The 72,089-nt window shown below is 34.9% G+C and overlaps 2 protein-coding genes across 3 annotated transcripts; one reads left to right on the top strand and one right to left on the bottom strand.

Moving 5' to 3' along the window:
* The first annotated feature begins 39,748 nt into the window (after nucleotides 1–39,748).
* On the top strand, nucleotides 39,749–49,137 carry LOC136229229 (probable RNA-binding protein ARP1). Its single transcript, XM_066017870.1, has 6 exons — nucleotides 39,749–39,987; nucleotides 40,078–40,213; nucleotides 43,649–43,769; nucleotides 45,596–45,623; nucleotides 46,785–46,983; nucleotides 48,199–49,137. The coding sequence occupies exons 1-6, from the start codon at nucleotides 39,820–39,822 to the stop codon at nucleotides 48,273–48,275; spliced, it is 729 nt and encodes a 242-aa protein (XP_065873942.1). The 5' UTR covers nucleotides 39,749–39,819; the 3' UTR covers nucleotides 48,276–49,137.
* Nucleotides 48,932–65,036, bottom strand: LOC136229230 (uncharacterized). Of its 2 annotated transcripts, XM_066017871.1 has the most exons (7): nucleotides 64,753–65,036; nucleotides 60,745–60,810; nucleotides 55,137–55,339; nucleotides 54,074–54,161; nucleotides 53,577–53,604; nucleotides 52,550–52,633; nucleotides 48,932–49,008 (listed from the first exon to the last, which is right to left on the bottom strand). In XM_066017871.1, the coding sequence occupies exons 2-7, from the start codon at nucleotides 60,802–60,804 to the stop codon at nucleotides 48,977–48,979; spliced, it is 495 nt and encodes a 164-aa protein (XP_065873943.1). In that variant the 5' UTR covers nucleotides 60,805–60,810; nucleotides 64,753–65,036; the 3' UTR covers nucleotides 48,932–48,976. The 2 variants fall into 2 exon arrangements, 1 of the variants encoding a protein (XP_065873943.1); XR_010689016.1 differs by having other exon boundaries at nucleotides 48,947–49,008; nucleotides 52,550–53,662; nucleotides 53,766–54,161.
* Between the last annotated feature and the right edge of the window lie 7,053 nt (nucleotides 65,037–72,089).

Raw genomic sequence — 72,089 nt, 5'->3', positions numbered from 1 at the left:
ACATTATAAGGCTAGCGTTGAGAAGGAGATGGGTGTATTTATAACTTGTTTGAGAACTGATAGAGGTGGCGAGTTTACCTCAAATGAGTTTGCAGAATTTTGTAAGGCACAAGGAATCAAGAAGCAATTGACTGCAGCCTATACGCCGCAACAGAACGGAGTAGCCGAGAGAAAGAATAGAACGATTATGAATGTTGTTCGATCCATGCTAAATGAAAGAGAAGTTCCCAAAACTTTCTGGTCTGAGGCAGTAAGATGGTGTGTGCACATTCAAAATCGTTCTCCAACAGCAGCAATTGAAAATAAAACTCCAGAAGAGGCGTGGAGCAATAAGAAACCAGTGGTAGATTACTTTCGAATTTTTGGATGTGTAGCACATGTTCACATACCAGATCAAAGAAGGAGCAAACTGGATGATAAAAGCAAGAGATGTATTTTTCTAGGGGTCAGCGATGAGTCAAAAGCGTGGAGGCTCTTTGATCCAATCTCAAAGAAAATTATTATCAGCAAAGATGTTGTGTTTGAAGAAGATAAAAGCTGGGATTGGGGCAGATCCGTAGAAGAAATAAAGCATGATATATTAGAGTGGGGAGAAGAAGAAGATGATGATGTAGCTGATCAAAATGAAGCCGAACATGGTGAAACACATTCAAATAATTGCAGCAGCAGTTCTGAAAATTCCATCAGTTCCAACACTTCAACTAACAGCTCCAGCAAAATGAGCAGCCCAACAAATTCTCCTCCAAATGAGCCAAGTTCTGATGATGGCGAATTAGTTGAAGGGAGGGGCGTACGAGAAAGAAGAGCACCGGCATGGATATCAGATTATGAAACAGGAGCAGGTCTCTCGGATGACGATTTGAATGTACTGATGATGATAACAGAGAATGATCCGATGTCTTTTGAAGAAGCAGTGAAAAGCAGAAAATGGAGGGAGGCAATGTCATCAGAGATTGATTCTATTGAAAGGAATCATACATGGGAACTAACTGTTGCTCCCAAAGAAATCAAACCCATTGGACTCAAGTGGGTGTTCAAAACAAAGCTTAATGAAGACGGTGATGTGGAGAAGTTCAAAGCGAGACTCGTGGTAAAAGGATATGCACAACGCCATGGAGTAGATTATACTGAAGTATTTGCTCCGGTGGCAAGACTCGACACCATTTGTGTTATTCTTGCAATAGCTGCACAATCCAGTTGGGAAGTCTTTCAACTTGATGTAAAAAGCGCTTTCCTTCACGGAGAATTAAAAGAGGAAGTCTATGTTGAGCAACCTGAGGGCTTCGTAAAGAAAGGAGAAGAAGAAAAGGTGTACATGCTGAAAAAGGCGTTATATGGGCTTAAACAAGCGCCTCGAGCTTGGTATAGCAGAATTGAAGCTTACTTCGTACGTGAAAAGTTTGAAAGATGTCCCAGTGACCATACTTTGTTTACAAAATCAAAAGGAGGTAAAATCCTAATTGTAAGCTTATACGTTGGTGATTTAATTTATACTGGAAACGATAGAAGCATGTGTGATGAGTTTAAAAACTCAATGATGTTGGAGTTTGATATGTCTGATTTGGGGAAGATGAAGCACTTTCTTGGAGTAGAAGTGAAACAATGTGCAGGTGGAATCTTTATCTGTCAGAGAAGATATGCAAGGGAAGTTTTAGCAAGATTTGGCATGGAAGATAGCAATGCTGTGAAAAATCCAATAGTGCCGAGTACGAAACTGAGGAAAGATGAGGGTGGTGTTGGAGTTGATGAAACTCTATTCAAACAAGTTGTTGGAAGTCTTATGTATTTAACTGTAACTAGACCTGACTTGATGTTTAGTGTCAGTTTAATAAGCAGGTTCATGGCAAATCCTACCATGTCTCATTGGCTTGCTGCGAAGAGAATTTTAAGGTACTTAAAAGGTACTGTCAATCTGGGAATGTTCTATAGAAACAGAGGATGCAATTTAAAATTCATGGCCTTCACTGATAGTGATTATGCCGGTGATTTAGACGATCGAAGAAGCACTTCCGGGTTTGTGTTTAAATTGGGGTCTGGAGCAATCTCTTGGGCATCAAAGAAACAGCCAGTAGTCGCCCTCTCCACCACTGAAGCAGAATATATAGCAGCAGCCATGTGTGCCTGTCAATGTGTTTGGCTCAGAAGAGTGCTGGAAAAGCTTGAATTTGAAGAAAAAGAGGGGACTGTGATCATGTGCGATAATAGCTCTACCATACAGCTATCCAAAAATCCGGTGTTTCATGGGAAAAGTAAACATATTGATGTGAAATTTCACTTCCTAAGAGACTTAGTGAATGATGAAGTTGTCAAGCTAAATTATTGCGCCTCTGAAAATCAAGTCGCAGATATCATGACAAAGCCATTGAAGTTGGAGCAATTTGAGAAGCTACGTGAGATGCTTGGAGTTGCAGATATTACTGAAGTAAGCTGAATTCTGATGAATTAGCTTAAGGGAGGGATTGTTAGATATTTATCTTGCTTTAATTAATTAAATATGTAGCTGGTTTAGAAAGTCCTAGTCTTTAGGGAAGAGCTATTCTTTAGGAAGAATAGAGTTTGTTTTTATCTTCATATCTTTTCCTTGCTTCTAGCTGTTAAGCGTAGATTTTCTGTTATTCCTTTTATGCTTGTAAGGCTATTTATAGTCCCTGTTTCTCAATGAATAAATTTACTCTTTCCAGCTACTCCTATGTTATTTCATAGTTTACAAATATCAATTATATCTAAGATATTTAGTGTATTACTAACAAAATTACGATAAATATGTTAAAATATTAAAAATCTTAATCTACTACATATAAGTTAATCACAATTTTTTTTTATTAAACCAACTAAAATATTTATTGTGTTATTAATCTAGTTACAAACAAACCAGCCAACAATGTACGAGACTACTTCAATTTTATTTAGAATGTGTCTTTTCAAATTTTCAATAGTAGAGGGCTAAAATTGATTTTCCTTGGAAACGTTAGAGTTAAATTTGCACTATAAGTTAGGGTTAAATATGCACTTCGCTTGAAACGTTGCGGGTTAAATTTAGTCCTTATCTAATTTTGTTTTATTAAGGGTCCCTTATCTCTTATTTCACCTAGAGCCCAAAAAATGTCACGACCGACCCTAGTGAAGTTCATGAACAGAATTAACAAATAACGCGCAAGTAAAAATCATGAACAAGCTCAGGAGCAGCTCACAAATAGGATGTTAAGCTCAAGCTCGTTAATTTTTTAACGAACTAAGTATGAGCAGACCAAAGCTCGACTCGGCGGATTACAGCCCTACCTATTCTTGTTCAATCACATTCAATAGCCCTTTATTTTTTAATAACATTTGTTGGATGCAGAAAATAGGAGGCACGCTCTGCCATATGTTAAAGTTCCCACCACGTGTCAAAAAGAAACAAATAGACAGATAATTACAAACTTCTGAAAGTTCACGAAACATTTGAAGTTTCGAAGTTATTCAACGTAATTGAAAAAAAAAAACCATTAATTATATTCTTAAATTATTAAGTGAGTTAGTAAGTGAGTAGTTAATTGATTAAGTGTGAGATTGAAAATGCAGTAGAAAAGAAGATGGTCCAGGTGGGGTGGTGGGTGAATGTGGAAGCAGCTGTTTTCCATTTAAGAAAGCTAACCTCAAGTGGAACAAGTAGTGGTTGAGTAAGGAAACTTCCATATATATATATATATATATATATTAAAATAAAGGTTAAACATTTACCTAATCTTAAATTGGTCGGGAAATTTGTTTACTACCTTGAATTTTAAGAGTGTTTCGTTACTTTTTGAACTTACTTAAAATGCCATGTCCTCTAAGCAGGGCGGATACGGGGTCTGAGTCCTTTCAGCCGTCGAAATCATCATGACCATGAGTAGTTTTGGTTACTGTCTCCACAAGATTTAAAGCTGTGGTGGTTCGGTCTTTCTGTCTCTAAGAAATTTAGATCGGATACTGAATTAGCACCCCAAACTAGCCTAAATTCTCTTAGATCATCGCTAAATCTAAAATTCTAATTTTATTAGCTTACTAGGCCTTTATTAAATCCAATTTTTTTTTTGTTTTGTTTTATTAGGTCCGTTTCCCTAAATCCGATTTTTTCTATTAGACAAATTTTTTTACATGTTAACACAATATAGCTTAATTTTGAGAAGTTTTACATTGGTTCTTGACCACTCAGACATGTATATACAAAAAAAAAATTGAACAAGTTCGATTTAGCAAAAAAAAAAAACACACCACGTCTAAAATCGCCCCTCCCCCCATCACAACAATCATGTATTCGCCACTGTCCCTAAGTTCACGTAACAAAACAATGAGAGATTTAGAAAAGTTAAAACGTTTATCACTTTAAACAAGTTTAAAGAGCTAATAGATTGTCAGTGGCGGCAGGGCCGGTCCTGACATTTTATAGGTTCTAGGCAAAATAAGAGATAGGGAACCCTTAATAAAACAAATGGGATAATGGTCAAATTTAACCCCTAAACTTTCAAGTGAAGTGCAGATTTAGCTCTAATGTATGAAATAGTGGAAATTTAACTCTAACGTTTTCAAGGAAAATCAATTTTAGCCATACGATATCGAAATTTTGAAAAGACTAGTTTTACTATTATTTAGCTATCATATCATGCCTTCTAAACAACTTTGTTGATAAATTGAAATAGTTTTGTACATTTTGGTTGGGTTTTTATTTTAACTATGTTAATAACACATTAAATTTTTTAAACAAAAGCTGTGATTAACTTATATGTAGCAGTAGCATAATTAGTTTTTAGCATTTTTGTAATTTTGTTAGTAATGCACTAAATATCTTAGATATAATTGATATTTAGAATGTCTGAAATTACAATTAAATACCAGTCAACCTAGTTTTTTCTAATTTTCTAATTTGCACAACTTCATACACTAAGGCTAAACGTGCACTTCACTTAAAACGTTATGGTTAATTTGGTCTTTATAAAAAAAATGTACTTAAAAGTTTAAAATAGAAATTTAGACTCATTTTAGGTCTAAAATATCATATTATTTAGTCATCTGTTAGGTCTAAATTGGTATTATAACTACATAATTAAAAAAAAATATTATATATAATAAAAAACATAAAATTTGGGTCCCTTTGGACCCTGTACGGCCACACTCCTCGCCTATGCTCAGGACTAAGGTGGCAGCAGTCCTACCTCCGTGATTCGGTTACTGGTAAAATGTCATTTTGCCTCCATGGCTAGTGTTTCGTTAGTCTTCGATCTTTCTTAAAGTGATATATTAGTCACTTGAATTTGTTTAAAATTACATATTAACCTCTTAAACTTGCTTATAATAATTTATTATCCCCTAAACTTGCTTAAAATGATATAGTTTTTTATTTATCTAAATTTTCTCTTGTTCTTTCATGTAGATTTAGTGGGTTAATAATGTTGCTTTAAGCAAGCCGGGGGCTTCACAAGACACGCTATAAGATGTTGCCCTCTCTCGAAATCTTTTGGATCCGCAAGTGCAGATCATCGTAACTACTTTAAATGATCAATATGTTGTTTTAAGTAAATTTAGAGTGTCAATAGATTATTATAAACAAGTTCATGTAGCATCATTTTCTCTCTTTTTTTCTCTCTTCCGCCGTCCAAACTTCTTCTTCTCCATCGCAATTTCTTTTTCTCCATTTTAACTAGTTATAATTGGACTTCTTCCTCCTTCCATCTATATGTTTATCTCTACACTCGATTTTTCTTTGTTTGTAGTTTCGTTTAGTTTGAAATCCATATATCTCATTGGATTTTTTCGTCTGACTGCATCTATTAGCTATAATTTTTTCTCTTATATCTTTTTTGGGTTTAGTGTTGCCGGTTTTTATAGTAAAATCGAGTCATAATTTCGTCCATTTTGTTGTCTTTATTATCACTTTAGTGTTATTTGTGTTAGAATTCACTTTAATTCACAATTTCACACAGTCACGTAATTCTAATTTAAATCACGAGTTTTTAATTAATTTTTACACTTTCACACACACTCACAAGATTGAAAATTTACCCAAGTGAGTTACAGGGCAAGAACAAGGGAACGTTATGTGAAAAGACGACAAAATGATGGTTTTTGGATAATTGGGGCCTAATGCAACAGATTCGCACAGAAGCATTGCAATTGGCTGGAAAAGAGTGATGAAATCTGCCCAGAGGCAGGTCTCGGCGAGACCTCCTGGAATTGGCCTAAAAATGCCAACTCCAGGGGCAGGTCTCGGCGACTTGCACCGGGCGGCTCATTTTCTCTATGCAAGCCCATACCTCTCTTCCATTTGATTTCTCAAGGCCATTTAATGCATAATTTCAGTATTTTGGAGGCTACCAATCATCAAAATCAGAATTCCACCTTGATTGGAGCAAGATTTAGGCTATAAATAGAAGAGATTTTGAAGAAAAAGACACACCTTTTACTAGATTTTCATAGTTTTCTCCATTGTTGTTGTAGCCAAGCTTTGGACAATTGTTATTTCTCTTGTTTTAGTTGATTTTTGTAGTTCTTAAGTACAATTTCTTGTTTCAAAATTAATCAAAAGTTTGTTCATCTTCCATTTCTTTATCTTCTACTTTCAATGAGTTTCACTTCATTTCACCTTATTTCAAGCTTCACTTCCCTAATGACCATGAACTAATCATTCCCTACTAGGGATGAGGGGAATCTTTCTAATGTTTTGAGTCAAGTTAGAAGTCGATTAGATAAACACCCGGGAAGAATTCAATTTAAAAGAACTAAGAACGTAAGCTTAATCTATATTTCAGTTAATCGCTTTTTACTCACCATAGTAACAAGAGGTTAACGAAAAAATACATTCTTAGACTCGATAACAAATCGATGTGGTTTCTAGCATTACATTGCTAGGATTTCTCATTGAACTTAACGCTTTCTTATCGTATTTAAGTAACCATTGGTCCGATTGAGTGAATATGAGTGGAGAAATAGAACGATGTGGTCTAAGGTCTTAGCACCGAGTTTCTTATAGAAATCACCATCTTTAGAAACACGAATTTCTCTTCGGTGTCTTATCTCAATCGATTTCATTGATTCAAACTTGGGAAGTGAACCTGATTCCCTAGTGTTTTACTCCATTGCTTTAACAATAAAAGTTTTTCGTAGCTATAAACAAACCAAATCTTTTTAATTCAATTGTTTAGACTTCAAAAATCTATGGATAGTTAATGATTGTGCGGAATCCCTGTGGGATCGACCTTTATACGTAAGTATATTATATTACTTGGTATGATAGAGTGCACTTGCTCTTAAAAGCACGTACGTTTTACACGCATCAGCAAGAGCAGAAATGGTTGATCTTGTCTGTATCACTGGATCTACTTGGTTGCAAAAGAAATTACTCAAATCTGGATGTTCAGAAGGGCCTAAATAATGAATATTTGATTAGAGCTGCTTTTCTACGTATTTAGATTTACGAGAAGTACATGATTTATAGTTCGTTTTTGTTAGTTGTATTCTATGTTTTATGGCTTTTATTACTTTTTGTAATTTTTTTATTTTCTTCGTGGATCTTGTATTGGCTTGGAGTTTTATTCCTCTGCTCTTCTTTTTCTTCTCTTCCCTGATCAAATTCTCATAATATACTTTAAATTTTCTTCGGTTGTAGATCTACTTTGGGGAGGAAGAAAGAAGTTTGTCGTCTTTCTTCCTCCTCACAGGTTTTCGGTGTTTTTTCTTGTTATTTTTTTAAGTTGGTGTTCATATACTTTTTCAATCTCTTTATCTGTCTGAATTGTATCTACTCTCTATTATTTTTTTATTTATACCTTTTCCAGATTTAGCAAGAGCGTAAACGATTTTTTTCCGTAAATGTGGTTGTAACAAAAGAAATGACTCAAATCCAATTGTTTAGAATGGCATATATGAGGCAGATTGGATTGCAGTTGCTCTTTCGTAGATTTGAATTTCCAAGAAGTATATGTTTTTAGGATTAATTTCAAATAAAACTCTGTGGTTTCACAATTTTTTTTGTAGATCGATACCTATAGTTGTCAAAATTTTCATTTTTCCAAATTTGACATATAACGACTTCAAAATGAAAATTTTTAAAAATTAAATAACATTTTAGGAAACATCAATTCTTTGACTTTTTAGGTTTGATGTCATTTAGGTATTGATTTTTTAAGAGAGAGAAAGTTAATGTTTAGAGAGAAAAAACTCCAAAAATGATGATTTTAAAAATTAAAAAATATGGTTCCATATTAAAAATGGTACTAAACAACTTTAATTCTTGAAAATTTTATCAGTCAAATTTGGTAAAATGAAAGTTTTGCCAACCATAGGTATCGATCTAGAAAAAATTGTGAAATCATAGAATTTTATTTGAAATTAACTCTATGTTTTATTATGTTTTTGTGTTTTTTATACTTTTTATGGCTTTAGTTTTTTATACTTTCTATGAATTTTATAAGATCGTATTCCTTAATGTATTCTTATTGTACTCTTAAACTATATTTTTACTTTTGTTTTTAAGAAATAAGGGGGAGAGAGAGGAGTTAGAGAGAGAGAGAGGAGGAAAAGGGAGGAAGGATGAAGAAAAGGGTATAAAAGTAATTTTTATATTAGTTTATTAAATTTTGACTTTTTGACCGGTCAAACTGCTGACGTGGCGAGTTGACCGGTCATTTTCACCGGTCATACACCATAGTGGGAGGTCAATCCTAAGTTCATACATATTAGTGTGACAAATTGAAGGTTATTCACCAAAGTGTGATTTAGGGTAAATGTTGTACACCATGTGTGAAATTTACCCGTTATTCAAAACCCAAACTATTATTCAACCCTCTAAACAATTAGATCACTCTATGTAGATTTACTAATTATAACAAATAGTTTTTGTGGTTCGATCTCGTGCTTAGCACAATATTACTTGTTGCGATAGGATACACTTGTCTTATTAACTGCTATATATTTTATGAGCATCAACAACTTTAATTCTTGAATATTTCATTTTGAAGTCCTTAACGGTTATTTTGAGGAGTTAGTTAAAGTTGAGTGGCCACCGGTGTTAAAAAGTGTAAAGTTCAGTAGCTATACCGTTAAAAATTAAAGTTCAGTGGCTACAATGTTAAAATGATAAAGTTTATGGATGTAATTTATCCCTCCATTAAGTTATGCAATTGTACGTGTAGAAAGAAATCTAAACTTAATTGTGTAATATGAACGAAGTGTTACATTTTGTTATCTAGATCTAAATTGTATTTTTTTAAACGTTGAACCTACATTGATGCAATTTTGTACGAGCTTATTTTTTTATATATATATAATTAAACTTGTATTAGAAACCAACTGAACAAACATCATCCTGGATACAAGAAAAAATACAATTAGGAAAATCTTCTACGAGAATTTTCAAATGAGAGAGAGATCGTGTCCAAGCAGCTAATTTGTGTGCAGGAACGTTCGCTTGACGTCTCTCAAAAACAAACTCAATTGAAACAAATGCTCTTGCCATGTCATCAAGAATTACACCTAACCAATTTGATAACTTTTGATCTCCTTGAAATAATGAAATCGCCGAAATTGAATCAGATGCAACTAAAATTCCTCGATACCCACAATCTTTAATAATACACAGGGAAAACAAAATCGCTAATAATTCAATGTGTAAAGCAGATAAAGTGGTTCTCGATAGGCCACCACCAGATAATGAAACCTATATTAATGCAATTTTGTACGAGCTTATATTGATAGTAGGTAACTTATCCTTGTTTTTTCTAGACATTTCTATTTTTGTTGAGTGCCATGAACACGGAGTATAGCATGATATATTACATAGGTGGTCTCATTTTTATGAGTGCTTTCAACACGTTTTCTCTTTCTTTTTTTATTCCATTTATCATTGTTTGGGTCAACCAATTGGGTGTTTGTGTCATGATGTAGTCCAGCTCATTCTGGAATAGGTTTGTACCAACCAAGCTTAAGCAAACATCAATCTCCCAAAGTGATAGTTTGATTTATTAGTTGTTGGAAAAGAAGATAAGGTTTGAAGACACCTTACCTTGATTTATTCATGTAGATACTCTTTTTAACTTGTATGGAGGTTGTTTGTAACATCACGATCAGAGTAGGTGGCGTCGGAGTAAAAAGTCACATCAAAGAGCGGTCTAATGGATAATGATAGAAGTAGATGTTGAAATGAAAATGAAGAGAAATTGACTGAGGTATACTAATAAGTTTTGTTTCTAATATATGTAGATACGTTTTAAAGTTGTGAGACGAAACGTGTTTTATTTAGATCAAAATGGCAATGTCTACACCGTGTTAGATCAGAGTATTACATTAGATGCATTTGAAAGAAGATAAGATTAGATCTGTCCACGGACACGGGTACCGGTCTGGTCCGCTCAGACCCGTGTTCCTTGGGCCTGACTTGGACAATTAAAATGGATCATATGCTCACATGGTCCAGGCCCGTTAAAACCTGCTTATTTTTTTCTCGGGTTTGGGATTGATAGAAATAGCACGGCCTGACCCAGCCTATTAATATTATTAATTGTTAATTTATATATTAAATATTTAATTTTAAGTATAAATTTTGTTTTTTATAATTAAAAATTATTTATATTTTTTTAGGTAGGTTTATATGGGTTGGATTTGGAAGATTTTTAAGCCCGAACCCGTCTAAATTAATAGTGGGCTGAGCTGGGCTTGGACTGAGCATTTTTACATGAAAGCCCGGTCCAACCCGACCCATGGATAGGTCTAAATAAGATAAGGAAGCAACATGTTGGTACAATCCAAACCAGAATGGGTGGCGCTTGGGATAGAAGATCTGAGTAAGAAGCGAGCTAACAAATGGTGATGAGAACAGAAATGATCTGAATTCCACGTTGAAAATAGAGGGAAGTAACTGGAAGTATATTGACAAGCAGTTGCGTTCACATGGACCCTGATTACCACGTAAATTTGATCATTCACCGTTAGATCTAGGCGGATTAAAATCCTAAGGTGGAGATTCAAAACATCCTAAGGCTTATATTTAATCCGTCTAGATCGAACGGTGAATGACCAAATTTACGTGGTCATCAGGGTCCATGTGAACGCAACTGTATTAACAAGTTATGTTTTTTTATATATGTAGCATGTTTTAAAGCACCGAGGCTCAACGTGTTAGATTTGGATCAAATACATGTTGTTGCATCAATATTTCCTATAACCGCTACAAATCCTTCAGCATATCTGTGCCTGAACTTCTGCAATTGTCCATCTTTTACTCAACTCAGTTATACCGTTGCTTAATGTCTGTTCAGAGGTGTCAAAATGGGTAAATAGGTTGACCCAATCCATTTAAAAATAGACCAACCCAGCCTGATCCATTTAGCAGATGGGTTGAGACAACCTATTTATAAATGAGTTAACATTAGACCTGTCCATGGGCGGAGCTAGACCGGACCAAACAGACTTTTCATCCCAAGCCCAGCCAGACCCACTATTAATTTAGGCGGGTTTGGGCCGGATTGGGCTCTGACTTAAAAATCAAATCTCAAACTCAGCCCATGTAAGCCCATCAAAAATGTGCATAATTTTTAATTATAAAAAATTAAATTTATACTTAAACATAAATATTCAATCATAAATATATAAATTTCTGGGTAAATAATTATAAAGTCCATATGTTTTTACATAATACGATAGTTAATCCCTGAGTTTTTAGAAACGATTATATAATCCCTTGGTTTTTATTTTTGTCAACTCTTTAGTCTTTATATTTGAGTGAATGGTCAAATAAGACTAAATAAAATTTAAAATACCAAAATTACCCTTTACCATATGCTTTAATAATAAAAATATCTATTTTTTCTATTTTATGTTTTTTCATTCATAATAATAATCTTTCCACTTTTAGTTAATTGTTTTATTAATTTTCATACAACTATAAATTTTAATTTAGTAGTGTAGAACTTATTCATTAAAAAAAATGAATAACAAATATTATTAAAATTATTAAAATGTGAGTATTACTATGTAAAATTATAAAAGTAATTTTTTAAGAGAATAAAAAGTATAGTTTTTTTATAATTAATATACACAAGTATAAGAATTTTGGTATATATACTACAGAAACTTCATTACAACTATTTTGATTAATTTTGAAAACTAGAATGAGAAGTTATTTATTTATATAATTAGGGATAATTTTGTACTTTTATATATAAAAATAAACAAACGGACTAAAGAGTTGATTAAAATACAACTTAAGGACCTTATAATAACATGATGGACCTACTAGCGAGTTAAGTAAAAAATACAGGGACCTTATAATTATTTACCCTAAATTTGCTAACTAATATTAATAAGGTGGGCTGAGATGGATCGGCCCGTGATATTTTCATTAATGCCAATCCCGTCCAAAAAAATAGGCGGATTTTAGATGGCCTAGGCCGGGCAGGGCTAAAATCAATTTTCATTGTCCAGACCCGGCCCAAGGAACACGAGTCAGGCGAGTACCCGGACCCGTGGACAGATCTAGTTAACATGACCCAACTCATTTATTAAATGGGTTACACGGGTTGATTCATTTAACCCAATTAACTAAATTTAATAAAGAATTGGACAAAAAAATATTTAAAAAAATCGTAAAAGTATAAAAATGAAGGCAAAAATTTAATTCTAAAAATCTGGAATTCTAGTATTTTCTAGAATCTAGAATTACAGAAAATACTTGAATTTAGATGTTTTCTGTAATTCTAGATTTTGTAATTCTAGAAAGTTAGAACTCCAGAAAATACTAGAATTCTAGAAAACATCAAAATTCCAGTATTTTTTGAAATTATAGAAATCTGTAAATCTAGATTCTTGAATTCCAGAAAATAATTCACAAAATAGATTAAAAATGAAGTTATTACTTACTCAACTGAAAAACTTATATTCTCTAATATTAGAACTGTATATCCAAACCTTGATCGTTTTACTTTTTTAAGACGCGTTCAATATACCTTGTACATTTAACTTTTTTTTTTTTGCAACGGAGTGATTAATTAATTATATTTTGTGCAAATTTAATAGATTAACTGAATATTTTATATAAGTTGAAGACTATCAAAATATTTTAAAAGTTCAAGTGGTCAATTAAATTTTTTTTTTTTACAAGTTCATGATATTAAGCCTAAAAAAATAAAAAATAAAAGTTTATGCAATCCAAATAGGAATAAAGCCCATCTCAAAACAAACCTTTAAGCAGGCTTATAATTTTGAGAAATTTACACAGAAATTTAGATTGGAAAAATTATTTACAACTCTATCAAGTAATGATTTTGAATTATGTTAAACTAGTAAAATTAGTATTTTTAATATATTTTAAAGATTAGAATTTATAAATTAGGTTTTTAGGATATATTTTTTATGGTTTATGATTTATGAATTCGGTCAAAAAAAATTTAAATTAAGATGTAAAATCATACTTTATTTGAAATATAAAGAAAATAATGATATATTAAAAATTAAGTTTGATAATATGATTTAATTATAATTTTATAGTTATTTATGATATTCATGTATGTATTTGATCCCATAATTTTCAAATGTGGGACAAAGATAAGACTTAATAGATACTTGTTTTTAAGGCCAGAATTACTGTCAGAAAAGCAAGCCCATGATTTTACATTAAAACAGTTATGTACCGTAAATGAGCTGAGTCGCTCGGTATTCCGCTTGCTAAAAGCTCGATCGTGTTCGATTCAATTTATAAATAAGTCAAGTTCGATCGTGTTTGATTCGATTTATAAACAAGTCAAGTTTAAGCACAACGAAACTCAGCTTGATTATAGATTCATGAACAAATTCGATTATAATGTTTATGAACACGCTTCATTTGATTATTATTTCTAATAGTAGTGATATTATTCTAGAAAATGGGAAATATAAAATAACTTGGTTTTGTGTTAACGAATTTCAAATGAATATAATTAATGAATTGTTTGCAAGCGAAGTTAATGAACAAAATTAACAAACATGATGTGGAGCTCTAGCTCCACCTCGTCGATTTTCTAGCGAGAATAATATGAGCCAGAGTTTGATGCCATGTAATCATTGAAGACATACTTAGTCAGAGTTTTATGTCAATTCGAGTTTGATGCCATGTAATCATTGAAGACATACTTAGTCAGAGTTTTATGTCAATTCTCCATTTCTAAAATGGAGGTGGCGGATCGAGGATTCACTGACAGCAACGTTTGTGATGGTCTATCGTGATTTATAGGTGTCAAATTGGTATTTTTTTGTTTTTATCTAAAAAAATTAAAGCTCGTTATGGAATTTTCGGCGTTTCCAGACAACAAGTGAGTGCTCAAACCAATTAAAACACCATGTTTTCACATTAAAACACTTATCCACCATTAGGACCAGGGGCGGAGCTAGGCCCGGGAGGGCCGGAGCCTCCCAGCCACCGGTTCCATCCTTGAGTGAGTATTGGTCCTTCCGCTTTTTATAGCTCCCCGTAATTTTAGATTATATAAACTCTATGCAATAATTATTTTCATATTTAAAAGTAGATTAGATGATTTAAGATGTATGGTCCTATTTAAAATTCATAGATTCAACTTCTACCAACCTTATTTTATTTAAAAAAGTTTTTATTTATTTATTTTAACTTTATTTTCATAACACTTTTGAATTTATTTTTATTATAACCTTTCCTTTAAAAAAAATGGGTAATTAATTTATTAGTCCTTATATTTTGACAAAACACAATGTTTTAGTCCCTATATTTTCAAAAACACATGGTAAAGTCCTTAACGTTTTTCTCGGTGAACTGTTTAGTCCCTAACGTTTTTCTCGGTGAACTGTTTAGTCCCTAATGTTTTTCTCGGTGAACTGTTTAGTCCGTACCGTTAGACTCTCATGAAGATTCTGTCAGTCAATTTGGATTTACGTTCTTTTTTTCCTTTATTTTCATTTCCTTTAAACTCTAATGCGTCTGAAATCAACTTTAAGCGTTCTTTTTCTTGATTTTCTTCTTAATCTTTCAAATTCGTAAGCATTGGGCCTGTTCTTTTTCTTGTTCTCCATACAAATAGCTTCTTTTTCTAAATTGGATTTCCTCTGAAGTTTGAAAGTAAATAGTAAAGGGTAATTTAGTCATTTCCGAAGTCATAAACGGTAAAAAATCTAACAAACAGATGGAATGACTAAACAGTTCACTGAGAAAAAAGTTAGGGACCTTACCATGTGTTTTTGAAAATACAGGGACTAAACAGTGTGTTTTGTCAAAATATAGGGACTAATAAATTACTTATCCAAAAAAAATTAATTTCTTATTTTTGACAGTTAATAACTTATTTAAATTTTAATTTATGAAAAATATGAAAATTTTAAAACTAAAAATGTTTTAATTTTTTAGAAACTATAATTGAACTAATAGAAAATTAGAATATGTCTACTCTTTAATCTTGAATACTTTTAATGTTTAGCGAACACACGAAAACAACGATGCTTTAATGCGTTGGACGCAAAAAAAAAATTGCTCTAGGGCTGGACTTTGAAAAATTACCCCAACCGTCCCCCAGTCTAAATTCCTAGCTCCGCCACTGATTAGGACTGTAAAATAGCGGAGCCAGTAGTCAGTTTGATAAAAGCTCAAATGTGTTCGGCTCGATTTATAAACGAATCAAGTTTGAGCACGGCAAAACTCAATTGGAAATCATGCAAGCAGACTCAAATATAGATTCATGAATAGGTTCGATTATAATGTTTATGAACACGCTCGTGAACAAGCTTGGTTTGATTATTTTTTTAATAATAGTATTTCTATAAATGGGGAAATGTAAAACAATGTAGCTTTGTATTAGAGAAATGTTAAATGAACATAATGAGATGTTCGCGAGCGAAGTTTATGAACAAAATCAACGAGCTTCTCGAAAGAAGCTCACGAATAGGATGTTGAGCTCGAGCTCATCAATTTTCTAACAAACCTAGCATGATCACAAAGCTCAGCTCAACTCAACTCGATTAGAGCCCTATCAACATGTAATCATTGAAGACACACTTAGCCAGAGTTTTATGCCAATTCCCCATTCCTAAAAAGGGATGACAGATCCATGATGTCTTTGTAGTGGTTTTTCGTGATTTATAAGTGCTAAATTGATATTTTTTAGGTGTTTTTACGTAAAAAAAAAAAATTAAATCTCTTACACAATTTGTATAGAATTTTAAACATTTTCCGACAACCACTGAATTCTCAAACCCCCTAACTCATCCTGAACCCTTTTATACAATTTATATGGAATTTTAGGCGTTTCCCGACAATCAACAAGTGCCAAACCCCGCTATCTCCCTATAAAACCCGTACACAATTTACATGGAATTTTAGACATTTTTCAACAATCGGTACGCAATTTACATGGAATTTAGACATTTTTCGACAATAGGTGAGTGCTCAAGCCCTTAACTCCCTGGCTCCGTACACAATTTGCATGAAATTTTAGGTGTTTTGAATCCGTCTCTGCTAAAATGGGAATTGCCCTCAAATTTCACCTAATTTGATTACTTCCTTAGAATCCATTCAATCCAGCAATAGTTATATGTAGGGCTATAAATGAACAGAGCGGCTCATGAGCGGTTCGGTGATCGGTTCGATAAAAGCTAGACTCGACTCGGCTCGATTTGTAAACGAGCCGCCCGTGAACACGATTTACTGGCTCGATTCGTAAACGAGCCAAACTTGAGCAGGCTAAAGCTCAGCTCGGAAGCTCGCGAGCAGGCTCGATTAGACCATTTATGAACAAATTTTAGTTTTGCAGAAAACTATATAGTTTTGTGTTAGTTCACAAATATATAAACTTAATATTATTTCATTTGCTATTAGATGAGTTCGTTCATTGATAGGGGTATTTTACCCCTATCTTTTAGCGTGATTTACGGGATGATTTCGGGTAAAATAAATAAGTTTAGTTACAAAAATAGAGTGTTTCTGATAAAATAAAGAAATAAAAATAAATCTCGTGCTTTCAGTTTATTTTCCTCGTTTTTTATAGTTTAGGAAATAAAAACGTCAAGCTAACTCGGCTCTCAAGTTTTGTATTTCAGGTACGAGAAAGGAGCGAAAATCCACTCCATACGCGGGGCGTATAATCCCCTACGTGGGGCGTGAAACATTGTGCCAGAAATAATTGCCTTATCCGCAGGCACCATGTGGAACTGACTCAGCATACGCGGGGCGTATGACACACTACGCGGGGCGTATGACACATGTCGGCAATAATTGGCCTAATCCTGAAAGTCAGACTGCATTGTCTCCCAGAGTCAACTATACCTACGCGGGACGTACCACTATATACGCGGGGCGTAAAAGGCAGTTCTTCAACATAAAAAGATCAGAGACTCTTTTACGCGGGGTGTACTTCAGTTACGCACGACGTAAAGGCACCAATTCAGGCAATAAAACTCCAGAGACTCAAACACTCGGGGCGTATAATCCTCTACGCAGGGCATACTTGAGTCAACAAGACAACGAATTGGTCCACATGCAGAAGATTTCTGACGGAATAGGCATTTACGCGAGGCGTAGACCAATTTACGCGGGGCGTATCATGGGATTTCTGCACCAAATAATGTTGCTCCATACTTGTGCCTAGTGAAATTACAAACCTGCCCTTGATTGATGTCTATAAATAAGAAGCTCTTGAACTTCATTTGACACCAATTACATACTAGAGAGCTAGACTATACTCTTTTCTTTCCTTGTAATTTAGATACAATTTTGTAAGTTAAACTCTCCCCCTCGAGAGCTTGTTCGTTGTTCCGGCGTTCCATTGACGTTCCGTTCCACCATTCGTCACCAAGCTCGAGAGTTCCACCTCCACGAACTAGGAGACGGCTTTGAGTCCGGTTAGCTAGTTTCAAGGGTGGATTCTCCCTTTTAACTTGCTAATTAGCTTGTACTCTTCCTATGTACTAGGCTTGGTTGTATTTCATCTAATCACTTTTCATATTTATAATTTATGATTTATAATCTCTATTTCCCTTTACGTGTTAATGTTTATTGCTTGTTTTGACATTGATAATTGATTATTGTGTAGGAGAACGCGATTACCGCCGCCATTCGGGCTATCTTTAGGGAGTTATATAGGTGTTGCCTTACCGGAAGTGACAAACCGGAAACTGTAGGAATTGACAAGCCACGGAACTTACGGACCCTAGTTTCTAATTCCCCCGCATTAGATACGCATTGACTAGGAATCACGTAGTCTAAGTGCTTCACGGGTCGGTTCTACTACACTTGGTCGTCTTTGCAAGAGTAAACTATTATCCGTATACATTTAGGGTCATTATTTATCATTGTTATAACTTATCACATTCACCCCACTTCATAGAGTTTTAGCTACATAAATCTGTGTCGCCAATAGTGAGGAATAGTGTGTAGTTGTGTCTCACTTAACCCCAAAGTAATTACCGCTTAAATAACATACGAAACCGAGTCGTCTAATACTTGTAATTATAAATCCCATGGATTCGATACCCGGTCTTAACCGGATTATTACTTGATACGACGGGGTACACTTGCCCCTAAGTAGTCGTAGCATCTAAGTAGAGTCAAGAGCAATTTATAAAGACCACATCCATAGACATAGCACATTCACCGCAATACACATTTAAATCGTCACTAATAAACTCTACCACTAGACCTTACGCCCATCAAGTTTTTGGCGTCGTTGCCGGGGATTTATAATTTCCTACAATATTAGACAAAAACGTTTCATTGTTAGTTTAAGCATTCTTTTTGTATAAATCGTTTATATATACGTTAGCTAACACTATTCTTTCTTGTTGATAATTCTTTTATACTTGTTTTACTTTATGCACACCCGATCTAAAAGTGATTCTCTCGTACCTATTGATCTCGAAATTGAACGTACTCTTTGTAGGTTACGTAGAGAAAGAATGGCAAACCCCAACGCCGAGGTCAACCAACCCAACGGAAACCCAAGGCCACACGTGAACAACATCCGCGGGGCCAATGATACGCGTTCGATGATGGAGATCCTTGCGCCACATCTTCCCCAAAATCGTAACGGCATTGTCGCTCCCATGATCCCGGCCAACACATACGAGATCAAGACCGGAATGATCCAACTGATACAACAATGCAGTCAATTCGGAGGGGAACTCCATGAGAACCCCAACGAACATTTGGATAAATTTCTTATGTGTGTCGATACCTCTCGGCAAAATGGTGTTCCCGTTGAGGCTGTGAGACTAAAATTGTTTCCTTTTTCATTGACAGGACAGGCGTTGGAATGGCTACACTCATTGGAGGCGGGATCCATCACGTCGTGGGAAGAGCTCGAAAAAGAGTTCCTTTCCTACTATTTTCCGCCGTCCAAAACAGTCAAGTTACGGACCGATATCACATCCTTCAGGCAGTTGGAATGCGAGGCCCTTCACACAGCTTGGGCTAGATTCCGGAAGTTGCTCCGAAACTGCCCCCACCATGACATCCCAAAGCACGACTTGGTAAGCACTTTTTACCACGGGTTAACTCCCACTAACCGTGCGACTGTTGATTCCGCTGCAGGTGGGGATCTATTTCGGAAGTCAGCTAGTGAGGCCTACGAGCTCATTCATGAGCTCGCAAGGAAAAGTGTGCAATGGCAAGAGGATCGGCTTGTCGGCCCGTCGCGACACCAGACATTCGCTGTGGAGAAAGAGGCTCCGAAAAGCTCCATAGCTGAAATGAACAAGAAGCTTGACTCGTTGATCGCCCAATTAAGCCTCAATAAAAGTGTGCAGGTCCTGATATGCACTCACTGTGGTGGAGACCATGATGCGTTTAATTGCCAAATTGATAGCCCCTTCGCCGGCGATGCCGAAAACGTAAGTTATATAGGAGGTAACCAAAGGTATAATTCCCATCCGAACTCCTATTCTCACCACAATAATAATAATAATAACAGTGGATGGAGGCCTCGGTACCAACACCCGAACTTATCATATGGCAACAATAATAACGTGTTGAGGCCCCCATCCGGCTTTGAGCAAGAATTTCGGGAAAACGGGCTCGGGCAATCACAAGCCGCGCTCGGCAATCGAAACGCTCCACCTTCCAACAATGTACACGACCAATCGGTCACGTCCTTGTTGAAAGACATATTAACCCGTCTTTCCGATAGCGAAGTGTTTTGTAGGGATCTTAGCCGCCAGGTGGCCCACCTGAACCGTCAACAACAAGAAAGGCCACTAGGAACCCTCCTGGCAAACACTGAACAAAATCCGCGGGGTAAGAATAGGGAATCCGGGCAAGCAATAACGCTCCTCAACAATAGGAGTTCGGACCCGTCAAGCTCCAACACGGACGTCTTGCAATAAGCCGCCATACAAGAAAGTCGAGCTACTTCGACTCAAAACGTAGCATCGGTTTGAATCCCTCGAACCATTTGTCTATATGTATTATAAACGTTATTTCTTTCTCTTTATTTTGCATTATTGTGATTTTATTTTCATCTTCATCTTTTGCTTTATTTTATTGTCTCCCATTTTCTTTTATTTTCATAAAATCAAAAGAAAAACAAATCTCACATTAATCCAAAATCTTGAAAGCCACGCAGGGCGTACAACCCATTGCGCCCCGCGTAGTTGTGTATCTGCCCTTTTTACTTAATAAAGGACACACCATGCGCGGCGTACCTAAATTTACGCCCCGCGTACGCTTTCCCTAAAAAACGAACTCTTTTTAATAAATGCCACGTGGAGGACACGCGGGGCGTACCACAGGGTACGCCGTGCGTATCCTCGGGGAGTTGTGAATCACAACTCCCCATGGCAACTCCACATCCCTCCAACTTCCAATCACTCCTCTTCCCTATACACCTTTTCCACTTCCACACTCCACCTCCTCTTCCACCCAATCAAACTCCATCATTTCAAATTTAAATCTTTAACTTCCCTCCATAATAAATTTTCATTAACTACCCTCTTAATTATAAATTAATAAAATAATTAAAAATCATAAAATAATTAAAAATCATTAAACACTCATAAAATCCAAAAAAAACCAGAAAATGACCAAAAAATTCTTCATCTTTCGTCCGTCTACGCGGGGCGTAACCTCATTTACGCCCCGCGTCCCTGCCCTTTTTGTCATAAAAAAGGGACAGGAGGTCCCATACGCGTGGCGTAACCCTGCCTACATCGCGCGTATCTCACCAATTTTGCATGAAATAACAACAGGGGGAGGGATACGCGTGGCGTGGCCCCTTCACGCCCCGCGTACCCCTTTGGGAATCCGAGCTTTGCTTGGATTCCCCCACTCTCCCCCTTATATATACCTCTTCTTTCTCCTTTTTCTTCCCTCACTATTTTCCCAACTTTATCACACTCTTCTCCCATCTTCTCTCAACCCTCCTCCATTTATCACCATTGCCATGGCAAGAAAGAGAGTCGCCGACATACGCCCCCACGATCCACACGGGCCCGTTCCTCCCGTTCCGCACAAAACCAACAATCACCTCCACGGAAGGGAACTCCACCTCTTACCCGCCTACACTGGGCCCTTTTTCATCTTCTAACCGAGGGGGAGGCTGAGCACTACCAGACACTGTCCGCTGCCCACTTTATGGAACTTTCATACATAGAGCGGAACACACTTGACCGTTTCGGTCTTGGCGAGGCCTTCGTAGAGCGCCTCCGTGCTCTCTCTTGGTACGATCATTTTCTGGCAAGACACCGCATTTACCCCTCCTTAGTTTTGGAGTTCTACACCACCCCCACCTCTAACAATGTCCCCGGTGCTGCCCTCTTCAATTTCCGCCTTCATAACCACCCCTTCACCATTGATACCCCATGGCTCCGCACTCACTTTACCAAACAAGCGGAAAACGGTATCTCCATTGGCCCGAGGAGGTTTCCGCTCGTGATTTTTGGACCTCCATCACCGGGTCCGAGGATTATGACGTCTCCAACCTCCGCCCCTCTCTCATTCGTGATCCAATCCTCCAACTTCTCCACCGCTTCATCTCCGTCTACTTTTTGGGGAAGATGGAATCCACCAAGGTTAACAAGGACGAACTTTTGGCACTCTATTGTTGTGTCAACAACTGTGCCTATGACCTCTCTTATCTTGTGGCCGTCCAACTCCACCACATTTCCACCCGGAAGCGAGGCAAGATCGGGCTGGGCCATCTAGTCACTCTTTTCGCCACTTCCGCTCTTGGCGAGGCTACCCTTGCTCGCCTCCCCAGCCTTTTGCCTAGGCCCGTGGAGAAAAATGCTTTTAAGTCCCTTAACCATTCCACTTCGGGCCCGGGAGAGACTTCGGGGGCGGCTCAGGCCAACGAGGAAGGGGGTTCGGATTCGGATTTGGGCCTCAATTTCAGCCCTCCACCCAACCATGACTTCAATGTCATTTATGCTCGGTTGGATATCTTGGAGGATAACCAACGCCGGGACCGGGTTCATTATGACTGTCAATTCGCCACCCTCAACACCCGCTTCGACTCCATCGAAGCCCAACAATGAGAGGATCGGGTTCACCTCGATGCTCGCTTTGATGCCCTCACCAACTCCTTCGCCTCATACTTCAACCTCCATGGCACTCCACCTCCATCTCAACCATAATTCCATTTTCTTTGTGTTTTCATCTTCTTTTGTTTTGCTGTTTTGATGTTTCATGTACTATCTTTTTATTTTTAATATATTAGTACTTTCTGTTTGTGTTTCGTGCTGTTTTTGCGTTTATTTTTGCTGTTTGTAATAAAGCCACGCAGGGCGTACCCCATGGCACGCCCCGCGTCCCCTCGTTTTTATGATTAAAAAAGGTCCAGAAACTCAAACACGCGGGGCGCCCAATTCCTGCGCCCCGCGTCTTTGAGTCTCTGCCCAGTAACACCACAAAACGTACTGGTTACGCGGGACGCCCCTCTGGGCACGCCTCGAGTAACCCCTGACCACTAAGGGTCCTCTTTTCCTTCCTTAAGCTTTATTTTTGTTTTTGTTTTAGTTTCTTTTTGCGACGCCCTTGGAATAGGCGTCATTTTAAATAACGCGGAGGGACGTGCAACCCCGCACTTTTAAGTTTGGTTTGCACTAACAAAAAACAAAAATAAAAATAAAATAAACAAAATAATTAAACTAATTTATTGACTCTTTTAAATTTTCCTGACATGCTATCCCTCCTTGGGAAATTAATCAAAGTTCCGTTATTTGTCATCAAAAATAAAAGTGTCGGAACATAAAGGAATGATTCGATGAAGAAATTTTAGTCTTGGTTTTGAAATTAGGGAATTTGTGCAAAGCTTAGGTTAGTACTAAACTAAGGCATTGAATATTAACCCAGATGTTATCTCCATAATGAACTTTGAAAAGACAATAAAAACGGGATAGTTGAGAATTTAGCGAAAACTTAATAGTACACAATTTGAATCCGAATCTTTGTGAGGTATATTTGAGCCTAAAAGAGTTCGTACGAGAACTCTAATTATTTCACAATTTTTCGAGAGCTTTGACTTCACTCGACTCATAGAATTTGCATCCAATACCGGGTTAAGTACACTTATTTTTGGTAAAAAGGCAATAGATGATAAACCGAACCTACTTAGGCTAATTTTTCTTAATTTATTTTTCTCGTTTTCATTAAACATTAGGAAACCCCTTCGAGCCTATTAACCCACTTTTTTTGTTAATACCCTTTTAACATTTAACCCTTTTTCCTCTTGTTCAAATACCGACACAACCAAGTTGCACCCGAATTACCCAAAATAAGTCACGGCCGTGAACACCATAAACTCTCAAAATATTGTTTATGTGCCTCTATGAAAACAAAGGATACAATAAAAATAAAAAGGCATTCTCAAGCTCCACCCGAGCAATTTTGAAGTATATTTTGTAAAATTCACCAAGGCTGAAATATGATACAGTGCAATCACAAACGGTATTTTTGAACTCGAGTTCCTTTACACTAACCACTAAAGAAGCCACCCACATTACAACCCCCCTTCGGGTTCATTTTTAATATTGCCTAACCATATTTTAGGAGGAAAAACCCGGATGAAAATGCAAATTCAACATGACCTCGAGTAAGTGCAAAGAAGAGTGATAAAACACCGACCCACCTAAAATTGAGCGTAAGAGTGAAATCCCTTGGTGAGGTACTATCGGGTTCTCAAAAGATAATCAACCCTCGTTAATATTGCCTATTAAATCTTGATCATGGAGGTTTCAAACAAGTTTCGTACTCAATTGTGTACGTAGGTACTTACCGAAACCTTTGCACAAAACCATAACTTTGAAATCACGCACTTGGCAAAACCAACCTTCGGTTTGTTTCTTAATTTTCTCAATCCCTTGTCTTTCGATTTCTTTTACTTGAGGACAAGTAAAACTTTAAAGTCCGAGGAGGTTTGATAGGGGTATTTTACCCCTATCTTTTAGCGTGATTTACGAGATGATTTCGGGTAAAATAAATAAGTTTAGTTACAAAAATAGAGTGTTTCTGATAAAATAAAGAAATAAAAATAAATCTCGTGCTTTCGGTTTATTTTCCTCGTTTTTTATTAGTTTAGGAAATAAAAACGTCAAGCTAACTCGGCTCTCAAATTTTGTATTTCAGGTACGAGAAAGGAGCAAAAATCCACTCCATACGCGGGGCGTATAATCCCCTACGCGGGGCGTGAAACATTGTGCCAGAAATAATTGCCTTATCCGCAGGCACCATGTGGAACTGACTCAGCATACGCGGGGCGTATGACACACTACACGGGGCGTATGACACATGTCGGCAATAATTGGCCTAATCCTGAAAGTCAAACTGCATTGTCTCCCAGAGTCAACTATACCTACGCGGGACGTACCACTATATACGCGGGGCGTAAAAGGCAGTTCTTCAACATAAAAAGATCAGAGACTCTTTTACGCGGGGCGTACTTCAGCTACGCACGGCGTAAAGGCACCAATTCAGGCAATAAAACTCCAGAGACTCAAACACGCGGGGCGTATAATCCTCTACGCAGGGCGTACTTGAGTCAACAAGACAACGAATTGGTCCACATGCAGAAGATTTCTGACGGAATAGGCATTTACGCGGGGCGTAGACCAATTTACGCGGGGCGTATCATGGGATTCCTGCACCAAATAATGTTGCTCCATACTTGTGCCTAGTGAAATTACAAACCTGCCCTTGCTTGATGTTTATAAATAAGAAGCTCTTGAACTTCATTTGACACCAATTACATAATAGAGAGCTAGACTATACTCTTTTCTTTCCTTGTAATTTAGATACAATTTTGTAAGTTAAACTCTCCCCCTCGAGAGCTTGTTCGTTGTTCCGGCATTCCATCGACGTTCCGTTCCACCATTCGTCACCAAGCTCGAGAGTTCCACCTCCACGACCTAGGAGACGGCTTTGAGTCCGGTTAGCTAGTTCCAAGGGCGGATTCTCCCTTTTTACTTGCTAATTAGCTTGTACTCTTCCTATGTACTAGGCTTGGTTGTATTTCATCTAATCACTTTCCATATTTATAATTTATGATTTATAATCTCTATTTCCCTTTACGTGTTAATGTTTATTGCTTGTTTTGACATTGATAATTGATTATTGTGTAGGAGAACGCGATTACCGCCGCCATTCGGGCTATCTTTAGGGAGTTATATAGGTGTTGCCTTACCGGAAGTGACAAACCGGAAACCGTAGGAATTGACAAGCCACGGAACTTACGGGCCCTAGTTTCTAATTCCCCCACATTAGACACGCATTGTCTAGGAATCACGTAGTCTAAGTGCTTCACGGGTCGGTTCTACTACACTTGGTCGTCTTTGCAAGAGTAAACTACTATTCGTATACATTTAGGGTCATTATTTATCATTGTTATAACTTATCACATTCACATTATTTATCATTGTTATTTATCTTTAGGGAGTTATATAGCTACATAAATCTGTGTCGCCAATAGTGAGGAATAGTGTGTAGTTGTCTCTCACTTAACCCCAAAGTAATTACCGCTTAAATAACATACGAAACCGAGTCGTCTAATACTTGTAATTATAAATCCCGTGGATTCGATACCCGATCTTAACCGGATTATTACTTGATACGACGGGGTACACTTGCCCCTAAGTAGTCGTAGCGTCTAAGTATAGTCAAGAGCAATTTATAAAGACCACATCCATAGATATAGCACATTCACCGCAATACACATTTAAATCGTCACTAATAAACTCTACCACTAGACCTTACGCCCATCATTCATAAACATAATAAATGTGTAATAGACGAACTATTTGTAAGCATCTTGTTTATTTATTCACGAACTTTGCTTGTGAGCTTGTTTATGTACACAATTAAAGAGTTATTTGCGAGCAAACTTCACAAATATAATTAACAATTTATTCACAAACAATTCATGGTTAGATAATTTTCTTAATGAACCAAGTCCAAAAGATGATTTTGGGCTCAAAAAGAGCTCGAAGCTCGGCTCAAGCTCGTTGAGCAAGCTAAAGCTCGGCTCGGGCTCGACTCGTTAATTTTATAGCAAGCTCGGCTCGGGCTCGAGCTCGTTAATTTTATAGCGAACGGAGCTTGAACAGGCCAAAGTTCGGCTCGGCTCGATTTTTTTTTTTTTTTGAAAGAAAATTGCATTAATGGGCCACAACCGGGCAAAAAATGTTGATTACATCAGCTAAGAAACAAGGTAAATTCTAAAAAATAACGGGACTAGAAGCAAGACAAGATTCTCTAGCTAAAGTATGAGCAATCCCGTTTGCATGTCTCCGAATGAAGGTGACCTTAAAAGAATTATTGGAACGAAAATAAAGACGACAACTATCAATCACATCCCCAAATTCCGAAATATCAACAGACGGAGAATTAATAGCATTGACAACGACTTGAGCATCGGTCTCAAAAATTACTCTACGAAAACCACTTTGAACAGTCCATATCAAAGCTTCAAGGAGTGCCCAAGCTTCACATTCCCGAACCCCCGGCAATCCCTCCTTCTTATTAACCGGCTCGGCTCGATTACAGCCCTAGTTATATGACATTTTCTATCAATAATGATATTGTCAGAATTCCAGATAAAATCACATAGCAACTCGTCTCACCAATATCAGCTTCAGGTTTATCAATGATCTTCTCTATCTTCATTAAATAAATTCAAAAGTAGAGATGAAGTTCCAAATCCATACCTGATTTAGGGAGACTCGGCTTCAAAAATAGCAATCTTTAAGCATATCTACCCAAGCTTCAACCAGGGGCGGAGACAAGGGTCGTGGCTCTCCGGTCGCCGGAACCACCATGATCACGAGTAGTTTTGGTATTCCTGTTTCCACGAAATTTGAGGCTGTGGTGGTTCCAGCTCCCTTTTTTTTCAAGAAATAATGATCAGATGTTGAATTAGCATCCAAAATTGGCTCATACTGTTAGGTCTCTCTAAATTCAAAATTCATTTTTTTTTCCTGCTAGGCGCTTTCTAAATCCAAAATTCTATTTTTTTTTTACCTGTTAAGCCCTCCTTGAATCCAAATTTCTAATTTTTTTTTTCATGTTTTAAATCAAAATTTCTAATTTTTTTATTATGCCCTCCCTGTAACGACCCGGTCCGGAGTGGGTGGCGCCGGGGTAGAAGGCCTGAGCAAGGAGCGGCTCTAAAGGATGACGATGGGGCAGGAACGAACTGAATCCCACATCGGAAGTGGAGAGGGAGTGATTTGCGCTTATTAGTAAGATGTGAATCTAATACATGCAGACGCGTTTTAAAGCCGTAAGGCCCAATGTGTTGGAATTAGTCCAAAGCGGACAATATCTACATGGTATTGGATCAGGGTGGTACACTCTCTAAATCTAATTTTTTTACGCGTTAAGAATCTTATACACAATATAGTTTAATATTGAAAAGTTTTACATTGGTACTTAAAAATTGGTTCTTGACCACTATGATTATAACATGTATATATATATATGAAAAAAATTTGAACAAGTTCAATTTAGAAAAAAAAAAAAAGTTCTTTTTACACACCACCGTGTAAAATCAGTTCCCCAACCGAACAATCATGTATTCACCACCGGGTTGAACTGCTGTTGCATCATCAAGAACTAGTCCAGAATCTTGCTGAAAAATGCAATCTTTAGCTTCTCAATTAGCTGGCGCCAACAACGAGTTAGCTCCCAAATGTTGAGAGTGGGAACTCAACAAGGAAGTGGCTTTATCTTATATGTAAAATGATGGGCTGAAACTCATTTCCAAGGCTTCAAAAAACCGCAAGGATACATAGCCCATAAGGTAAAAAAAAAACGAAATTACCGAACCAAATAATCTGGAAATAAAGTACCAAAATAAGCTTATGGTTTTTGGATAAACAACAATTTAGACTCTATGTATAAAACAGCACCAATATAGACTTAACGTTTGAAAAGGGTACCAATTTAGGGCTCGATAACGTAACGTGACATGTCTTTCATACTACCCCGTTAAGTTCTGACAATTGTACGTGGAGAAGAAATCAAAACTTAACCGAGTAATATGAATGGCGTGCCACGTTCCGTTATCGATGCCTAAATTGGTACTCTTTTTTAAACGTTAGGTCTACATTTGTGCTATTTCGTATTTGGATCCTAAATTGACACTTCCTCAAAAATTATAGGCCTATTTTGGTACATTATCCCAATAATATAGAATGAATTGGTGAGATTGCTCAAGATGTTCGAGACATTGCTTCTGAATTGTGTAAACAATCTAGAAGTCGGTTGCCTCCAAAATAAGTGTGTTCAGTTTTTTTATTTTTGAAGATGAGTTCAAGAGCAATGTTTTAATAACCAGATCAGAAATTGAACCGAATTGAGAACTAGGTCAGGAGTCAATGAGTCAATTAGATGACGTCATAAACAATATATATTAATTTAATTTAAATTAAATTATTAAATTTATTAGATTTTTAAATTTTATTTTCTATATATTTAAAGTTTAAATACAAAATAAAAAAAAAATAAAGATAAATTAAATTTTAATAATATTTATTAAGGTGTTCGCTATGGTTACTTTGTTTTTTATAAAGTATCGTTACTTGGTGTGGTTTTCACCATTGGATTAATTTTATGCTTTATCATATTAAATAATATTTTAAATTTTTAAATTTTGTATGTTTAACTATTAATATAATATATAAATACATATTTTTGCTATTAATTACTATTAGAAACTAGTTAGTAGGAAAATGTGCATAATAGTATTCGACGGCCCAAGTTCGAATCCAATTTTTTAAATACTTTTTCTAAATAAAAATGGGATGAAAACTAACTGGATCGGTTTACGGTTACCCAATTGGTTCAAGCGATTCAGTCCGGTTTTTGTTAGACATAAAAAAACTAGCATCAACCTAACTGAGGTCCTGGTCGATTCGCAGTCAAACCGGCAAATCATATCCGATTTTTATAATATTGTTCAAAACAAATCACAAAAGTGGATACATTTTGAAGCACACTCCAATTATACGAGGATATCTTATATAAACTTGTCTAATAAGCGTTTTACTTCTAATTTGAGATACCATAAATTGAGCTTAAAATACTGAACTTTTCATTAAAAAAAAAAAAATTAACCCCTATTTGGTTCAAGTATCCAAAATTTTATAATTTCGCCCATCTGAATTATTTTATAACATTTATTCCTGGAATATTCTAATATAGGTAACATTTAACTCCATTTTAGATATAAAACTAACCGATTTGTTAAATTTTTTTCATATAACATAATTTTTTACACGTGCCATGTAAATATTAATATAACAATTTTTTTGTAATATAGACTTAATATGTAGATAAATAAGAAAAAAAATAATTCTTTATTTATCCACATGTTAAATTTATACGGAAAAAATTAAATCAATTATCATATGCATATATTACTTATCAAAAATTGTGTAATGTGACAAAAAATTAATAAATCGAATAATTTTCCATTCAAATGGATTAAAATATCACCTATTAGAATATTTTAAGGACAAATATTATCAAATGATACCACATGAGTAGGGTTCAGGGGCGGAGACAGCCCAGGGTTCGAAGGGCTACAACCCCCTAATCTCCGGCACTACCTCCAGGGGTGGTGCCGTGCCGCCATGGGCTTTCTTCAAACCTCCACTTGTATATCTTTATTCCTTTTTATTTTTTTCCCTCTCGAATCAAAAATCATTATCCAAACCTTTATTTTTTTTCCCATTGAATAAAAAAGTCACCAATTATATTTTTCCCCCTTAGTCAAAAAGTCATTATTCAATTTTAACTTTTTTCCCCTTAATCAAAAAGTCAATTTTTTCCTTTAAATCAAAATATTAACATTATCATCTAGTTTTAAGGGTTTTGATTTAGGAAATTAGCGTTGAACTTATAAAAAATTAAAATGTCTATGCTTTTCACATTAAAAACTTTTAATTTTATAATTAACGCACCAAAACGAAGAAGTTTTATCATACAATAGGTTAAAAAAATTTGTGCTAAATTTAGCCCCTCATATATGAAATACTGGCTCCGCCGCTGGTAGGGTTATAATCAAATCGAGTCGACCTGAGCTTTCAAGCTCGGCTCCTCAAAAAATTGATGAGTTTGAGTTCAATATTTTGCTCGCAAGCAGCTCATTAATTCAGTTTATAAACTTCATTCACGATCAACTCATTAATTATATTGATTTGAAATATTTTTAATACAAAACTACATAGTTTTGAAACATACAAAACTAAATTTTACACAAATCTATGTTGTTCTACCTTTCTCCTTATAGAAATATTATTATTAAAATAATAATCTAACTAAGCTTTCGAGTCGAAATTCACCATATTCAAACTCGAATCGTTTATAAATCGAACCGAATACAATAGAATCAAACACCAAACCGCTCATGAGCGGTTTATCTCATTAAAGCCCTACATGTAGGGATGACAACGGGTACTGTACCCGCGGGTACCCGACACTATCCAACCTTACATGTACCCTGTATAAAAGGATATGGGACGGATAATGGAATACCCCAGGATACCCGTCATAACTCTTTTATATATTAAAAAATATTATTATTTTTTAGATCTAAGATGTGGTATTTGAATTACAACATTTTATTCTTCAACCACTGAGTAATAGAACTAAGCTATTTTATTCTTATTAATTAAGGTTCAATTTGTTCAATTTTTAGATGGATGATTTATTAATATATATTTTGTTAAATTTGTAATCTTTTTTATTTTATTTATTAATTCTTAACGGATAAGAGTACCCACGAATTAAATGGGATGGATATGAAATGGAAAAAGTATACCCATTAGGGTAATGGGACGGGTAGACCTATTTAAAAGCCCACTGGTCCGCCCAGTCCGCCCAAGCCCGCTCTTCAAAGACTGAACTTGGACGTATATATTTCTTAATAGGCCCGACCCAACTCCGCTTAGGCCTGAATACATAGTGTGTTGGGCTTGAGATTTGTCTCAAAACTCTAGCCCAGCCTAGCCCGGTTCGAAATTTTAATAAACTTTATATTCCAAAAATAAAAAATTTAAATTTCTTCAACATAAAAAAAAATTCAAACCATTCAAATACAAAACAAATTATAAACCTCTATGTATGCAATTAATTTCACATTTCACATTTGTAGTTTTAAAAAAATAACATTACCATTTATTTGCTATATAAAATCTATATTTAAATTGATGAACATATAGTTTTGTTACTGTTTTATTTATTACTATCAAAAAGGTATTTTTTTTATTTAGGATTGCGTTAATTGATTTTTATTGAAATAATCCGCTAAATTTTAGTTTATTGTATTTTATTATTTATATTTATAGTATAATTTATTAGTTTAATTTTAATTTTTAAAAAATACAAAGATATTAGTTAGGCCGGGCCGGGTTGGGCTTGGGAATTAGTTCTTTTAGCTTGGCCCAGTCTGGCCCGAACCCGATATAAATATAGTACGGGCTTGGTTGGGCTTGGATAACGTAATTATATGACAAGTCCGGTTAGATCTGGCCCAACCCATAAATAGGTCTAATTTAGAGTAACAATCAAACTTTTTAGATAAGTTCACAAAAACATTTTAAGCCTACTTCATATAATTCAAAGGGTCAAATACATGAATATCACAATTAACTATGAAATTACAATTAAGTCATATCACCGAACTTAAACTTTAATATGTCATTATTCTCTATATATTATGATTTTACATCATAGTTTAAAAATTCTAGACTCCAATTCATAAATCATAAACCGTACAAAATATATTATAGACTTCTAATTTATAAATTTTAATCCTTAAAATATATTAGGGTTAAGGTGCAAAAATACCCTTAACGTTTTGGGTTAGGAGCAATTTTACCCCTAACGTCTAAAATGGTGCAATTTTACCCCTAACGTTGGAAGCCAAGAGCAATTTTACCCCTAACGTTGATAAATTGGGTCAATTTCAAAAATAATTCATCAAACTGTATTCTCGGTAATGAATCTTGTCATCAACACTTCACACGTGCGTCATTTTATCAGTAACAAATCACAAACATAGGTTGGGATGTGAAAAAATAAAAAATATACTGTCTTTTTGTACGAATTAGACAAAAAAATCAAAAAAATCACCGAATTTATAAATATTAATCTCCAATTATATTATTAAATTATAAAAATCTTTTTTTAGAACGAATTGTTATGCAATTGGTGCAAAATAAGAAATAAAAATATATGTGTTTTATAATAATGTCTGAAATTGATTCAATTTATCAACATTAGGGGTAAAATTGCTTTTGATTTCCAACGTTAGGAGTAAAATTGCATCATTTTAGACGTTAGGGGTAAAATCGCTCTTGATTCAAAACGTTAGGGGTATTTTTGCACCTTAACCCAATATATTAAAAGTACTGATTTTACTAGTTTGATATAATCTAAAATTATGACTTGATATAGTTGTAAATAGTTTTTAAAAGATGAATTTCTGTGTAATTTTTCCTAATTGAAATTATTTCTAAAAAGGAATTTACATCTAGGTAAGCCCAACAAGCCCAAAAGGCCCATAAGTTTTGTTTTTGGATGATCCAGTTCATCAATGGCTTAATACATCATTTGCCCCCTGAACTTGTCCAAAAAGCTTGATTGGCCCCCTGAACTTTCAAAGTGTTCTGATAGCCCCCTGAACTTGCATAAAATGTTCAGTTAGCCCCTGAACTTGCGTAAAATATAATCAGTTGATCACTCGGTCTTTAAAAAGTAAGTTAAATGCGGAAAATATATTCCACGAGTATTAGAAAAAGTAAAACGACCAAAATCGGCGTATACGATTCTAATATGAGAGAAGATAAGTTGTATAGTTGAACAAGGAATAACTTCATTTTTAATCTATTTTTTAATTATGTAATAACATTCTAAGATGCACGGAATACATCTTCCGCATTTAATTTACTTTTTTACGACCGAGTGATCAATTGATTACATTTTACGTAAGTTCAAGGGGCTAATTGAACATTTTATGCAAGTTTAGGGGGCTATCGGAACACTTTGAAAGTTCAGGGAGCCAATCAAGCTTTTTGGACAAGTTCAGGGGTTGATGATGTATTAAGCCTTCATCAATTTTGGTTGAACCCACATGAGAGACAGGCCAGTCAAAGAATGATAGCTAGATAGCTCTTCTTTTTATTAAAAGAAGAAGAAGAAAGCAGAAAAGGGGAAAAGCTGATAATTAAAACAGTGTAAAAGTGGATACATCAATTTCGAGAAAACAATAATAAATATGTCTCTCCAAATTTTCATTATTGTGCTTCCTCATCACACCTAACATCGCATTGCCGCCAACTGTTTTTAATTTTAAACTTCTTTGTTACTATGTTTTCTTGTTCTTTTCTTCTTCTTTTTGTGACATGAAAAATAATTTTATATTGACAAGGTAAATTTTTAGGATAATAAAATATCTTTCATCAAACAAACACCCCACCGGTGTCATGCAAAATGATCACATGCATAACGTTAGCATCATCCCTTTTTCAAGCCCTAAAACAGCGTGTGGTATTCGCGGCCAAAATCCAAGAGATAAAGGCCCAACCACATCTACAGCGGCCCAAACCCCATAATAACATCCCAAAACAATTAATGGGATCCTAATATCCAAATATAAAGGACTATTCTGGAATCCTACGAGACAAAGAATTCCTTCCACGATTCAGGAGAAGATATTCTTGATCGAGAAGTGCACTGAGGCATCATACGAAGCCAAAGGATCCTAAGGACTAGCGAAAAGATAGATCTCGTGGCGAACCAAACACTATTCCCCTATCAAATCCTTCGAGCAACTGACGCAGGGAGCCTGAGCCTGAGCCCGACAAGTCAAAAACAAAGGATATTACACCAATGAGCAAGGACGACATACTAGAGCTCCTCAAAAAGGATGCTTTACGTGAATCTGATTCACGAGACGGATATTCCGATTTGGCTGAAACAAACACATTGTTGTCCAAGGAGATTCAACTACTGATGCCATAAGGATTTCAAATCCCAACTTTTGGCCAGTATGGTGCTACAAGAGACCATGTTACCCACGTAAAAAAATCGATGAACTATGGAAGCGACCACGACCAATGATGCAGTTTGATATCGTATCTTCTCCACAACGCTGAAGGAGTACGCAACCTTTTGGTATGAGCAGCTCCTCCCTGAGTCAATCTACAACTTTAACCAAATGGAATAATCATTCGTAGATCACTTCATCACTTCAATTCCGGAGGGAAAGACTATGTTAGATCTCAATCAGACGGTTTAGGACGAAGGGGAAACTTTGGCCCAATTCATCGAGAATTTATAGGCATTAGCAATCCAAGTCAACGAATTCAGAGGGGCCATTGCTGCATTGCAAGTAATTGCCAAAGTTGAGTGTTGGTCCCTTGTTAGATATGATTAGTTCCAAAAGGGAAGGGTTAATGGAACTACTGGTTAATTTTAACCTTTTTAATTTTACTCACTTGGCATTTTTCTGCTTGCTTAGCACAGAGACGGAATTCAGAGTCAGAAGCAAGTTCAGATCACCGACCAATACAGTCTACTAAGCTTGACTCTGAATCGGAAGAATGCGCTCAAAGGTTTATTATTCGGACAGAGCTTCTGACTATGCAGTGATCAAGATTTGCGTATTAATCAGTCAGAGCTTATATATAGAATATAAATGTGTTAGAGCAAATATAATCAGAAGTAGTAAAAGGCAGAGTTAGGAAATTGTTACTCAGTAGATTTATACTGGTTCAGCCTCTAGCTTACGTCCAGTCCTCAGAATACCTTCTTTTGAGCTTTAATCCAATCAATCATTCTTTTATGGGTAATGCATAAACCTGCCGAAATAATTGATAGTTTAGATTTAAAAGAAATTTAATTGATTTTTTAATATAGATTGAGGATTAGCTTAAAAAAAAACTGTCAAACATTTTTATTATTTTGTTATGGGTTAAGGTGCAAAAATACCCCTAACGTTTTGGGTCAGGAGCAATTTTACCCTTAACGTCTAAAATAGTGCAATTTTACCCCCAACGTTGGAAGCCAAGAGCAATTTTACCCCTAACGTTGATAAATTAGATCAATTTCAGACACTATTATAAAACACACATATTTTTGTTCATTATTCTGCACCAATTGCATAATAATTCGTTCTAAAAAAAGGATTTCATGTTTTTTATAATTTAATAATAGAATTTGAGATTAATATTTATAAATTCGTTGGATTTTTTGAATTTTTTTTATCTTATCCGTACAAAAAGACAGTATATTTTTTATTTTTTTTCACATCCCAACGAATGTTGGTGATTTGTTACTGATAAAATGATACACATATTAAGTGTAGATAACAAGATTCATGATCGAGAAGACGGTTTGATGAATTATTTCTCAAATTGACCCAATTTATTAACGTTAGGGGTAAAATTGATCTTGGCTTCCAACGTTAGGGGTAAAATTGCACCATTTTAAACGTTAGGGGTAAAATTGCTCCTGGCCCAAAACATTAGGGGTATTTTTGCACCTTAACCCTTTTGTTATTTATCATTTTCCATCATTTTTTATATTAAATAGATCATTATATGGTTTTTCGCCTCAGGACCCGTCCTACTAGTTGGCCCTTACCTCAATCTAACAATCTCTTTTATTTTTCAATCCAGATCCAAGTTTTTTTTCTTACTTTCTCATTAAGTTATTTCTTTTATTATTTTATTCTTTTTATTTTTCTTATTCACTATCATTCCATCGTTCTTTCTCAAAAAAAAAAATTAAAATTTTTTATTTTTAATTTGTTATTCCTTTCTGAATCTCCAATATATTTTCAATTCTCACCATATTTTCATCTTGATTTCCTTTCCTGTAATTTTATAATTAGATATTTATGTTCTATATAGCCCATATTTTAATTAGAAGTTGTTATTCAATAATATAAGGATAATGTATCAAAATAGATCTAAGTAGACCCGACAAAGCGACACACGACCCGATGACACGACACGAACACGGCATGCTTTTTTAGTGTTAGTGTTTAGGGTTTTATGACATGACACGAAATGACACGTTAATTTTCGTGTCAACCCGAAAACACGAAACTGACACGGATATTGAAAATTATTGTTATATTCTCTCGTGTTTTTATGTCACTTTATTAATAAAGATAATAAAATTATAATTATTAATTGCAAATATTGATTTGAATTTCCTAAATTGTTATAAACACATTACATGACCCTCTAACATGATATTATCGAACTTTTCGATAATTATTGTTAACATACTAATCTAAAAATGATATAAAACGTTCAAAAACAGTACCATATCTTTTTATATTTTTAAGAGTTATTATTAATATATATGCATAACAAAATTACATGTAACCCGAAAACACGATACGAAATCGACACTAACCCGAACAGGTTAACACGACTTTGACACGAAAGTTTTTGGGTTGGGTTTGGGTTTACTCTTTTGTGACACGAACCCGAAATGACACGACTCGAACACGATAATTGTCAGGTCTAGATCTAACTTCTAAGGATTTTGGAGAAGTATCAATATAAGTTCCATGTACAAAATAACACCAATATATGTTTAACGTTTTAAAAAAAAGCACCAATTTAGGCATCGATAATGAAATGTGACATATCATTCACGTTACTCCGTTAATTTCTGATTTCTCTCTCCACATATAATTGACAGAACTTAACGGAGTAATATGAATAGCTTGTCAATTTTGTTATCGATCTTTAAATTGGTATTCTTTTTTAAATGTTAAGTCTATATATCCTTTTATATATTTTACTGACCAAAAAGTTACTATTTGATGTGTGTTGGAGGCAAAGAAAAAATACAATTGATTAATATTATATTTCTGCAGTAAAAAAAAGGGTGAAAAGTTTTCACAGTAAAAGTGAACCCTAAAATGAATTAAAGTACAGAAATTATGGAAAATATAATTAAATTTAAAAAGGAGGCAATAATAATGAAAAAGGGTGGGGCCTAAAATGAATATTATTGGCAAAAAGCATTCGGAAGGGGTTGATTTTTTTTGGTTACATAACATGAGCTGAAATGCCCTAGAGAATAGGAAAACTAAAGATGAATAAATCGGTTTAGAGCCGAGCGGCTATTGTCTGCCATAAGAATATCCTGGATACCTGTAGGAGGCTTACCACACTTGTGATAGCTCAAGGAAGGGTCCTTGTGAAATTTACTATCCAATCCGCCGCTCGGTCCCCTCACAGTAGGTATGAGTAAAGATAATCTCCCAATTTTTATCGCGCCACACTTGACACTGACGGATAAGCCAAGCAAAGGGGTGCATTGGGAGACGCTACCTATCAACACATTAAATCTTTTTATCATTTATATTTAGTCACGTTAAGTCATTGTTTATTAAATTATTTAGTTATTTATATCTAATTTAATTAAAAATATATTATTTATTTTATCCGTGTTTAAAATTAGGTTCTTCCAATTTCCCTTCATATCAAAAGTTGTTTTCAAACTGTGATGAATACAAGTTTTGAAAATAACCGAGTTTTACGGTCATTAGAAGTTTATTGAACTAAAAAAAAGAAAGATCGGGGCTTAAGATGCTATTTTGCCAATATTATATGCACTTTACATGGATAAATTACATCCATATGCCCACTTAATTTTATTCATTTTTATGGTATTTCCATTAAATTTTAAAATATAACATAAAAGTCATTCAATTTTACGCTTTCCAATATTATAAGCACTAAACTTTAATTAGCGCATTCGAAATGACATTTTATGATCTCAAAATAGAATATTCAAGAGTTGGTGATACTTAAGCAATTTTAATTTTATATTTTTTTTGTTTTGAGGTCATTTAGGTGTTAGAAAGAAAGTGAATATTTAGAGAGAGTTTATTTTTTAAAATAAAAAATATGATTCAAATGTAAATATGGGTTTAGAAAACTTTAACAAGTAAATTACACACATAACCATTGAACTTTACTTATTTTCACAGTGTGGCCACTGAATTTTAAAATGCTGCATAAAAATCACTCAACTTACATTTTCTAACATTATGGTCGAATTCAAAATAACTATTAACGACCTCAAAATGGAAATATTCAAGAATTAAAGTTGTTTAGAATGACATTTACTAAACTTATTTTTAATTTTCTAAAACCACCTTAAAAATTCACTTTCTCTCTCCTAACCAAACAACATCTAAATGATCTCAAAACGAAAAAATTAAAGAATTAAAGTTGTTTAAAATATCATAAATTCTTGAAATATTCTATTTTAAGATCATCAACGATCATTTTAAGGCATTAATTTAAGGTTAATGGCCATAATTTTAAAAAAAAATACAAAATTAGATGAATTTTACATTAAGTTTTGAAATTTAATGATCATGTCGTGAAAATGAGTAAAGTTCAGTGGCCATGAGTGTAATTTACCCCAACTTTAATACTTAGACAATCCATTTTGAAGGCGTTAACAGTTATGTTGAAGCGTTAATTAGAGTTTAGTATATAATATTATAAAATGTAAAATTGAGCAACTTTTATATTCCGTTTTAAAATTTAAGAGATAAGGTACAAAAATAGTCCGAACGTTTATTGTCAGGAGCAATTTTACATTTAACGTCTAAGATGTTGCAATTTTATACCTAATGTTGGCAACCAAAGGTAATTTTACCCATAATATTGGCAAATTAGATCAAATTTCAGACATTATTATAAAACACAAATATTTTGTTCCTTATTCTGCATTAATTTCATATCAGTTGGTTCTAACAAACAAAAAAACCATATTTTTGTGATTTAATAATAGAAATAAAGATCAATATTTTATAAATTTGGTAAAAATATTTGAATTTTTTTATCTAGCTCATACAAAAGACATATTTTTTTTCACGTCTAATCATATATTCGTGATTTGTCACTAATGAGTGATAAAATGACGCACATGTGAAGTGTAAATGATAAAATTCATAACTAGGCAGACATTTTGGTGAATTATTTCTCAATTTGACCTAATTTTAAAATTGTTTTTGGCGGACAACTTTAAAAGTAAAATTGCACAACTTTTTAAAGATAAAATTGGTCCTAAATGTAAACGTTTGTGGTATTTTCGCACCATATTCCTATTAGAAAATATAAATCCAACGACTTTTACATTACATTTTGAAATTTAACAGTCATACCGTAAAAACAAGTAAACTCGAGTCACCATCAATGTAATTTACCCCAACTTTACGTAGCTATAATCTCATTCACATACATACCCTCTTCCTCCTCTCTTTTATATGTAAACTTTTCTTTCTTCTTCCTCTGAATTCTCTCTCTCTCTCTCCTCCCAATTTTCTCTCTCTAATTACCAGAACGATGAACATGGGATTCGGAGACACAACATACACAAAAGTGTTCGTTGGAGGATTAGCTTGGGAGACTCAAAAAGACACTATGAAAAAGTACTTTCAGCAATTCGGAGAGATCTTAGAAGCTGTTGTAATCATCGATAAGATCACCGGAAGATCTAAGGGTTACGGATTCGTAAGTGTTTTTCTTAATTAATCTTAATCTCTTGTTTAATTATAGATAGATCTGATTAAGATGTGATTAATTTTGATTTTGATTAATTAGGTTACGTTTAAGGAAGCGGAAGCAGCTAGGAAAGCTTGTGTAGATCCTGCACCTGTTATTGATGGAAGAAGAGCTAATTGTAATCTTGCTTCTTTGGGTGTTCAGAGATCTATGCCTTCTTCTCCACAGCTTCCAGGTTTGTTTTTTCGTGTTTCGTGTTCGTTTCTATTGCTGTTTTCGTTTCCATTATCATTTCCTAGCTATGTTGCACAAAAACTTAGCGATTCTGCGTTGCGTGTCCGTTTCTATTTCCATTTCCATTAAGGTTTCTCTAATTTTTGTTAGAAATAACATTTTTCGGTCTTCGTTTCCGTTTCCCTACAACATAGTCTTCTAGTTAAATTTTCTTAGAAATAACGTTTTTGGTGTTCATTTCTGTTTTATTTATGTACAACGTAGTTTTCAAGTGATATAGAAGATGATTAGTTTTACATTCAGTGTCCGTCTCCGTTTTGTTTTCGGTTTCCGTTACTGTTTTCTAACTAAATTTTCTTAGAAATAATGTTTTCGATGTTCATTTCGGTTTCAGTTATGTACAACATAGTTTTCAAGTGATAGATGATGATTAGTTTTACATTCATTGTCGCGTTTCGTTTGTTTTTGGTTTCCATTATCATTTCCAAACTAAAATTTTTTAGGAATAACATTTTTAGTGTTCATTTCTGTTTCAGTTTCCGTTTTACATAGTTTTCAAGTGATAGATGATGGTCCATGAGATATTCTTAGTTTTGGTGTTTTGTTTTCATTCCTTTTCCATTTCGTTTCCATTATCGTTTTCTAGTTAGTGTTGATTTTCATTAGTTTATGTGGAACATAGTTTTCCAGTGATAGATGATGATCAATGAGAGATTCTTAGTTTTACATCCATTTTTTAATATTTAACGTCCGTTCCATTTCTTTTCCATCACCATTATCGTTTTCTAGCTAAATTATTTTTAAAATAACGTATTCAGGTATTCATTTTAGTTTTACATTTACTTTTTAATATCTATAGAGTCTGTTTAGTTGAATTGTTGTCACAGATTTTAACTATTTTAATTCTAAAATAACTATAAACAGTTTTTTTTTTAAAAACTATAACCATTTTTTTAATTAACAACTAAACACTTTGTATCTATTTTATTTTTTATTTTATGTAAATTAAACATTGAACATGTGTAAAAAAAAATGTATGCACAAACAACAATTGAATTTGATAGATAATTGAATTGGGAATCAAATAGTATCAACAAACTATTTTAATTAAAATTTAAGTATGTAGGTTGGGTTAAAGAATAACTTTTACTGAAAAGTATAAATAAAAGGGTAAATTTCAAATAAAACCTCTGTGGTTTCACTAATTTTCAAATAAAGGACTGTGGTTTACTTTTTGTCAAAACGAGAATTGAGGTTTCGAACTTTTAATAATGCTATTAAAACTATCTTTAACGACCTAAAAATGAAAATTTTCCAGAATTAAAGTTGTTCAATGTCATATTTTCTATGGAATTACATTTTCGATTTTAGAAAATCATCTTTTTTGGAACTTTCTCTCTCTAAACATTAACTTTCTCTCTCTTTACCAAACATCATCTAAACAATCTCGAAATAAAAAAGTTGAAGAATTAAAGTTGCTTAGAATATTAGTAATTCTTAAAATATGTCATTTCTGAAGTCGTTAAGGGTGATTTTAATAGTATCAATCGAAAAAGTCCTTATTTTGATAAAGTTGAAAACCTCAGTCCTCGTTTTCACAAAAAGTAAACCACATGCCTTTATCTGAAAATTAGTGAAAGCACATGGGTTTTATTTGAAATTTACCCTAAATAAAATTCACGTGATTTAATCGATTTTTAAATAGAGAAATGTGTTTTTTTTGTAAATTAAAAAAAAACATGTATTTTAGAAATTTAGCAATGAGAATTTGGCTAAGAGTATTAATATACGATGACATAACATATTGACTTTCACTTTGACTGGCTGACACGTTAACTTGTTAACTTTACTGACATTACACAATAAAATATTGATTTTTTTTATGACATGATATGTTGACTAGATGATGTATTAAATTCTTTTTTTCCAACACTATTAGTAAAAAAAATATTCATCTACTTACAAATTAACGAAACCATAAAGTTTTTTTTTTTTGTATTTTCTTTAACTTTTATAATTATCTCCGAGACATTCCGAGTACACAAATGATTTCTAAGTTTAAAACGTGTACAACACATGCACTTTTTACTATATATTGACAAATACATGACTGCTTCACTGACGGGTCAAATCTACACTTATTTATATTATTTTATTTTATTTTACATGATATAAAATCTAACTATACCTTTGTGAGCTATTTTTTTTTCTATCCCATTTTACATTTTATCAGCACATAGATTTAGCGGTCATCTTGTACTCCAAACCCTGGACGAATCCACAGAGTTTTGAAGGGTTTGAGCACTCATTGGTCGCTAAAAATTATATGAAAACTGTTAATGGTGCTTTAATTTTTTTATATATAAAAACACCCAACAACAACAAAGTCTTAGTTCCAAAATGATTCGGGGTCGGCTAACATGAATCATCATGTAAAACCATGAAATCAAGTCGTGTCAGTGACATAAATTCTCTCCCTCCACTCCGTCCTATCCACTACCATATTTTCCTCAATCCCCACTAAACTCATATCACTCTCGATCACTCTCTTCCAAGTTTGCTTAGATATTCCCCTACCCCTCACCATTACATCTCTTTGTCACTCTTCAGTATTCGTCTTACATGGTCAAACCACCTTAGTCTGTTTTTCCTCATTTTATATAAAAACACCCATCATGATAAAAAAAACCGTCTCAATGAATTTTGGATTTGTCACTATCCTAGAAATTCTGGAGATATGGTGGTTCCGGATAGGGGTGAGCATGGTCCGGTTCGGTCCAAAAACCGAACCAAACCAAATTGGACCGAACCAAATTACTTCTATTTTTTAGGACCAAACCAAACCAAATTATAATTCGGTTTGGTCTGGACCGAACCAAATTATTTCGGTCCGGTCCGGTTTGGTTCATGTTTGGACCAAATAAAGCACTAAAAACCTACAACTACTTGTACCTTCACTAACTAAACAATTATATAAAGAAAATAATCATATAATTAGTTTTTCTTTTGTATATATAATTAGTTGAGAGAGAAAAAACATGTTTAATTATTTTTTTTTTCTATATTTAATTAATTTAAAACCTTAAAATTAAGAGTAGTACATATTATATTTCGGTTGGTTTTGTTCGGTTTTGGACCGGACCAAACCGAACCGAATCGAAAACCAAACTAGTTTAAAAATTAGGACCGAACCAAACCAAAATATAATTCGGTCTAGTTTGATTCGGTTTTTTCGGTCTTTGGGTTTTTAGTTCGGTTCTGCTCACCCCTAGTTCCGGAGACTGAGAGCATATCTCCTCTGGCATCTCTATCTCCATCATTGTTATTAAGTGTGAAATTACATCAATATTAACAAATAAAATTATTAGGATTCGAATTCTCGACCACTCCAAAAACGAACAATAATTTTGATTATTATTGTATGTGATAAATATAGGAGGAGGGAGAAGCTATAAGGTAATGAAGACAGGTGGTGGAGGTGGGGTTGGAAGAACAGGTTATCCAAGTGTTTCACATTATGCTATCCAACAAGGAATTCCCTGTAATCCTCCATATGGGTAATTATTTCTTCTTTTTCCCCATGTGCTGTGACAGTTCATAATTCTACCTTTTTTTTCATATCTTAAAAAGCTTATATTATATCATCATTCAATTTTATACAGACATGGGATGCCTGTCATACTTTACAAGTTTGACCACTGTCACGTGACAGTGTCACATGCTCCCTTCATTATAAATAAATATACATATATACACACTATTATACTTTATGTTATTAATGTACCGCCCTCAAATTACTTATCACCACTTCCATTTGGATTTTTTTTGTCATTCTTATAATTTTGATCAAAAGCTGAAAATTCTCTTTCCAAAATCATAAAACCGAACAACAATAATTGAAATTATAAAAATAATTGATATGTGACAATCCAAACCCGGAAATGGATGACTACGAGTCGGAAACATTAAAATTTACGTTTTTTTATCAAAGAACTCATGAAAATAATACATATTTTTTAAGACGATTTTGCATTTTTCGTCACAAAAAAACTGAACAATTTAGTATTTTTTGTCACTAAAAATTTTACGATTTTGCACGCATCTGTCCAGCCCATGGCATGGACGGATGCGGCATCCGCCTAGACCAAGTTTTGGCTGATTCTCTAAAAAAAAATCAGTTTTGAAAAAAATTATAAAAAGGACAAAATTATCCAAATGGGAATGATGATAAGTAATTTGGGATGGTAGATAGGAATACCCTATTAATTACGGTACATTCAAAAGAAGAAAAAAAGGAGTGCTTTTATATTTTGTCAAACAGGTATGTGTGGAATTATTTTTTCTCAATAAGGACTAAGGTTTTTGTTTTGCTAAAAACAATTATATTTTAATTTAACACTATAAAAATGAAAGTTAGTGATATCAAAATGGAAAATTTTAAGAATTAAAATTGTTTAGTGGCATATTTACTATGTAACTAAATTTTTTATTTTACAAAATCTTCATTTTTGAAGCTTTCTCTCTCTAAACATTTAATTTCTCTTTTCGCACCAAACAACACTTAATGACCTCAAAATTAAAAAATTAAAGAAAAAAATTGAAGAATTAAAGCTTTTAGAATATCATCAAGTTTTTGAATTTTTGAATTTTGAGGTTGTCAACGCTCATTTTAATTTTGAGATCCTTATTTTTAGCAAAGCCAAAAACTTGATCGCAACAAAAAAAAACCTTTAATTCCCATTTGGATAAAAAAAAATTCATAAGTATATATTTGACAAAATGTGAAAGTACAATTTTTTTTTTTACTTTACCCTATTAATTTTGCCCTAATACCAAAATGGCTATTGTTTAAAATTAAATATAAGGTATAAAATACTCTCAATGTTAACCATAAATAGCAATTTTTATCTTAACATTTACAAATGGTATAATTTTACTCCTAAGTTGGCAGAAAAGAACAAATTTACCCTAAATTTAACCATCTATCTGTCTTCCCAGTCATAAATTTATCATTTACATTTCATCATGTAAATCATTTTATCACTTATTGATTATATGGATAGATGTGGAAAAAGAACTTAAAAAATTATGTTGTATTTTATACGAGTTGGATAAAGAAAATTCAAATATTTCGTCGAATTTAAAAATAATAATCTCTAATGTTACTATTAAATAAAAAAATATGAAAAATCTTTCTTAATTGCTAATATTAGAGACATTTTAGACGTGGGAAGTAAAAAATTGTTTTTAGCTATCCCTAAATAAAATATTCATTCCATTGACTGCTAAATCATGTTTTTCTTTTGCAATTTGTGTGCATATATTTGATGTTTCTGTCAGTCTCTCTTTTCCTTTGCTAATTTATGATTTTTATTTTTCTTAGGTACTCTCCAAACTACACATATCCTACGGTTTGTTTCATATTTCTATACTTTTTGTTTTCTCTCAGAAAAAGGGATTTTTTTTTTCGTTTTATCACTTTTATATATATATATATATATATATATATATATATATATATGTGTGAAAATATCTAAATTTTCACTGAGTGCTCAAAAGTAAAAAAATTTATAAAATTGTAGCATTAGTATTTTCAAATTGGAGTGATTTTTAGATTAAAGTAACAAAACTCATAAAATATGACACTGGAAACTGCTTCTGTCTATCTCCTCTAGACTTGTTCATGGGCCGGACTGTATCAGGCCCAGCAGAATTTTATCTAAAAATGTTCATCCCATATCCAGTCCGCTGTTAATTCAAACGAGCTTCGACCGGACTAGGTTCTGACTCAAAAATAAAATCTCAAACCCAACCCATATAAGAATATATGTGTAATTTTAAAGGTAAATTACATAATAGTGGGGAATAATTTACAAGTATATTTTGGTGTCAAACAAATTTATTTTAACATCATATCTGTTGGTTTTTTAAAAGACTATTTTTTTTTATAAATGAATAACTGAAAATTTGACAAAAAGTAAAAATAAACTTATGATATTCTGATATATTAGGATTTAAATAAAATATAAAAATATTTTTTATAAAGGTTGAAATCTGATTTTTAATGTAATTTTCTCTAATTTTAATTAATAAAAAATAAAATTTATAATTAAAAATAAATATCAATACACAAATTTATTAATTAATATTAATAGGCAGACCGGACTGGATCGTCCATGCTATTTTTATAAATTCCAAATCCGTCCAAAATATAGTCAAGATTGGACCGCTAAGAATACTTTCTTTTTTTTTTGTCCAAACCCAATCCATGGAACATGGGACTGGGCGGGTAACAGGTAACTGAACCTGTGAACAGACCCCTCTATCTTCATATGTTGGGTGTTAATTGCACCTCCCACCAAATGAAAGGTTTTGTCTTTTTTTGCCACAACTAAGGTCAAAACGTTTTTTTACTCTACTAGGGATCGAAACAAATATTATCTACATAGACACAATTGACACGAAAATTATTTTTTTAATATTTATATCATATATAACTATATAGAAAATATATATGAGATAACACAATTTTACCACGAATTACGAAAATATAAATATTGTTGGTTTTGTAGAGCTACTATGGAGCATGTGGAGGAACAAATAGTCCTTATGTAGTTTATGGAGCAGTGGGTAATTCAAATTCGAGTTACTATCCTTACTTTCAATATGGAAATATGGGATTGGATTTTCAATATCCTCAACAATATTTTCACTATCCCATCATTCCTTCATCTGCTCACTATACTCCTATCCCTTTCTCACAACCACCAGGTCATTAATTATCTATCTCTACTACATTAATTACACATAATTAATGGTTAAAATGGACGATTGGTCACTCAACTGTTATGGTTGCATCAAAATGATTATTCAACTTTAATTTGTTTCAATAAAATCATTCAACTTTAAATTTTATCTCAAAAAAATTACTCTGGTAACTTTAAGAGCAAATTGATTTGTTTCAATAAAATCATTCAACTTTAAATTTTATCTCAAAAAAATCACTCTCGTAACTTTAAGAGCAAATTGACACCAGAAAAGTGACGCGGCTTCTATGTCAGCAGTAATCAACTTTAACCGCTGATCGAAACGACACATGGCTATCACCTAGCTAATCAAAACGACACATGATTGTCATCTAACTGACCGAAACAACGCGTGTCGTTTCGGTCAACTAAGTGATAGCCATGTGTCAGCTAGGTGTCAGTCAAGTGTCATTTCGATCAGCGATGAAAGTTGACTAATGCTGACGTAGAAACCACGTCACTTTTTTGGTGTCTTTTTGCACTTAAAGTCGCAAGAGTGACTTTATTGAAACAAAATTCAAAATTGAATAATTTTATTGAGACAAATCGAATTTGAGTGACCATTTCGAAAGAAGTATTAAAGTCCAGTGATCAATGGTGCATTTAACTACATAATTAGTTGATTGAATATACGGTAAATTCCAAAAAAAAAACTGCCGTTACATTTTTTGTCAATTGCATACCTGTGGGGTTTTTTTTGTCCAAACAAGAACTAGGGTTTTCGTTTTGCTAAAGATGAAGATGTTTTAGTTTGACACTATAAAAATGACCGTTGACGACCTCAAAATGAAAAATTCTAAGAATTAAAGTTGTTTAGTACTACATTTACTATGAAACAAAAATTTTATTTTCAAAATCATCCTTTACGAATCTTTTTTGCTCTAAACATTCATTTTCTCTTTTTTCACCAAACAATACCTAGATTACTTCAAAATTAAAAAGTTGAAAGACTAAAGTTTCTTAAAATATCATTAATTCTTGAAATTTTTCAATTTTGAGGTCGTCAACGGTTGTTTTAACAGTGTCAATCTAAAAGACCATTGTTTTTAGCAAAACAAGAAAACCTCAATACCCATTTAAACAAAAAAAAAATCAGACATTCAATTGATTAAAGTGTAACCATAATTTTTTTTAGAATTTACCCTTGAATATATATTAATTAATCAATTAATTAATACAGGTGCAAGTACTGCTCCAGCCGCTGCTGCTACTGCTTTGCAGCCCTATTACCCTGCTCAGACAATAAGCAGTATTTGAGCGGAGAAAAATCTGTTGTCCCAAATATCTGTCCCTTTTCATGTCCCTCTCACAAATGTTAACTTTTTCTTGTGTGGTCGGGACTACTTTTTGTGAGAGTGACAGAGAAAGAGACAGTGGTTCGAGACAACAGATTTTCTTCCTCATTGAGTAATCTAATTACTTGATCATGGCAGCTGATACTCTCAGTACCATATGGAGAACCAGACCCATTCACCAGAGCTCTTAAACCGTCATCAGTCCACTCCGGTCTGGTCCTGTCAGTGCAGTAATCGGCTCATCAATCAATCAGAGAAATTCCATAACTAATCAATTTCCAAGAAAAGGAAATTCTTAATTATGGTAAGATTAAGAATGGGAAAACAGTAAACAACTGAAACTCGCATTCATGAATCTCACCTTACAGGAATAGGGTGAGAGAATACATTCAGGGTCCATGTGAACACTACTGATACACTCATTGGGCAAGGAACGCCCATGCCCGAGTTTTTTTTTTTTTTGCTCCCTTAATTGGAAATTAAGGCATTAATTCTTTATTAACTTGCATAATTTGATTATTAGGGTACTAATCATGAAATTGAGCTATTGTTTTTTTCAAACTTAGAGCTCAATTTTAGGTACTTAGAATCTACTAATTCAAGAACTGATTAGACAAACCTGAGGAGGAGATATTTTAATCCTTTTCTGGTTTATCTTCACAGCTAGGTAGCCATGGTTATGGCTACATCTTTATCTGCATAAACAAACACATTTTCTCTATTAGATGTATTATCTAATTAGGGAATATTTATATGTATTATCTTGTTTGGTTTGTAATAATTATTATAACACTCTATCTATAAATTCATGAATATTGCATTAACTTTTACTTAGTTTTATCAGTCCATCGTATTTAGGGCTGTAAATGAGTCGAACTGTTCATGACAATTCGATGTTCGGCTCAATAAAAGCTCGATCGTATTCGATTCGATTTACAAAAGAGCTGAGCTTGAGCACAACGAAGCTCGGGTCGAAAGCTCATGAGCGGACTTAATTATAGGTTCATGAACAAACTCATGCGGAAACTCGATTATAATATTCATGAACACGCTCATGAGCAATCTTTGGTTCAATTATGATTTAATGATAAATATTTCTATAAAGGAGAAATAACAACATTGTTATGTGTAACTTTTAGTTTTGGAGATTTCAAAACTATGTAGTTTTGTATTAAATAATTTTTTTATCAATATAATTAATGAGTTAGTTCTCAGACGAAGTTCTTGAATTGAATTAACGAGCTGCTCGTGAATAAGCTCACGAACAAAATATTGAGCTCGAGTTCGTCAATTTTCTGAAGAGTCGAGCATGGGCAGGCCAAAGCTCAGTTCGATTTAGAGTCCTAATTGTATTATGGAGAAATTCTATCATGATCTCAGTTTGTTGGACACTAACAATAGAAAGTGACAATTCTATATATATACTCCCATTTAAAAATAAACCAAAAAACAATTCTATGACTACAAAAACAAAACAAAACCATATAAAAATAGCATAAATGAAAAAAATACCAAGTTAAGTTCATAAAATACTAACATATACTTAACGTCTTAACCTAAGTACGTAACTAATGCTACTGAATGGAGAAGACATTAACTAATGCTACTGAACTAGTACTCATTCATTGGCAATAAAAAAAAACACACAAAACAGGAGGAGACATTAACGTATACTTACTGCCGCAGAATCTATTTGAATGGAGAAGACTCTTCTTCGCGAGAACTCTTAATCTCTCTCTGATCTTTTTATATTTAGTTGTGTCACGTCATATTTTTATTTAGATCAAGAGTTAAAATTCATCTTATTTAAAATAGATTAGTGGTTGAGATGAATCAACCGTTTCTTTTACACAAAACAATAAAAATTTGTGTAAAAAAAATACCTGGTGAAAACAATATATACTGAGGCGTGCCCTGATTCAGGCTTCGAGACTCAGATGAGGCGCACAAGGCGAGACCCTTTTAAACAGCACCTCGCTTTGTGCAATTAAGGCTCAGCCTTTAATATGATGCATTTCTCTAAATCATGAAGCCGAAGCAACAACACCTATGATCACTTATATTAAACCCACCATTTTGAGGACTGAGACTTTCATTCAAGTTAATTGGTTCACGATATTAAAAGAGAATGGTTGTACATCAAAATGGTACTCTCTCTTTTCCATAATATTTGTCACTTTCAATCAAAATCTAAACTACATTTATTTACTTTTAATATAATTGAATGTTATTTTTTTGGGCAAAGTATGAAAAAAATGTTCGTGGTTTGTCTTATTTGCAAATAGAGGTCCGTGGTTTAAAAGTTTGCAATTAATTTTTTTTCAATTACATTTATATCTTGACAAAATATAGATACTAAAATCAAATTGAAACTTTATAAATGAATTTAATTATCAATTTAGTTCATAAACTGTCAAATTTGTAAAAAATGTAAAATTCCACCATATTATTTATTGTTTCGATTTAGAAAGTTGTTTTTTTTTGGGAGGGGTTGTGTTTTACTGATATGTAAGAATAATTTTTTAAGATAAAAATGTCTTTGGTTGTAATTAGAACGTAATTGTGTAATTGTAATACTTTGTTTTGTAAATAAAACATACCACAAACCTTCATTTATAAACTTTTAAACCACTGACATCTGTTTTCAAATTGAGCAAACCACGTACATTTTTTTTCGTACTTTTCCTTTTTTTTTTCAAGCTTACCCTTAACTTAGGATTATGGAAATGTCTTGGGATTTAAAAAATGTACTAAATTCTTTGTCTAGAGACAATGAGATTTAGGTTTACCCATTATATAATTTTTAGTTTTTCTAAAATAAAGATAATTTAGTCTAATGCTCAGTTTTTTTTTGGAGAAAATATTGTGGAGAAAAACATTTCCCTGTTTTTCAAGTGTTTCTTTGTTTAAGAAAATAAGTCAATGGAATTTTTTTTATTAGTCAACAGAAAAATACATGATGTTATCTTTTTTTAAAAGAGTAAAACATTTCCCTAAACCTTTTAAAACCCTACTCCATTTTTAAAAATAGTAGCCACCCGCCACTTTTAAAAATAGTAACCACCCCATCAGTTCTTGTTTTTTTGGTGTTGTAGCCAAACACCAAAAAAACATTTTATTTTCCAACAAGAAGTTTTTTCCAAAGCACAATATTTTCCAGCAAACAAAAGGGGCCTAAACCATTCGATTTTTTTCTAAATTCAAAATAAATTAATTGCTCCTTAATCCTAGTGAAAACAACAAAAGTGACGAACATTATGGAACGGAGAGAGTACCTTTCAAGGCAAATCTTGCAGCAATAGCCCCAGACAAAGAGGTCGAGATAAAAAAGAATCAGCCGACAGCTAAATTAAGTAAGGGTAAATAATTTATTAGTCTTTTTACCTTACACACAGTAAAGTTCCCACATTTTAATAATATATTGTATAGTTCTTAACTTTTATTCTATTTAACTGTTTAGTTCCTTATAGATGGACCAAACTGTTTAATAATTCAAATATTTGAGAGACTAAATTATTAAATAGAATAAAAGTTAAGTAAAACAGTATATTATTAAAATACGAAGATTAACCAGTGTGTTAAGTGAAAATATAGAGACTAATAAATTATTGGGTAAATTCCAAAAAAAACCCTTGTGGTTACACTTGAAAAAACCAGAGACATGCAGTTGACAAAAAAGTGTAACCACACCGGGTTTTTTCTTGAATTTATCCTAAATTATTTACCATTAAGTAATGACCTGTAATAAATATGAACACATATATGCTAATATTGATCAGATTCATAAAAACAACGAGAATGGATTCATTTCGAATATCACCCATTTCATACTTGAATGAATCCAAAAAAAGACCAAGAGAAAGACCAGCTTTCCAATAATTAAACATGGTGATAAGGCTCCTAATTCTGTTGGATAAGGGCAAAGTAGCCCTATACATGAGTGCTCCTATCCCCTCTACCACTGCCACAGCCAAGGCAGTAGATAGGATATCCCAATCACCTGTTTGACCTATAACAGTTGAAAAGACAGTCTGACATGATAATACGATTCATAGAGATAACTCGGTTGGCATGACATGTTTGACATAATTATCATGTTTCTTGAATTTTACATCAGATATAATCATATGGAACATATAGATAACATAACATGATAACCGGAATTAATTATCTACCAAAAAATGGGCAGCATAAAAGTAATGCATCGGTAAGGATGAAGAGCAGAAAAGTACATACCTTGTAGTGCCGTCAGTGGTAGTTGCTTGGTGGTTGGCCGAACGCTGGCAATTGCAGAGGCTTGGTGGTAGTTTCTTCGGTGTACTGTGGATGAAAGTTGCCGTTGGGTGTGGATGAGTGTTCTTTTGTAGCTGACGTTCTCTTCTTGAGATATACAGTATCTTTAAAAACCTGAACTTATATTTTCTATCCGAAAGAAAAACTTAATTTTATTTTTATTTTTATTTTCAATTACTTTTACTGACCTAGCGCCTTGACTTCAAGAGGCGACCGCCTCTTGCCTGAGGAGGTCAGGCGGCCGCCTCTTGTAGGTTCACCGCCTTCCAGTGCAAGAGGCACTGGAAGGATCGGTTGGGTCGCCTGAGGCAAGGCAATCGCCTTTCACAACTATGCTGAAGCGTGCCTTGATTCAGGCTTCGAGACCCAGGCGAGGAGCACAAGGTGAGAACCTTTTAAACAGCGCCTCATTTTGTGCAATCAAGGCTCACTACCTTGAGCCTTGAGTGAGGCGCGCCTTTAAAAACTATGAACTTAACAAGCTGATATGATGCATTTCTTTAAATCATGAAGTTGAACCAAAGACACGTATGATCGCTTATATTAAACCCACCATTTTGAGGACTGAGACTTTAATTCAAGTTAATTGGTTCACGTTGTTAAGAAGAATAGTTGTGCAGCAAAATGCTACTCCCTCCGTTCCATAATATTTGTCACTTTTTATCAAAATCTAAATTCCATTTATTTGTCGCTATTAGACTTTTAATATAATTCAATGTTCTTTTTTCAAGCTTACCCTTAACTTAGGATTGTGAAAGTGTCTTGCGATTTAGAAAATCTAATAAATTCATTGCTTAGAGCCAATCAGATTGAAGTTTATGCATTAAATAATTTTGATTTTTTCTAAAACAAAGATAATTTAGTCTAAACCTTTCTATTTTTTTCTAAATTCAAGACAAATTGACTGTTCCTTAATCCTAGTGAAAACAATAAAAATGACAGATATTATGGAACCGAACGGAGGGAGTACCTTTCAATGCAAATCTGGCACCAAAAAACTGCAGACAAAGAGGTCCAGATAAAAAGAATCAGCCAACAGCTAAATTAAGTAATGACCTGTAATACATATGAACATCATGCTTATATTGATCAGATTCATAAAAACAAAGAGAATGGATTCATTTCAAAACAAAAAGGATTAGTGAAGTTCATTTCATACTTGAATGAATCCAAAAAAAGACCAAGAGAAAGCCCAGCTTTCCAATAATTAAACATGGTGATAAGGCTCCTAATTCTGTTGAACAAGGGTAAAGTAGCCCTATACATGAGTGCTCCTATCCCCTCTACCACTGCCACAGCCAAGGCAGCAGATAGGATATCCCAATCACCTGTTTGACCTATAACAGTTGAAAAGGCAGTTGCACAATAAAATCCCACCAAGAAAAATAGCAACTTTAGAGGAAGATTTTTCCTTAATTCTTTAATTCTTCCAACTATCTTGCTCTGCAAATCTTGGATGGCCCTTACCAATCGTGTTCTTCCATTACTGCTATTTGATGGAGAAGGATCCAACTCTCCACTATCTACGTTACTCCTAATTTTCCAGGTAAGCCTCCTGCACAATTCACAAGAGAACTCTGAATAATTTCATGTAGGGCGGAAAAATTTAACACGATAATACGATTCATAGAGATAACTCGGCTGACACGACACATTGACATGATTATCATGTCTCTTGCATTTATATCATATGAAATATATAGATAAAATAACACTACAGCCGAAATTGCCACCCCCTAACTTCAAGGAACATGTTAAATAAACTGCTTTAATAGTTCATTTAGTTTGAAAAGTTCATGAAAAAAACTCTAAATATTGAAGCTGCTTTGCCGAAGAATAAAATTTAATGTTCACATTCACCTTATCAAGCATACTCTAAAACTTACCATAAACAATTAGTTTATGTCAGATATTAATATGTATTGGCCCTTTAACTATCAGTTTAAACTTTTAGTTCAATTGGTTCCATGACATGTTATCAGAGCCTATTTGACCATGTGATCAAGGTAGGTCGAATCCTGACAACCTCATGTGTTGATTAAATTTCACGACATGGTAATATGGGCCTGTATTGTGCAGCTTCAAGCCCATTGAGCATTCGTGTGCGGGGGTGTGTCATACATTAATATGAATTGGCCCTTTAACTATCAGCTTAAGTTCAACTGATTTCATGACAGTTTATCACATGTATAAATGAGTTGTGGATTTTTGGATCTTTAGTTCATTAGATACCTATGTGCATCTCAAAAGTTATATGCACCCACATGTGACAGGCAATTACGAGTATAAATCAGTACGTTAACAATATAAAATATCAGAAATTTCCCACAAGCATAAAGCATTGAAGTACAGAACTGATATTGAACAGTTGTAAATTTATCTTTCCCCACAATATGCTCCAAACCAATTCATTATATCTATGTCTCTTAATGGATAGATCAAACCACATAAGGGTCTCAAAACACAGTGCATATTATATTAGCATCAAATAACCATGAGCATAAAAAATCGCCAAGCTATGGCTACTTACCTGAAATTGTTGTCCCAAAATGGTTCAGCCACACAGACATAAGAACACTGAGAATAGAGTTTTGGACCGAAGACATGAGCAGCCTTATGAAAGCGTGTTCGTGTTGTAAAGCTTACAACCACAGCTCCAGTTCTAAGGCACCCTCTAGATGGAAGCTGCACTCTTCTTGAATGCTCAGGGAACGTCATTATAGTTGCCATCAGCTGAAGATACAGTAAGTTGAAACCAAAAAAGTTTAAGAAATTCCATCTTCACAAGAAACATTGTAAATAGAAGGCTTAATACATAAATGCACCCTCAAACTTGACAAGTTTTTTCCTTGGCACCCTGAACTTTCACATAGACCTATTACACACCTATACTTTACTAAATTAAACCTCATGGACACTAAATTGCAGTATAATATTTATATTGTTGTGCGTGAGCTCCACACACGGATCTCCCACACCAAATTCTTTGACCTCGTCACTTCACTCGGCATCAAAGATCCCATCTTCCTCATTGTCTAATGGATTATGATTATCAGCAATTGACAGCAACGCAAATTCTGAAGAATGTTCATCAATTACAACTGTGAAGAAGAACATAGGAGCATGAGAAGAACAATTGAAGAGAAGAAGCGCGATCTCAGCAACGCCATTTTGGGATTGTTTAGAAGATTTTGAAGGAGAAATAGAATCGAAGGAGATTCCATCAACAGAGACAGACGCTTTGAAACGGGGATTATTAAAAATGACAATTAAACTGAGCTTAAAGCATCAAAAAAACCCATCTTCCTCACCTCCTCCACTTACTGGTCATTCACTCTTGCCCACTCAAGCTCTTCATAAGCTTTGGCTTTCGCCATTCTCTCTCTCTCTCTCTCTCTCTCCAACTTCTTCTTTCTCTCCCTCTCTTCTATCTTCTTCTTCTCCATCTCTGCATGCTTCTTAATCATCATATCAATCACTCTCTTATCCCTCTTCTTCACAAAATCTGCCAATCCCCCACCATTTCGTTATACTCCCTTTTAGCCTTTTTTTTCTCGAGTTGGTGTTCTCATATCCGTAGAACCGGAATTGCTTGTGGTAGAGAAGAAAGAAAACAAATTTGGAATAACCAAGTCAGGGATGGAATTGGTTGAACTAGAATCAGAGAAGGATTTGTGAGCAATTAATGAAGAAGAGGAAGAACGGGATTAGTGGAGAAGAAGAAGAAGGTCAATTGGTAATAATGAAAGTAGATTGTTACTGTAATAAGCAAAAAAGAGGAACTCACGTGCTTGATATTTTGTGTGCAACAGTCTCCTGCCACATCAGCTATTAAGTATGCCAAATCAATTGAGTGTGATTGAGGTTCAATTTAGCCAAGTATAGGTGTGTGATAGGTCCATGTGAAAGTTTAGGAGTGCCAAGGGAAGAAACTTGTCAAGTTTTAAGGGTTTATTTATGTATTAAGCCTAAATAAAAAAGACATGATATGCTATATATCACTACCAAAAACACCATAATTTGCCTCTTCCTGCATCTCATATCTTTAGTAGAACAAGAGTAATAGAAAACCTAAGATTGAATGGGCTTTAGTTATCTTACAACCCTGGAGGACATGGAGATATTTGATCATTTTTATATTGAGATCAGGTGGTCAGCAGTTAGTTGGGAATTGTTGCTCTTTCTAACTTTATTTATTTTGGAAATCATTTTTGCACTTAATGTATGTCTTAGGGCATCATGCAGTCTTTAGTATTAATATCAACCACATGAACTTCATTTTCCCTCTCAAAATATACTAATCATTATCATCTTTGACATACTGTTTTAATAGCCGTGAGAGTCTAGTTGATACTTCTTGAGTTTGCAAGTAGGTAAGCTTAATTAATGGCCCAATACATCTGTTGCCCCCCATACTTGTCCCAAAACTTCAACTATTCCCTTAATCTATCAAAAGTTCCAAATGACCTCCTATTCTTGTCTAATTACATTCAATAACCCCCTATTTTTCAATAGAATTTGTTGGATGCAGAAAATGGACACATGCTCCACCTTGCCAAATAGACAAATAAATAGAAACTTTTGAAAGTTCACGGGGCAATTGAAGTTTTGGGGTTATTGAATGCAATTAGACAAGAATAGGGGGTTATTGAATACAATTTGGACAAGAATAGGGAGTTATTTGAATATAAATGGACAAGAATAGGGCGTTATTGAATACAATTGGACAATAATAGGGGTCATTTGGAACTTTTGAAAGTTCAGGGGGACGGTTGAAGTTTTGGGCCAAGTACAGGGTAACAGATGTATTAAGCCTTAATTAATAATAGAATTACTTATGCAACGATTAAAATCTGTTACCTTCCATTGAATATCTGCAGGTATGCTTAGACATTGAATTATTTAGGAACTTGCAGATAATGTCTTGAATCAACCAGATACGCTCTTGTGCAGTTTTTACTGTTTAATCAACTAAACCCCATATGTCACTTACATATGTTTATTGAATTGGTTATAACTAGAACCTAAAAAGCTTACTGGATAACAAAATGATCAGCAAAAGAATCACAGCTACATGCCACAAGCAGACAGGAATATTGCATGTTACTTAATCTACAATGTTTCCTTGAAAACTAGATAAACTTAATCTTATGTTTGGTTTCCCTGTTATCCTTTTTCATTTCCTCCTGCTGAAATTTATGTTTAAAATTTGTCTGGTCAATAATGGTTTATAACAATACTGACTCATCTCAAGCTCTTTTTGTTGCTGAACTAGTCAAATATGGCAGGATTCAATCCCAGTATTAAAAGGGCCAAACAACGAGTCAGGTTTCAGCAGCCATAACAATAAGAAAGTTTCAGTATGCTGTATGCAAGTCATTTTTCAGAAAAGAGCTGAAAATAATTTCTAATTAACTAGTTATTCTAAGACCTAAGTTCAAATATCAGTATCCAACTGCCAACAAGATTAAAGCATTCATAAAATAAAGAACAAGGAGAGGGAAAAGTTCAATCAATCAAACAATAACCAGATAGCAAGATTTGTCAATAGAGACTTCATTTATCAAATTCCATGTCAAAAGAACCATAGATCTGTTGTACCAAAGCTCAAGGCTGTAAAATATCAAATTAATTAACTTAAAGTTGCATTCTAAACAGTTCAAAAGCTAGCTGCCTTTTGCAAGCTTTCCCATCAACCAAAAAGAACCAGTATAAAAGCAAATCGGAGATAAATATATCAAATCATAAAACCTATGTTGCACAAAACAGAAACTGAAAAATACGGAAACGGAAACAGACACCAAGAAACGTAATTTCTAACAAACTTAGGAAATGGAAACGTGGGGAAAAGTGGAAATATTAAAAATATAGGAGCATATTTATAAATATTAAAAAGGCTTAAAGCTCATATGGACCCTTAAACTATACCTTAAGAATCAATTGAGTCCCCAAATTGCTAAAATCACCAATCAAGCCCTTAATCTATTTAGAAATCAGCAATCCACTCCCTCTCACCAACAGTGATCTAACGATGTTAACATGAAAGTTAAACAGGTAACTATGCAATTTATCATTCTTCCTTAAATGAGTTATGCGTTTTTTTCTTAAAAAGTTAGAGACAACTCCTTGTTTTCATTAATAAGTATTCTAATATAAAACTTAAAAACCCAACATAGCAATTGTTAGACATCCCACATTGCTAAATGAGGAAGCCATATGGCTCCTTAATTATGTGAGGCAATCCTCACCCTTTGAGGTACCTTTTGGGGTGAGTTAGGCCTTTGTTTACATGGTATCAGAGTCATGGTTCAATGTTGGGGCTCCCGCTAATATTAGCGTCACGCACCAAATGAATTGGGCGTGAGGGGGCGTGTTAGACATCCCACATTGCTAAATGAGGAAGCCATATGGCTCCTTAAATATGTGAGGCAATCCTCACCCTTTGAGGTACCTTTTGGGGTGAGTTAGGCCTTTGTTTACAGCAATGTTGATGAAGACATCGATGAAGATTATGCTTCTGTAAATGATGCTAATAAAGATTACGTTGAGTTACTAAATCTAACTAGAAAGGAAAAATAGACCCGTTCTTTTTTTATGATTTTTACTCTGATGGGTGACTAGTGGAAAAGGTTGTTGAATGTTGATTCAATTTTTCTAGATGAGTCTTTACTTCATGATTTAACATTGTTAGAACAGTGTCGGTAAGAGGGGTGAATTGTTGAAGTCTAATAGTTTAAGAGCTTGATTGACCATTTTAGTAGTTTGAGGACCCACTTGATTTTCAAGATGTAGTTTAAGGGCCAATATGAGTCTTATGCCTACTAAAAATATAATGATATATTTAGGCCTAAACCATACTAAGCCCCCTAAAGTTGTACATTTTGGTCACTTTGCCCCCCGAACTTAAGGGACAACCCATTAGCTATCCCAACTCCCTGAAGGTGACATAACCCGTCCCTTATTTTTCCTCAATAAGAGAAGATGTTGACCCGTGAGGACCACTCGCCTTTCGGTTAACTTCCCATATGCATTGTGGATTTTCTTTTTATAAAAATTTGCAATGTGGTCTTTTGGGATGGTATTTCAAAGTGTGTACGAGTTTAGAGAGGTTATTGCAAAATATGCTCTAAGGGGTAAAAATTTTGAAGGTAAAAGCCACATTGCATATGAGAAATCAACCAAAAGGCGATTGATCAAAATTTTCTCCGATTAAAGAAAATAAGGGGCGTATTATGTCACTTTTAGGGAGTTGGAGTGGATAATGGGTCGTCCCTTAAGTTCGGGGGTAAAGTGACCAAAATGGACAACATTAGGGGGCTCCGTATGGTTTAGGCCATATATTTAAAGAAAAACAATAACGAAGAACAAGATGAAAGTCCAAGCTCAATCGAGATTCAAGAGATAAGAATTATAGGAGAAAGAAATATAGGTAAGTTCTTTAAATTGAAGGATACAATGGAAGAATTATCAGTCAAATAGGAAGTTTCAATTTTACTAATCTTAGAGTGAATAGGAATTGCAAAATAGAAAGTTTGAATTTCTAGAATTTTAGTCGAAATAGACAGAGGAAACCGCTTAAAAACTGAGAGACGCGTATCATATTTTAGGTAATTACGGAAACGTGCCCAGAAATGTTTCATATCAGTTCCCGTTTTCCACATCTACCGAAAATGGTAAAACGCATGTCATGATGAGTTTCCATGCATCATACTCCCTCCATTCTCAAATAGGTGTCGTTTTAGATAATTGTTTTTGTTCTTTTTTAAGTGTCGTTTTCGTTTTTCAATAAAATTAGTTTTTTGGTCTAAGCATTTAAATTTTGTCTTGATTTATGTGTTTTTTAAGCTTTCAAAGTTTCTTCTCCAATCGTTATAGGAGAGAGAATTTTTATTTAGTTAATCCATATAAATTTATTAATTTAAGTGCATATTAATTGTGTTTCTTAATTTGTGTGAAAATTCTAAAACGACACTTATTTGAGAATGGAGGGAGTAGCATACAACACATGCCAAAAATAAGGAAAAAATTAACTAGAAAAAGCCATGGCCTTCACATATTGGAAAGTTGCTTGGCCAGGCTTTCAAGGAAAGAAGAACAAAATGGCTTAACAATTAGAGGAAAAGAAATCACCAGCATACCTTCTGTTTGAAGTCAATGGTTTTACACTCAGGGATCTTCTTTCCATGTATGCAAGTCATGGAATACTGTTCATCAAAAAAAATTAATAGATCAACATTGACATAAAAGCTATACTAATAATTCCTTCTTATAAGCACTCCCTATTATCATTTTTAATTATGAATAAAAAAAGGCACCATTGTTGCCTAATTACAAAGGAACAAATAAAAAAAAAACAAGAAAAGCAAGTCCATGAAACATCCTCTGTCTCAGGAGATGTCTACTTGTTTTGAGGTTATGAGAGGTTAATTAAAGGGAGGTTAATTAAGTAACATTGCTTGGAAGAGGAAGGTAAATTGGAAGGGAGGGATTTCAAAGGTTAATTGGAGGTTAAAAAAAACTCCATTTTAAGTCCCACCAAATCAGTGGGATTTGAAGGTTACGTATTTTCACCTCATCTCAACTTCCATTATTTAATCGTGGCTTAATACCTTCGCAACCCCCTCAACTTTTCCTTTTTTTTCACTTTGCCACCACAACTTAGGGGACAACCTATTAGCTCCCTTAACTCAACAAATGTAACACTTCATGCCCCTTATGTGTCTATATGGCATTGAGTACACCATCCAAGACACCTTCTGCATCCATTCCAATACACCTTATGCATCATGATGTGAACCTTTCATTCATTGCTTTGAAACAGACATAAACCTAAGGGGCATGAGGTGTTACATTTTGTGAGTTAAGGGAGCTAATAGAATAATGTGAACCCTTCATTCATTGCTTTGAAACAGACATAAACCCAAGGGGCATGAAGCGTTACATTTTTGTGAGTTGAGTTGAGGAGGCTAATCAATGCCATGTAGGCATAGTTGTCAAATCGAGATTCGACTCGTGAATCGAAATCCTATTTTGTGAATCGTGATTCGTGAATCGAACCGAATCGTAAGATTCGGTTCAAATTCATAATATTATAAAAATAGAATATTTACCATGTAAAGAAGGTCATACGAGATGCTAGAGCAAAGGTGAATCGGGATCTGTATACAAGATTGGATACGAAAGAAGGGGAAAGAGACATATATAGAATTGCTCGGATGAGAGATAGGAAGACGCGAGATCTCGGAAAAGTTAAATGTGTGAAGGATGTGGACCAGAAAGTCCTAGTTGGAGATAAGGATATCAAGGAACGATGGAGGTCCTATTTTGATGACTTATTTAATGGAGATCGCCAACAAGATGTTGGAGATATAAGTATCCATCACGATATGATAAATCATGAATGCCTGCGGAGAATTCAAAAGGGTGAAGTCAAAATGGCATTAAGTAAGATGAAGTTGAAGAAAGCAGTAGGACCTGATGGCATCCCTATTGAGATTTGGAGATGTTTGGGAGAAAGAGGAATCGAATGGTTGACGACGTTCTTCAACAAAATTTGGAGAAACAATAAGATGCCATCAGAATGGAGGAAAAGTACCTTAATCCCTTTGTATAAGAACAAAGGCGATGTCCAAGATTGTGCCAACTATCGGGGAATCAAATTAATGAGTCACACTATGAAACTTTGGGAGCGAGTGATTGAACAAAGGCTAAGGAGGACGGTGAAGATCTCGGAAAACCAGTTTGGCTTTATGCCGGGAAGATCAACTATGGAAGCCATCCATCTAATGAGACAATTAATGGAGCACTATCGAAATAAGAAGAAAGACTTGCATATGGTTTTCATTGACTTGGAGAAAGCATATGATAAGGTACCAAGGGAAGTACTTTGGTGGGCCTTGATAAGGAAAGGCATTTCGCGGAAATATATTGACATCATAAAGGACATGTATGAGGGAGTATGCACGAGTGTACGTACTAGTGTTGGGAAAACTGAAGAGTTTCCTATTACGATTGGAGTGCATCAAGGTTCCGCACTAAGCCCATTTCTTTTTGCCATCGTTATGGATGAACTAACAAGTTCACTTCAAGATGGTATACCATGGTGCATGCTGTTTGCAGATGATATTGTGTTGGTTGATGAGACGAAAGAAGGAGTGGAGATGAAGTTGGAACTATGGAGGCAAACTCTAGAATCTAGAGGCTTTAAGTTGAGTCGAAGTAAGACAGAATATTTGGAGTGTAAGTTTAGCGGCCGTAGGAGTAGGGAGGCAGGGACAATCACCCTAGATGGGAGAGTTGTTCAGGCCTCGGATTGCTTCCGGTATTTAGGATCTATTATCCAAACGGATGGAGAAGTAGATGGAGATGTTGCCCATAGGATTAAAGCTGGTTGGTCGAAGTGGAAGAGTGCTACGGGTTTCCTTTGTGATCCCGGCATGCCTAATAGATTGAAGGGAAAATTCTACCGGACGGCAATTAGACCAGCATTGTTATATGGTACGGAGTGTTGGACAGTGAAACACTGCCACATCCATAAGATGTCGGTGGCGGAGATGCGTATGTTGAGATGGATGTGTGGTCACACGAGAAAGGACCGGGTGCGTAATGAAATAATTAGGACAAAAGTAAGGGTTACATCTATTGAGAATAAAATGAGAGAAAACCGACTAAGGTGGTTTGGCCATGTGAGACGTAGAGCGCTTGATGCGCCGGTTAGGAGAACCGAAGAGTGGCAAAGGGATGTAGTGGTGAGGGGTAGGGGAAGACCTAAGCAAACTTGGAGGAGGGTGATCGAGAGTGATATGAGTTTATTGGGAATTGAGGAAAATATGGTAGTGGATAGGACGGAGTGGAGGGAGCGAATCTGTGTCGCTGACACGACTTGATTTTCACGGTTTTATATGATGGTTCATGTTAGCCGACCCCGAATCATTTCGGGACTAAGGCTTTGTTGTTGTTGTTGTTGTTGTTGAAGTCAAAATATTATCAAATATTAGTCTAGAAATGCAATTTCAATGTAAAAAAAAAAAAAGAAACCATATCAACCAAAGTACTTAAAATTCAAATCCAATGTAAATGCAATCCCAATTCTGTTTAAAAACTTAGTAGAGACGAAGAGTTTGATTTTCTGACTGTTTTTTTTCCTTGTTGTCAACTTGTTAACGATGGAATGAAGCTAGTTTTAGTTGATAACTTAATAAATAACAATCAGACTAGAAAAGAGTGCGTTTAGTAGTTAGTGTTGTTTAAGTTTTTGATGAATGGAGATGAAGATCCGACTCAAAATAGAGCTGAATCGAATAGAATCGTATGATTCGAATGAGCATCGTAAGATTCTATTATAATTTAGATTCGCCTATAGATTCGACTCGAAATAAAGCTATATTGAATCTAATCGTAAGATTCGAATCGAGAATCGTAAGATTCGAATCGAGAATCGTAAGATTCGAACAACTATGCATGTAGGTAAGTAGAGGGGCACGAAGGGTTACATTTGTTGAGTTGAGGCGCCTAATAGGTTGTCATCTAAGTTGAGGGGTCAAAATGAAAAAAAAAAAGGACAAGTTGAGAGGGTTGCAAAGGTATTAAGCCTTTAATCTTCCTTAACCCCCATCCAAGCAGTCCCGAGTCATGTATGCTTGTTTTGAGGTTAAGAGAGGTTAATTAAGTAACCTTACTTGGAAGATGAATGAAAGTTAATCGAAGGTTAATTGAAGGGAAGGAATTTCAAAGGTTAAGTTCCACCGAACACCACCGATTCGGAGGTTAAATATTTTCAGCTCCCCTTCCATTATTTAATCTTCCTTAACAAATATGAGATAGAATCCCTTGCTGAAAATCAGGATATAACTACAATATCGATGACAAACTTGACCTACAGTCTCCAGATTGTTTGTATTGAAAATTTTGAACTTATTAAATTGACTTGTTAGAACAAAACAGTAGCCTACCAATTCATAAATATTACAATAAATGCCAAACATCCATCCTTATTGAGGTTAAGACCATCCAATTTTCCATTAGCACAATCGTTCAGCTCAACAGTGAGTATTATAAGTGCAGTCTCTAAATCTTCATCATAAAGATAACAAAAGTTGCAATTGAAGAAACCATCTAAAAAAATAGAAAGAGAAATTTAAGCTTACATGCTCAGAACGAAGCTGACCACAGAACGGCGACTTCACCAGAGAATGACGGCAAGGCGAGGTCAGAAGGAAAATCGACGGCGGGAGGAGGCGAGTTCACCACCGAATTTAGAAGGAATTGAGCTAGCATTGCCAATGAGAGAGAAGCGATACGAGCCGAAGATCGGCCATTGTAATAGCAAAACGACGGCGAGAGGAGGATGCAGTGGTTGGATAGTTATGGTTGTTGTGGCTATCGGAAGGAGAGGGAGGGAAGAGCTAGAGCTAAGGCAGGGTTAAATGCACCATTTGTCACTTCACTTACATTTTTATCTAAAAATGGTCACTCAACTTCAATTTATCTCAATAAAATCACTCAATTTTAAATTTTATCTCGATTAGGCCACTTTGACGATTATAATAGTCAAAAGGTATCAAAATGATATTATAACTGACACGTCAGCAGTCAACTCAGATTTTTAACCGAAATGATATGTGGCAGCCACGTATCTATTATTTTTATGAAAAATTTAAATTATGTTTTTTTTCATAAAAATAACAAATACGTGATAACCAAATGACATATACGTAGATGTCATGTGTTGTTTTAGCTGAAGAGCTCACGCAAATTAAGGTTCAATAGCAAAATTTGGAGAAGTTCCACTTGTGGACCGGAGTCCCCATTCAAATGATGCAACGTCACTGCTTAGATTGACGTGTCTTTATTTGAATGGTTGGCATTAGTACGAATTTCGTCTCATTACAAAAGAAAAAAAAGGTAAATTAAAAAAAATCTATAATTACACGAATGTCAAACGTGATAGAACCGCGATATGCTCCTATTTCAAGTATCACAAAGGACAACAAAAATATTAAGATTAAAGTTCGTATTGTTAGGGTATGTGATTTCTGAAATCTGAGGAATCCTAAACATATCTTCTGCCTAGAATTATTGTTGATTGATAAATAAATATCGGTTCAAATACTTTTAAAATTATATGCAATATTCTAATAAACTTTCTTTAAGAATTTTAGTGCATTCGGTATAATTTGTGTTTAGATATAATAGAGTGACGCAATTCATGTAACTATTTTAAACGACGTGGTCGATAAACTACGTCATTTAATCGCTGAAGGGAATGTATTCCATATATCTAGTTTTTCGGTTGTGCCAACACAAGCAACCTTCAAAGTCATCGTACAACCTGATGAGAAGTCGAGATCGGGGATGTCAACATCTTGTGCCTTTGTTGGAAGCGGTCCTTGTAGTACACTATAATGATCAAGTTAGAGAGTGTAGAGAGATAGTTACTGTCCAAAACCATGAGGTGAGGTGGTTCTATTTATAGGTTTTGGGTTCAGGGATGCATATTGTCCATAATGCTCATGGTGCCATTTTGGTCATGAGGTGAGGTGGTCCTTTCCCCTTTGCTGGTCGAGTTGAGTCACTACATGCCATCAGTCCTAATGGAAAGTTGGTTTTGTTGGGCGAAACGCTAGAGTCGACCGTCCAAGTGGAGGGGAGGACTTTTTCTGAGGTACTGAATTTGAGAGTGGGGTCACAAAGGGGTTGTGGTTGGCTATTGTGGTGCATTCTATGTTACCACATGACTACAAAGGACGTTTTGTGTACTTTGGTGGTTGTAATTATCACACATGGTGTGCTTTGTCAGGTGCATTGATTGCATGTTTCCCGGGCGTTAATGCTTGTGGCGGTTGAGCTATAAAAGATGTTATTACTTGCCATATGCATTTGGTTTGTTTTTTTGCTAGTTTCGCTCCTTTTTCCTTGGCGGCAGTCTGAAACTTGGTTGTTTGGTGGTTTTCAGCAAGAAAATGTGTTTTTCAGCAAGGTCAGTGCTTCGTTATCTTCTTGCATGTTCACTTTTCCACCTTTGTTTCTATATTCCTCCTAGTTTGAGAGGAATCTTTAGGTTCTTTAGCATGTCCAATAGTGAGCTCCGGTCAGAAATTCTAGCGGAGCAATTACAGGTGGAATAAGCGACGATAATATCTGGTCATTGGGAGAGGGGTTGGAGCGGGACTTGGGATGGTCTGTCTCCTTGGAAAGGAGTGACGAGGTCCCTTCAATGTCAGAGGTAGGTGGGAAGAGAAAAAAGAAAGTTGTGGTAAAGAAACCATTAGTTTTGCCTCATCCAGGTGGAGTGTAAGGTCTTGTTTGATAACCAACTTAATCACTTAAATTAAAATATTAAGCAATTATGCAATTTAAGTGCGTTTGATAACAGTTGTTTTTCTATCACTTAAATTAGTTAATTAAGTTAAAAATCACTTATTTTGATAAGTCAAAATTTTTAACTTAACATTTTAAGTTTAATATTATCACTGATATTTTTATAAAAGTTACATCATTCAATATTTTAAGCACTTATAATATTCAGCACTTAAAATTCAGTACTTATTTTTTCAGCACTTAATTTTCAGTTTTACCAAACAGCACCTAAGTTAGGAAATAGGTGTAGACGCATCGGGAAAAAATAAAATTTTCTATTTCCTTATCTCGTAGGATTCGTTAATCCTTATTTCATATCATAAATAGATTAAACGCAAATACCTCGTTGGAGATTTATCTATTGTTGCAAACGAAATTCGCTAGAAAATCTTCTAACCTTTTCAACGAACTAGATCAACTTTGTTTAGCGATCACGAATAGAACCTCGTAACGGTACCCACACGAATTAAGAAATGAATGGATGAATGAGATAAATAATTTTATGTCGAAAATTAGAGAGAGACTAGCCAATTTTCAATGTCTTGGTTGAATACCCCAATACGGTATTTATAGTGTTTTGTTCCTATTAATTTGTACTCCTGATCATATTAAGTTAATTAATTAATTAGTCTTTTAATCATATTAGATTACCTTAATTAAAAAAAGAAATACAATAACTATTTATTTCTTTTTGGAATAACTATTTATTTCTAATTATATTTTATATATATATATAATTAACAATTAGAATGCTAATCACATTAGAAATTATATTTCTTTTTTTTAGGACTATAATTAATAGTGACGGAAGAAAAAGCGCTTCCGAGGGTTTCTTACTTTTCGCCATCGCAATCTTCTGGTTTTCTTCATTTGAATTAGTAATCATCTCCGCCTAGGCTTAATTGTTCTTTGAAGTGGAAGAAAAGATTGATTAGCAATGTGTGGAGAAGATACGGATCGTGCTCGGAAAGGAGATGATCGTCGATTTCAATGGCATTGAGTCTGCGTCTTTTATCGGTAACTCTTCCTTCTTTGATTGCCGATTTAAATTGATTTGTGGATTGTTTGTTGAGATACATCGATCTGAGATATTTTGCTAAGTTTTGGGTTTCGATGTTTTCTTTCTCTTCTATGTAAGAGTCGTCCCTTCTTGGTTAGGGTTTTTGTCTGTATTTTTGGTTGATTTTTTGGTTTTCATCATTTGTGTCTGTGCTTGATTTTCTGTGTGGACTATTTCGACGATGGAGGGAGGAATGTCGAGTCTGGTCATTGCCGATTCTGAAAGTGTTTTACTTGATTGGGAAGGAGTAGGGGATGAGGTGATAGGGGAACCATGCTTAATTCTAATTGGTCGGTTTTTGGCTGAAAAACCTATCAATTTCGTTGCTATAAAAAATCGGATGGCCAGTCTATGGAGGCCGGGGAGAGGAGTGGCGATCAAGGAGGTAGGAAACAATTTATATTCATTTGAGTTTTTCCATGTGGTGGATAGGGACAGAGTGATCACCAGCGGTCCGTGGGCTTTCGATAACTGTATTCTGGTTCTAGCTGAATGGAAGCAGGGAGTGGTACCAGAGGATGTGGAGCTGTTTATGGTTGGCTTTTGGGTTCAGATTTTTTACCTACCAGCGGGTGCTATGAGTGAAGTGGTAGGAAGGCAGATAGGTTCGTTCTTGGGAGAATTCCTCGAGTATGATGTAAGTAATCTATCTGGAGCTCGTCGTGTCTATATGAGAATTCGTGTGAAAGTTGATGTTAGGTTGCCATTAAAACGTTTCAAGAAGATCAGAAAGAGCTCAACCGAAGCAACCTGTGTAAATTTTAAATATGAAAGGCTTGGTAGTTTCTGTTACCTGTGTGGAGTGCTTGGCCATACAGATAGGTACTGTGAACTCCTTTTCAGCACAGTGGGGTGGAGCCTGGATAGAGATTGGGGGAGTGGCTTAAAGCTTCTAACAGAGGTAACCAGCATCAAATAGGTACGAAGTGGCTGCGCGAGGGTAGTGGGGGATTTGCGGGAGGAGAATTTGAAGGATTTAGCAATCTTAGAGTTCAATCGAGATATCAATTAGTAAATGCTAACGGAGAGAAAAGCAGCGTAATTGATTTTGGGGGATTATCTTCAAATCCCAATCTTACTATATATGGTAGAAATGTTCTTCAAGGGAAGATGAGGCTGGGAGGAGAGGGGCAGACTGGAAAAATTAGTTTTGATTTAGAGAAAGAAAATTCTGATCTGAACCTTCAAGAAGATAGAAAGAGGAGGCGTGATGAAAGAAGTAGTGAACTGGTCCAGGAGAGGGATGCTCATAAAGGTAGTGATATGGTTATGGAGGAGTTAGTTTCCGGGAAGACAACGGATTCGACTTCTCTTCTGAATTCGGATACGATGAGGCCTGTAACTCAGGCCCGCCGAGGATCATGAACTGCATTAGTTGGAACTGCCGAGGGTTGGGTAACTCTTGTGCAGTTCGTGCGCTTAGGGATGTAATTAAAGTACACTCTCCGAGCATTGTCTTTTTGATTGAAACTTTGTGTGATAGAAATCGAGTTGAAGTGGTTAGCAAAAAGCTAAATTTTTCAGGTTGTTTTTCTACGGGGCTCAGGGGTAGAGGTGGTGGAATTGCAATGTTATGGAAGGATATATTGGGAGTGTCGATTGCTGGTTTTTTTGATCGTCATATTGAAGCCAGAATCCAGGATGATGAGAGGGGTGAATGGAGGCTTGTCGGTTTTTATGGCTATTTTAGATGGGAAGGCATCAATTGTCTTGGACACTTCTGAGAGCTGTGGTTCAACTGTCTTTGCTCCCTTTTGCTGTGATTAGGGACTTCAATTGCATATTATCACAGGAGGAGAAGAAAGGTGGGCCTATATATCCCCCGGTTCTGATTGAGGCCTTTGCAAATACACTGAACGAGTGTAATCTTCATGATCTTTTCATGTATGGCAGTAATTTTACGTGGGAGCACGGTAGAGGGACTTTGGGTTGGATTCAGGAGAGGTTGGATAGATGTGTAGTGTCGGAAAGTTGGATTGAGAGGTTTCCTGAGTATCGCTTGTCTAACTCAACTTCTGTGTACTCTGACCATAGTCCAATTATGTTGGAAACCATCGTTAGGGAAAGGCAGTGGCGGAAGGCTGTGTTCCGGTATGAGAATGCATGGGTTCTAGAGAAGGAGTTCAAAGAGGTGGTTAAACGATGTTGGCTTGGTGGGGCTGGTGGGAATTTGGTTAGCAGACTTACTGCTTGTGCAAGTACTATGGAAGGTTGGGGCTACATTTTAGACAAAAGTTTACTGTGAGAATTACTCAGTGCAGGAATATTATGACAAGATTTCGGGATGATTCGAATCAGCAGGCTATTGAGGCATACGGGGCTGCTCAAAAGCAACTAGAGAGTTTATTGGCTCAGGAAGAGAGTTATCTACAGCAAAGGGCAAAGGCTTTTTGGCTTGCTAAAGGGGACTCAAATTCACGTTTTTTCCATGCAAGCATTAATACGAGGAAGCGTAGGAATCAGATTGAGAAACTTGTGGACGGGAATGGTGTTGTGGTGGAGCGAGCGGCATTGGGGGATCATATCCTGGATTATTTTAGCTCCCTTTTCACTGTTGTGTTTTCAGCAAATATGTCCGTTGTTGAGACTTTGCCGGTGGTAATTACCGATGAGATGAATGAGAGTTTATGTTCTCCGTTTGGTTATGAGGAATTCAAGGTTGCCATTTTCCAAATGCATCCTGACAAGTCACCCGACCCCGATGGCCTTAATCCAGGTTTTTTTCAACACTTTTGGGAGTTAATTGGTATGGATGTTTATAATGCTTGTATTGTTTGGCTTGAGAGAGGTTTTTTTCCTTCTTGCTTAAATGATACTATTATTGTGCTAATTCCCAAATGTGCTGTGCCGGAATCTGTCAAGGATCTTCGCCCTATTTCGTTGTGTAATGTGCTTTACAAAATAATTGCAAAGGTGTTGGCGAATAGGTTGAAATTGTTTCTACCTGATATTATATCTGATAGCCAATCGGCTTTTGTCCCGGGTAGATCAATTATGGATAATGTGATGGTGGCCTTTGAATCTATCCATTATATGAAAAGACGGAACAGATCGGTGAAGGGGAATGTTGCTCTTAAGCTTGATATTAGTAAAGCTTATGACAGGGTGGGCTGGGAGTTTCTGCGGGTTGTGTTAGTCAGAATGGGCTTTCACATTATTTGGGTTAATTGGATAATGTTGTGTGTAACTTCTGTATCTTATTCTGTATCGGTGAATGGTTCCTTGTTTGGTCCAATTAATCCTGGTAGAGGACTCAGACAAGGGGATCCGCTATCTCCCTATCTGTTCATTATGTGTTCAGAAGTCCTTTCCCAGTTAATTTACAGGGCTGAGGCGGATGGTCTTATTCATGGGTGCCGTGTTTGTAGAGGAGCTCCATCTGTTACGCATCTCTTATTTGCTGACGATAGTTTTCTCTTTTTTGATGCCCAAATTTCTGAAAGCCATGTGATTAGGGGAATTTTACAGGATTATGAAGAAGCATCTGGTCAAGCAATTAATGTTTCAAAGTCTGGTATACTTTTCAGTCCAATTGTGCCTGATGAGAATAGGATGGCTATTTGTGAGTCACTGAATGTTATGCAACCGCTGGATACTGGCAAGTATTTGGGGCTGCCGTCCTTGATTGGAAGATCTAAGACCGCCATCTTCGGATATCTGAAGGAGCGCCTGTTAAAAAGATTCAGTGGTTGGGGGAATAAATTATTATCGATAGCTGGTAAGGATGTGTTAATCAAGGCTGTTGCTCAGGCACTACCCATATATTATATGAGTGTCTTTTTGCTTCCAAAGGGTCTTTGTGATGAGCTTCAGCGTATGATGAATTCCTTTTGGTGGGGTACGAAGAATAATGGAAGATCGAGAATTCACTGGTTTGATTGGACAAAACTGTGTTTAAAGAAGGAGCAAGAGGGTCTTGGATTCAGAGATCTTAGACAGTTTAACTTGGCCCTATTAGGGAAGCAAGGGTGGAATTTCATACACAAGCCGAATACACTGGTTAGTAAAATCTTCAAAGCGAAATATTTTCCTAATACTAACTTTCTTGCTTCTAAATTGGGATCA

Source organism: Euphorbia lathyris, chromosome 5 (genome assembly GCF_963576675.1).
Source record: "Euphorbia lathyris chromosome 5, ddEupLath1.1, whole genome shotgun sequence".
Lineage (NCBI taxonomy): Eukaryota > Viridiplantae > Streptophyta > Magnoliopsida > Malpighiales > Euphorbiaceae > Euphorbia > Euphorbia lathyris.
This window is presented reverse-complemented; position numbering and strand designations above follow the sequence as displayed.

What these genes read in the sequence shown, in the direction of transcription:
- LOC136229230 (XM_066017871.1), bottom strand. Translation starts at nt 60,804, where the DNA reads ATGACTTGCATACATGGAAAGAAGATCCCTGAGTGTAAAACCATTGAC. An exon ending in TTTTGGGACAACAATTTCAG is followed by an intron (nt 54,162 to 55,136) that starts GTAAGTAGCCAT and finishes TGAATTGTGCAG; the next exon opens with GAGGCTTACCTGGAAAATTA. An exon ending in GTAATGGAAGAACACGATTG is followed by an intron (nt 53,605 to 54,073) that starts GTAAGGGCCATC and finishes CTTTGTCTGCAG; the next exon opens with TTTTTTGGTGCCAGATTTGC.
- LOC136229229 (XM_066017870.1), top strand. Translation starts at nt 39,820, where the DNA reads ATGAACATGGGATTCGGAGACACAACATACACAAAAGTGTTCGTTGGA. An exon ending in TTCTTCTCCACAGCTTCCAG is followed by an intron (nt 40,214 to 43,648) that starts GTTTGTTTTTTC and finishes TGATAAATATAG; the next exon opens with GAGGAGGGAGAAGCTATAAG. An exon ending in CAAACTACACATATCCTACG is followed by an intron (nt 45,624 to 46,784) that starts GTTTGTTTCATA and finishes TTGGTTTTGTAG; the next exon opens with AGCTACTATGGAGCATGTGG.